Source organism: Mus caroli, chromosome 7 (genome assembly GCF_900094665.2).
Source record: "Mus caroli chromosome 7, CAROLI_EIJ_v1.1, whole genome shotgun sequence".
Taxonomy (NCBI): Eukaryota; Metazoa; Chordata; class Mammalia; order Rodentia; family Muridae; genus Mus; species Mus caroli.
Genome location: NC_034576.1, coordinates 115,211,963 through 115,276,294, shown reverse-complemented (window position 1 = coordinate 115,276,294; position 64,332 = coordinate 115,211,963). Strand labels below are relative to the sequence as shown.

Below are 64,332 nucleotides of genomic sequence, written 5' to 3'. Positions count from 1 at the left end.
GTAATGTATACGTTCAGCTGAAGTGTAATGTATACGTTCAGCTGAAGTGTAATGTATACGTTCAGCTGAAGTGTAATGTATATGTTCAGCTGAAGAGTAATGTATATGTTCAGCTGAAATGTAATGTATGTGTAATGTGCCTGACACGCACTCTCTAGCCAATGTTCCAATCCTCACAGAGTCCCGTTATGGGCTTTTAATATGTACTACTGCGCTCAAAGGAGAAGCAATTAGCATATATAAAGAGCAGATGCAATAAGTGGCATTTAATTAAGGTGACATCACAGGCACATAGACACTTACGACTGAGAATATGAGCAGTACGTGATTTTTTTCTGTTATTTTGTGGGAGAGTGTGGTGCTTATTGTCATCTGAAATTGTGTTACATCTGTACTTGATGGATGCATCTTTGCTTTCTGTAATTCTTCCTGAAATGTAAGCTCTGCTGTCTATCGCATGTGTTGCTCTATCCCCTAGATCCTTCAGTAGTACCTAAATACCAAAACTCAACGTATGAATGGGTAACTGAGGACTGGACTGAGGTTGGAGGAGTGGGGTCCTGCAGCCATTGCTTCTGCCGCTCATCTGTCACCACATGGAGATCCACCAATTCCAGTGAACCCTACAGACAAGCTCCTTCCCTCCCTATTTCTCCAAAGTCTAGTTGGTGTATAGATGTGTGACATGCAGTATCTGGAAATGCCCATAACACCCCATGATTTATTTTGATGTTTTAAAGACTGGGTCTATGTCTCTGGCAATAGTAATACTTGTTTGCAGAATGCCTGAGTTAAAGATAGGGGCTCTCCACACAGTATGTACCCAAAAGCAGTTTATGCAAGTCAATGGGATGCTTGGGATAAACTCCGGAGTTTCATAGACCAAATGGATCTGGGAAGGCCCACACTGCCAGGAGGAGGAAGAAGAGGATGAGGGGGAGGGGGGAGGGAGAGAAGGAGGAGGAGGAAGAAGAGGAGGAAGAGGAGGAGGAGGAAGAGGAGGAAGAGGAGGAGGACACCAGGAGCCATTTCACTGAGTGCTTTGGATAGCCTTCCTTCAGGTTGGGGTCTTTCCCTCAGAGATGTATCCCATCCTCCCTGCTGATTACCTGAGACCTGCAGAGCTCAGGCCCAGGGAGGCCCACGTGGCTCTAAGCTGACTCATCTTATGTCTCTTTCTCCTATTGTCTGTTATCTGTCTTCAAAACTATTCCTTTATATGTTTGCGTATTTTGTCTTTTCTTGGGTCTTCTAAGCAGGAGGTAGACCCGGTCCTTCTCATTTCATCCCCTTCAGAGGTGGTCGCTCTCTCATTCTCTCCCTTTCTCTGAAATATGATTTATATAGGAAAAAATGCCTTAGCATCCATCTCTAGGAGAGCTAAAGAATGCCAATGATCTCCATTGGCCCTGAATAATGTGGTTTTAAAATTTTATCCCTGTGGATAAAATTCAGAGCCTTACACATGTTAGGCACTTGCTGGCCCATGAGTTATGTCTCTAGCCTGACTACATTTGATTATAATAATAACAACAAAAAGGCTCTTGACTCTTCGAAGCTTGATCGATTTTTAACAGTGATAGCACTTGGACCAACAAGATGGCTCAGCGAGTAAACATGCTTGCTTCTCAGCCTGGCAGTCTGAGTTCAGTCCCAGAATTCGCATGATGAAGGGAGAGACCTAACTCTTGCAAGTTGTCCTATGTCCTCCAAACACATTGTGATATGTGCACATATGCGTACATTAAATAAATAGATGAAATGCAATAATTATTTTGAAGCTATACCACTCAGTCTCTGACATCCAGAAACTCAAATCCAATGGAGCCTTGGCTATATTTTAAAACTACCTCTAGCAAGACAAGGTATTCTGTCATCCCAAGAGTGGAAAGCTCCCTGTGGCACTTCTCCCTGCAGGCTCTGAGTAGACTGGGAGGGGCCTAAAAGGGGCACCCAATCTAGCAAGTCATCCCTAAACTAACTGTAAACCAAAGATTAGAGCAGGCACTGACTTAGACATAATCTAGTTTCAAACAGTGCGGTGGCTGAACCTAAGACCATGGGTGAGCCTGCCTCTGGGGCAGCTGCTGGGCTTGGTGGCTCAGAGGGCTGGTGAGCTACAGGTGACAACACGGGACATGTGTGAGCATGAGGCCTTGAGGAAGACAGGCTCAAAAGGACATCTTGGCAGCTCCTTTTCCTTCTTCTGGGCAAACCAATAGTTATCTCAGAGCCTTGGCTTCCCCAGGCTATATTTTCCTAGGCCTGTTGGAATCACTCTATCTTGCATGATAAGGAACATCAGTAAGGCTTCCTCCTTTGAAGTCTCATTAAAAATCATCTCACTTCTGAGGCCTGCGGAAAGACCATGATGCCTGCAAATGGAGTCCAGGACGTCACTGGGGCTCTTCAGATCCTCTTTTGCAAGCTAGATGCTCAAGATCACACACGGCCCTCTTCATCTTTTTAATAAAGCTGCACTTAGACTTAAAAAGCAATCACCTCGGCTAGCAATCCTCTGTAGCTTGGCAGTACACCATACGGTAGTTTAATTTCTTAATATTTGAAAAATAAAAGTTATTCGGGCTGATAATTGTCTCCAAAGCCTGGGTGAAGCTGGGCACAAAAGTGAACGCCTAGCATCCTAGCACCTAGAAGGCTCAGGCAGGAGGATTGTGAGTTTGAGGCCAGACTTGGTGACATAAGAGACCCTACGTCAAGAAACTAAAACAAAGGAGAGAATCTGAATTTAAAAAAACAACAACAACATGCACCTGTTGACATTGATTTGCAAATTAATTTCTATTTTTTATTGAAAATGTTTTTTTCATACGTATGATATTCTGATCATAGTTTTCTCTCCCAAATGGCTCCCGATCCTCCCCAACTCCACAACTTCTTTCTCTCTCCCTTTAGAAAACAAACAGGTAAGCAAAACAAAAACCCCAGAGTTTTAAGAAAAAAGAATAACACAAGAAAGAGACACCATGCACACCACACCCCGACACACACCACAAACCCATAAAACCGCAAACCATAATAAACAAGCAAAAGATCAGAAAGACAAAAGTTGCCCAAAGTGTTATGAGAAAAATTGAGTCCACTATGTGTTGGTTATCTCCTGCTGGGCATAGGGCCTACCCTTAAGTGTGGTTTATATACCAAGGGAGACCCCATTGGAAAAAACTTTTTTTTTTCCTTTGCAAGCAGATGTCACCTGGAGATAGCTTCTTGGTTGATGGTGGGAACTTATGCCTACTCCCCTTCAGTGTGCTGCCCTGGGCTGGAGACTGAAGGTCAGCAAGCTAGGAAGCCTGGGTCTCTGAGGGCAAACGCACAGTGAAGCAGGAAAGAAATAAGCCTGTGTAAATCTTAGGCCTGAGAGTTCAAGGATGCTTGTTCTTATGGCATAACCAAGCTTGTTCTTACTGATACAAACATCATACCCACACACATCTTTTTGCTTAAACTTACCACTTCTATCATGTTTGTTGTGAGAACCTATTCAAATTAGAGCAGAAGAAGGCAAAATCTGGAACATACAGTGAGAAGCACATGATGCTTTTTAAAGTGTGTGCACGTGGTATGCATAGATGTGTATGTGTAGTGTTTATGGGTATGTGTATGTGTGTAGTATGTATGGATATATATCTGTAGTATGGATGTGTGTGTGTGTGTAGTATGTACAGATGTGTGTCTGTAGTGTGTATGTGTGTGTATGTGTGTAGTGTGTATGGATGTGTGCCTGTAATGTGGATGTGTGTGTGTGAGTGTGTGTGTGTAGTGTGTATGGATGTGTGCCTGTAATGTGGATGTGTGTGTGTGAGTGTGTGTGTGTGTGTGTGTGTGTATGTAGTATGAATATGTATGTGTGTGTGTGTAGTGTGGATGTGTGTGGATGTGTGGTATGTATGGGTATGCATGTGTGTTATATAGGTGTGCAGGCACAGATTTAGATGTGTGTATCTATGCCTGTGTGTGTGGGACCCAGAAGAGAATATCAGGCATCTCCTCTCTCACCATCCACCTTATTTCCTTAAGACAGAGTCTCTCACTGAATCTGGAACTAGACAGTTTCCAGCTAGACTGGTGATCAGCAGCCCCAGCAATTTGCTTGTCTTTGCCCCACCAGCACTAGGATTATGAGCACATGTGGGCACACACTGCTCTTTGCATGGATGCGGGTAATACAGGTCCATTACCAGCTTGGGTGGATGCTCGGGTCCTCATGCTTGCAAAGCAAGCACTCTTACCCAGTACACCATCTCCACAGCCCCTAGATGGTCTGTTTAAGTGTGAGATGCAAGCATATAACCAAAAGTGGTGTGTGTGTGTGTGTGTGTGTGTACGTGCCTATATGTATGTGTTCCCACATATGCACGTATGTATATTCTCAATAAGTCATGCCCTAACAAACCTGCCATCTTCCACTGCCTCATGTTTGCTCTTTTACAGAGGTCCATTCCACCCCTGGAGGGCAAAGTCGAAATCTGGGAGCCATCACTGACACTCCTTTTCCTACAACAAGCCCCTCTTACTGCACTGACCCCACCAGGTCCTGTCACATCTCAATCCTCATTTCTGGGTCTCCAGAGCCACAAACTGGCTGAGGTCATCATCATTATCTTGGTCCTATTGCCTATTGTGGTGGGTCTAGCCTGTTTCCACTGCCTACACACCTCACTCGGTCAAGCCTTCATGGGGTATCACATGCATGTGTCTGGCCACAATGGCAGTTTCAAAGCCTGGTTGGATCAGCCAGGGGTCCCCAGCAGGATGGTGAGAGCTCATTCAGCTGCAGCTCTTGCTAGAGCCTCCTCCTGGGGACCCAGCCTGCGGCCCATCTTTCCCCTACTCCCCTCTCTTCGCACAGTGCAAGTGTGATGCTAGCTGTACCGTGTAAGTGACTCGCCATCGCTCTCCTGTTTAAGCTCCTCGGTGCAACCTCAATGCTTGGAGGTGAAGAGCACCAACCTGAGCAGGGACAACCTGACCTTTCCCCATCCTCCCTCTCCCCTCTCCATATCACAGATCTGATTCTTGGGGTCACCATAACAAAGTCCCACCGACTTCTGGAGGCTGTCAGTCAGCAATCGAGTCCTCTGTGCACCACAGGGAGACCCATCCTTGCTTCTTCTGAGCTCCTGCTTGTTGGTCAGCAACCCTTGCCTTCACCCAAGTCAACTTGGGTGAGCATCACTCCAGTCTCAGACCCCTGTCACCTGATACTCCTCTGGCATCTCTATCATCACATGCCCTTCTGCAGGAGGCCCAGCCTACTCCAGTATGCCCTAACTAATTACATCTGCAGTAATCCTCTTTCCAAGTCTGTACCTTGCTATGTCTCCCAAAGTTTCATAGACTAGAATCTTGGTGTTCCCCGTAGTGACATGAGAGCTTATGGGGGCCCTTAAGACGTGGGATTTGGGGGAGATATCATTGGTTATTGTATTTCCTTCTCTGATGCCAATAGCATGCCTTTGAACCTCCAGAACCAAGAGCTAAATAAACATCTCCTCTTTATAATGTGCCTGGCCTTTGGAGCAATGGAAAACAAACTATTATGAGGAACTGGAGCAGTCGGGACTTGAACATGTCATTTTTCAGAGGACACAATACAACCCAATCGCACCAACATTCTTTTGGATCCTGAAACAAGCTGCGCTCCTCCTGCTTCAGGTCTTTTTTATGTTCGCCTCCAACCTCCCCACCCCACAGCCTTCAACATCTCCCTTGTCAAAGTTTTCTTTCTGCTCTGTGCTCCAGCTAGGTCAGCTCTTCCCATTCATAATACCCTGTATTTAGAAATAAAGCACAGGCTGCATTGCACCTCCGTAACTCAATGTTATTTTATGAAATCTCTTAGCCGTCTCTGTCTCTCTAACCCACAAGTTCCACAAGGGCAGGCTGCTGAATTTCCAATGCCGAGCATAGAGCCTGGCACGTATTAGGCGCTCAGTAACGAAGTGAACAATTTTAGAAAACTCCCATTGGGTTATTTGGTTTAATTCCTTCTTGTATCTGAAGACTTGGGTGTTGTTATTTCCCAGTAAATCAAGACAACAGGGTGGAGAAGGTGAGGAAATTATTCCTGGAGAGTAGTTTGAAGTTGATCCCTGGGTAGCGGGGTGAAGGAGCATAGTAGATAGGGTCTTCTTTAGGAAGTCAGTTGAAACTCTCTGCAACCCAACTGGGAGGGTGGGCAGGACTGACTGTTCTCCCCTGCCTCAGGATCTTTCCTACAGTCAGGTTTCTGCAGGTGGCTGGCTGCTCACTGGGACACAGCAGAGAGCTGGTGAACAAGGGAACCTAACCAGTTCCTTATATATCCTCTCAAGAGAGATGAGGAGATATCACTCTAGAAGCTTTTAGAAGGTAGAGCATGGGAACAAGCCCGAGGACATGGGACTAATGATTTCAGGTAGAGAATGAGAGTTAAGAGAGACAGCTTAAGGCTCCACATATTTATTAAATGGAGGCCTACTGCTTAGCTGCTGTCAGCCCTCAAGTAAAGAGAAGCTCTCAGTTATTTACACTGTGCTTCTTGAAGCTCCCCTCCCCCACAGGAAAAAAAACTACAATACATGTTTTTTAAAAATTCATATCCAAGCTGGGTGTGGTGGCCCACACCTTTAATCCCAGCACTCGGGAGGCAGAGGCAGGCAGATTTTTGAGTTCGAGACCAGCCTGGTCTACAAAATGAGTTCCAGGACAGCCAGAGCTACACAGAGAAACCCTGTCTCGAAAAAACAAAAACAAAACAAACAAAAAAATTCATATCCAACTCTTAGCCAAGCCCACACTCCAGGGAGTAGTAGCTCAGCCTGCCTGCCCATGTGGCACCAGGGGAGTTCCATAGTGACAGGACCTTTCTACATGTGACCTGTCCTTGGCAATACCTTTAGGGGTGGGTCAATAAAACTGTCATTTGAATGACTGAGTCCACAATATACGGTGAACCCTACAAAGCTGTTAATTTGAGGATAAATATAGCTACAACAGGAGAAACAATGGCACATAATTAAAACAACCACATGGGTCTGGTGTTCACTCCGTGTTCCTCCCAGCTAGGGTAAGCCAAAAAACGACTGTCTGCTACCTATTTCTGGTCTAAATTCCATCTGCAGTTATCCCTGAGGTCTTTCCACGTGTCCTTTCCATGATGTGTTGAACCAGAGTTCACATCTTTTCTTACTGTCAGACTGAAGCAGGACCAGCAGAGGCTGTTGGTCCTCTGGTCTGCAGAGTCTTCTCTTCCTGCAACCCTGCAGGTCCCCATCCTTGTTTGTAATCACCCAAGGAACTCAAAGTAGAAGCTTTGGCTCTTCAGTAGAAAGTTTGTCAATCGAGCTGTACTGCCAAAAGTTAATGCACGTATGCTTTGCCTCACACTTGGGGCAAGGTTGGTATAGACCTCTAACTGCTGCAAGAAGATGGAGGCTTCCAGGCCTCCAGCCCATCCTCTAGTCTCATGTACAGGAGATTTTACACCAAAGACTGCACAACCCCATTACGAGGTGCTCTGTTACAAAAAGCTTTAAATATGCCCACTTGGTCACTCAGTGGTCATTTCTACCTCACTCTGCAGCACACTGAGGCGATACTCACTGTTACATGTGTCTGTGCTTATTGTAGTGACTCTACATTGTTGATTTTAAAATACATACATTTATTTAGCTATTGATTTATTCATTTTGGTGTTTTTCAAGACAGGGTGACTCTGTGTAGCCTTGGCTGTCCTGGAACTCACTCTGTAGACCAGGTTGTCTTCAAACTCTCAGAGATCCACCAGCCTCTGCCTCCAGAGCGCCGGAGTTAAAGGAGGGTGCCACCACCAACCCGTTCCACATTGGCATTTTAAAACTTGTCTGTAATGCCAGCCTTCTGCAGGCAGAGGCAGGAGGAATAACAAATAAATAAACAAGAACAAACCTTAAAGCCTGCTGTGGTGGTGAGTAGCTTTAATCGCAGTGCTTGGGAGGAAGGGGTAGGTCTCTTCAGCCCTTGGGAGCTACCGGTGACTCTGTGTTCCGAGCTGCTTGGCAGAAGATGCTTTTCTGAGAAGTTATGCTGCAAGCAGGTGACGCTGGATTCAAAACTGTGCCCTGCTTTGTGCCGAGGCTGCTTTCCACAGCGCGGCTGCTTAGCCTGGCTGCTTCACAGTAGTTGATCTGGGCTTGCAGAGGTTTGACTTGATCCAAAGGAAGTTCCTGGGTAAAGAGGTAAGAACCCTAGCTTCCTGGAGCAAGGCTTGGAGACACCAGCCTGTGACCAACACTGCTAGCCCAGCTGCTTGCAGGTCTCTGACTGCAATACAGAGCTGGTCACTAAGGCCCTCCCTCCTCCCCTCCTTCCCTTCCTCTCTTCCTTTTCGTTCCTGTAGACAGAGTCTGGCCATGCAGTCCACTCAGTCTCTGAGCCCTACCTTTCCAATTCTGCTTTTACCACCAAGGTGAGATGCCACAGGCACGCAGTACCCACTCCCAGCCAAAGCAGTTTCTGATCCACGTGGTGAGTCAGCTTGACCTATCTCATAATTCCTGCCACAGGCGGGAAAGAAGGGTCCTGGGCCCAGGCTGAGAGCCTCAGCACTAGCCCTTGATGCTAACGTGATGTGAAGTCTAGCCTTCCAACATAGGGAACATGAAGTGAGAGTGGCCAACAGACCCTCCCACACTCTGCTGTCTTTGTCCATGAACATGAAGAACTCCAGGTACCAACATTTGAACAAGTCATGGGGCTGTCCATGTTTATGTTGTGTTAGGTTAAACAGATAGGACAGAGCAGTGGTCAGCTAGGATCAAGTAGACCCCATCTGACATGTAGGTGTTTGACAGATGTTGAGTGAATGATTGAAAGTGGGGAAAGTACCAAGAGACTTGGGAGGAGCTCCATACAGGGAGTCTCCCCTGTGAGGAGAGTCTCCACTTAAGCCTTCTCTTTTTACAAGGCACCCCTACCCTCTTGCACCCCAATCACACACCCTCTTCAACACTCACAATTTCCTGCAAAGGTGTGTGTGTGCTGGGGGTGGATCTCTGTCTGATCTCTTAAGTTTTGCCCTTATGCCTGAACCAACTTTTCCAAGGACAAGAAAAACTGGTCTATCCAGTTCCCCTTGGCTGCAGCAGAAGCCACTGTCTGCAGCTTCTGGGCCATGGGCTTCTTCACCAGTAGCTGGGCACCTCGTTTCCACAGGGCTGCCTTAAGCTTACAAGGCAAAGCCCGGTCTCAGATCTCCCAGCTGCAAGCTGCCAACAGCAGCCAAGCTCTTGGGTTAGACCCCATGCTCACTGGTGACAGGTCACAACCCTTCTGAACTTAGCTACTGTCCTCTGCACGCTCTCCACTTTGTTTGTCCCCGAGGGAGACTGCAGCACATGTGACTAAGAGTTTCACAGCTCTTGGACCAGACACAAGTTTCTTAACTTGGTCAAGCCTTAACTCTCTTATCTATAAAATTGGAATAACAATGGTAGCTGCTTCTTAGGATCATTAGAAATACAAGTAAAAGAATATGTGAAAGGATTTAAATTAAAAAAAAAACTTTTCTAGACTTGTTTTATGTGTATCAGTGTTTGTTTACATGTATGTATGTATCTATACCACGAGTGCCTGGAGTCAATGGAGGCAAGAAAGGAGGTTCAGATTCCCTAAAACTGGAGTTACAGATTGTTGTGAGCCACTATGTGGGTGTTGGAAAGGGAACTCGAGATCCTCTGCAAGAGCAATAATTGCTCTTAACCACTGAGCCATCTCTCTAGCCTCTAAAATACGTATGTATTAGTTATGTTTGCTTTGACCAAACCACCTGCTGGAAAGAGCTTAAGAGAGGAAGGGCTCATGGTTTCTGAGGGCTTGGGTTCCTGGTGGTGAGAAAGGCATGCATGGCTGGAAGGCTCAGTTCATGGCTGTGGCAGCCTGTGGCAGAGACAGTCCACATCACAGTAAACCAGGAAGCAGTGTGCATGGCAGGAACCAAGGGCTGGGTACAACCCCTAGTGGCCCACTTCTGTCCCCTAAACATTTCATAGCCTCTCTAAGTAGCACCACCACCTGAGGGATAAGAATTCAAGCCACAAATCTGTAAGGGACATTACAGATTCAACGTGCAATATTCCTTCCTAACTCCCAAAGGTACACAGCCATCCCATAATCCAAAATACATTTAGTCCAACATTAAGCGTGCCTGCAATTATTGCATTGTATTGTCTATTTAACTAGACTTAGAAACATCTAAGAGATTGAGTCACATCTCTGGATGTCAATGTGGTAGGATTTCAGAGAGGTTTAGCTGAGGTAAAGACCCACCATGAGTGTGGACAGTACCATTGAGATGCTAGAGTAGAAAAGTAGAAAGGATGAAAGTGGGGAAAACAAAAAGTGGGCAGAGAGTTCATCTTTCTCTGCCTTCTGACTGCAGGCAAAGATGACCAACTGTCTCACCAGGCTCCCCATCCCCACCCCGCATAATAAATTATATATATATTGCCTCAAACAGTGACAAAATAAATTCTTCCTCCCTTAGGTTGCTTCTTCTCAGGTTTGTGGTCACAGCAAGAGGAAAAGTAACCCCAAGGTCTTAACCAGGTCTCAGTCTCTTCTGTGACTCAAGCAATCTCTTAGCTGTGAGTGAGTCTCTGCAAAATAAAAGGCCAAGGCCCATGCCTCTAATATACCACAGCACAGAGTAAACATTACCAACCTCAAAGGACAGACAAGATGATGGCAAGGAAAGATTGGGCTAAAACTAGACTGAAATTTGCCAGCATGAACGCTGACGTTTGTAGTTCCACATCTGGTATCTAGAGCATTCATGTCTAGAGCATACAGTGTCATGATTGAGTTTCAGTGAATTGGCAATCCTGGAATGCCTTCAAAGCACCTTTTCTATCCCTTTCCTACAGGAAATTGGTACCAGGAGTGGGCTTGTTATATGACTAAATCTGACAATGTAGTTCTTGGGCCTTTGGAACTGGTTTATGAAAGGAATTTGGAGGACTTTGGAGCTGTGAAATAAAGTAGCATTACATGCTATAGACGAAGTTTAATGGGCAGGTCTGGTGGGAGTTAGTTTGGTGCCTTTATCTGCATGAAAAGACAGCCCTTGATGTTGTGTATCTGATCTCCTTAGCCATGCATAATATGCCCACTTTCCTGCCTGAAGCCTAGGCCTCTTTCCTGTTACTTAGCACTATAGAAGCACCAATTATCTGGTCTTCCTTTGAGTTTCATGCTTTGTGTACGGCTCCCATATTCCTGCACATCCATACCTTTCCCATGCATTTCAGTGCAAATTGCTTGGTCTTTAACTAGCGATGCTAATCTCTTTGAGAGCTAAGAACGCTTCTTCTGCCGATTCAAACATGCTCATGTTTCGACCAAACTTCACTTTAAAAAAATCTTTCTGCTCTTCTTTTTGATTCTCACTTAACCCTAGCCAAAAGCAGGTAACAGTAATTATGCCACACACTGAATTATATGCTATCTTGAAATTTCCTCCAACCAAATTAAACCCTAACTTTTAAATTCAGCTCCACTCAAATTTTCAGGATATGGACAAAACAGACGGTCTTTCCAGAATATAAAACAAGTGATCTCTATCCTAATTCCCAATAGAGTCCTTGTTCCCATCTGAATCCTCCTGAGCTTGGCCGTCACTGCACATTTCTATCAGTATTCTGATTTTCCAAATCCAACAAGCATTGCCTATTAAGCTTTGCCTACCGCACATAGATCTTTATCCTGCATCTCTGAGCACTTTCAAATTCCTCTCACAAACAAGTTTCAAAGTCCTAAGAACCACACTGGCAGATGTGGTGTATTACAGGCATGGGACCAGACTTGCTGCATAACACCCCCCACTTCTGGTACCAATTCCCCATATTAGTTACTTTCATATTAGAGATCAAAATACCTCATAGAAACCACTGAAGCAGGAAAGATTTATTTCGCTCATGATTTCAATCTATCATGGTGGGGAAAGACACAGGAGAACAGGTTCTATCACAATGAGGAAGAATGTGACAGTGACTATCCACATCACAGCAGACCAGGAAACACACAATGCAGCAGGAGCCACAGGCTATTCATTACTTTCAAAGGCTCACCTCCAAAGATCAGCTTCTGCTAGCTAGGCCTCACCTCCCACAGCCTCCAAAAAGAGTAACACCACCTAAAGAACAAGCATTTGAAACATGAGACTATGGAGGTCATTTCAGGTTTAAGCTATAACGACTTGACACATAGTAAGAACTCAGGAGATGCTAATATAGAGACATAAAATGTATTAATGTACAGAAACATAAGAATCATGCCCAAAGTCCCAAAGTATGAAACTCAAGAGGGCTGTATTGGTGGTTGGATGGGATGGACTCTGATGGGTGCCCAAAAGAGACTAGGTACATAACATCAAGGACTCTCTTGTCATCCAGATAAAGATAGAAGGATACAGTTGCCATGGAAACCCCAGTCTTCCAGAGGAAAGCTGTCCCTCAGGTATTGTCTTAGTCATGGATTCCTGCACAAACATCATGACCAAGAAGCAAGTTGGGAAGGAAAGGGTTTATTCGGCTTACACTTCCATACTGCTGTTCATCACTAAAGGAAGTCAGGACTGGAACTCAAGCAGGTCAGGAAGCAGAAGCTGATGCAGAGGCCATGGAGGGATGTTCCTTACTGGCTTGCTCCCCCTGGCTTGCTCAGCTTGATTTCTTATAGAACCCAAGACTACCAGCCCAGGGATGGCACCACCCACAGTGGGCTGGGCCCTCCCCCCTTGATCACTAACTGAAAAAATGCCTTACAGCTGGATCTCATGGAGGCATTTCCTCAAGGGAGGCTCCTTCCTCTGTGATAACTCCAGTCTGTGTCAAGTTGATAACACAAAACCAGCCAGTACAGGTGGGATAGTTGACTTCCCCCCACTTCCGCTGCCATTCTTTCTGCTTCGTTTAGTTTGCTCCTATCCTCTTGCTGTAAACAAACAAAACACACAGACCCACAATCTAAATAAAAGTAAAGGGAACGGCCATCATTATCAACACATTTAGTAAAGACGCTTCTGGGTCCACATAGGACCTGGAAAGTTTGCAGAATATTAGCAAAGGGTTTGAAGGTCCCCTGGGTTTCACATGGGTTGATCCCTGAAACAACTAACACATTGTTCATTTACCTGTATCACTTGAAGCTTTCCTAAGCTCAGCCTCTGCCTCTTCTGACTAGTCGCACCCTTGGCTTCATATCCTAGGGGACAAGTTCAAATAGTGGTGCATAGGAAATTCCTCAGCAGGTGCCCTTGGTCTGCGTAACTGTTAGAAAGAGAGAAAAGCCGACAGAACAGAGAGGACTGGGCACTGGGAAGTCACTTTGGAAGGCCTCAGTGATTTCCTAGGTATGTCTCAAATGAAAAGCAGTAGTTAGATTTCTATTTTTCTTTTTTGGGGGGGTGGGGGGAGACAGTGTTTCTCTCTGTAGCCCTGGCTGCCCTGGAACTCATTCTGTAGACCAGGCTAGCCTCAAACTCAGAAATCCTCCTGCCTCTGCCTCCCAAGTGCTGGGATTAAAGGTGTGCACCACCACTACCCGGCCAATAGTTAGATTTCATGTGTCCAAGTGGATAAGTCCCTGGGCGCAAGCTACCTGTGGAATGTGTGACCTTGAGGAAGATGGATTCCCATGAGTAACATGCCTGGAGGGATCTGCAACCTTCCTGAAGCTGTGGAATGATTCAGTCTTTCTCAAGAAGAGACTTGGCGGTACAATTCCCCCTTGCCACAGCCTACTTTTGATTATTGATAAGAACATGTTAATATCACCCATTCTACCCTGGCACCTGCCTCTCAATCAGGTGCCCCTCTTCACGGCTAAGCACTCCTGACATCGGGGCGAGACGTCTGCAGAGGAAGGCGCTTGCAATCAGTAAAATGAGGAAAACGTAGAGAAGGACCCAAGAAATCACTGGGGAGGAGTGGCCTGGGCTTGTTCCCTCTGGACCCCATTTAGGACAATTTGTGGTTACCTCTGCTGCTTTTTCTGAAGTAAGAGGAAGATGGGTAGAGTTTAGCCTCTCTGGGCAGAAGGAGGATGAGGACCCATTTCCTTGAACTCCCCACTCACTGCTGTGAGCAGCTCAGTGCAGCCAGTCACAATGAAATGTGCCTGGTGGGTCGGCTGTCTGCTGGCGTGCTCCAACAGGACACACCGTAAGACTTACTGAGCCTAAGTGCCTGTTGGAGTAAACACTGGTAACACACAGTATATTTGCAAACATGTCTTCAATTAGAAGTTGCTCCCAGAAACTACAGTTATCTTCCAACCCCAGAAAGAGAACATCCCAAGTCCAATAGCATAATGTGGACTGACTTGCATATATGACTGATAACAGGTTAGGTTTGCTTTTTAAGATTTATTTTACTATTTATTTTAGTGTGTGTACCTTTAGTGGCTGTCAGCTCCTCTATAGCTGGAGACACAGGAGGTTGTGAACCACTTGACATGGGTACTGGGACGTGAACTCACTTCCTCCAGAAAAAACCAGCAAATTCTTTTAACCTCCAAGCCATCCAGCCAGCCCTGGTAACAGGTTTTAAGTGGTTCTGAGTTGTCAGGAGTTCGTTGTCGTTGCTGCTGTTGTTTTCAGATTGCTCTTAATTAACCACTAAAACTTCCATAAATTTTAAGAACAAAAAACAAAGCCTATGTCCCCATGTGTTTGTACATGGGACAGGGGAAGCAGTTCCTACAGGCATGTATATGCATCATAACACTGAGGAATGAGTGAGTCCCCCCTACAGGGACAATGCTCTGTACGGAAGGGCAGGCTTATTCGGGGTTGAGTGGGAGAGAGACAAGGTGAACCTAACATATGCTAGTGTTCTAGAAGTCAAGGAAAGGTTGGGGGAGGGGAGACATCACAAGGACACAGGAACCAGATTAGAGGGACTCCATTTGGTCCCATCAGTTATGGACAGTAAAGAATTATAAATCAGTGGAAAGAAGAATTTCAGGCTCTTCACCAACAATGGATGGATGGATGGATGGACGGATGGATGGATGGATGGATGAAGGAAAGATGTAATAAAATGGCAAGTTAGATGAGCTGGCCAAAGTGGAGAGAGAGCTATAGTTAAAATTTTTTTATCATCATGACACAGTTAGACCAGAACCACCAATGAAGCGAAACTTGGGGAGATATTTGGACGAAGAGTGCGATATTCTGAACCATCTCTGTTTCCCTCACCCACCATTAGCTGCAAGGAAAGAAAATCGAACAAAGTGAGAGAATCAAGCAACAGCCCAGCTGGTGATCACTGTTAACCTCAGCAAGGGGAGAAGAGGACATCACAGCTTCAGAGGGGCCGGCCCACCATCTGTGCAGTGTTCCAGTGAGGAATGCCACTGTGACAAACCATCAGTCCTACTAACACCGAGAGAAGGAGGATATGCGCTTTCAGAAAGAATGTCAACTTCATAAAAGACAGGGTCAGCCCTGGCTAGAGAGCGAGGACTGCAGAGCAGGGGCTGTGGAGACTGGTCAGTCAGTAAAGTGCTTGCTGCACAAACGTGGGGGGCCCGAGTTCCCCACAAGTACGAGGACCTGATTTTTAGATGCCAGCACCCCCACAAAAGGCCGGGAGGGAAGGTGTGCTGGCCTGTGATTCAAGCACAGGGAAGGGAGATAGAGACCTCTCCCTGCCGTTCATTGGCCAGACAGCCAAGCTGAGTCTAGATCAGTGTACTTTCCTAACAGCCTTCCTGACCTAGCATAGGGTCTAGAACACCCTTCCCTCCTCCAACACCTGCCTGCTTCCCCATTTCTACCCTGGAATTGGCAACAACAAATGAGACCTGTTTCCAGGTGGAGCAGGGAGGCTATGCAAGCTACAGCCCCTCACGGCCCCACCCACTGCCCGAGGACATCCTCCAAGAGCCCATTGTTCCCCTCAGTGGTGCCAGGTCCCCACTCAGGTCCCAGGAGAGGGCCTGAGATCACATCCAAGGCACTTCCCGTGAAAGAGGTGGAGGTTCACCTCCCTTCCATTCACGCTGGGGCTGGGCCTCCGCCTCCTGTAGCAGCTCCCTCACGATTGTGTCACACTCTGCCCGGCTTCACGCGGCCTTTCTTCTGTCTCATAACCTTGCATAACTTTGGCTCATGTACAAAATAACTCCCTGGGAGGCCTCTGAACTTAGATGCTTTGGGGATTTGGAAGGAGAGCAGACGAAGTCAGGGAAATGCCAAATTCCCATGGCTGGGAAGGCGGCTTTCCCAGCTGTCTGTCATAGGCGTACCCAGCAGACACCTGTCACGTTGAGTGTTTTCCAGTGTCATGGGAGTCAGAGAAGATGATTGACAGCTGGAGCAGGGAAATCCTCAAAGTCATGAGGCCTCCTCCAGCTGTGCTCTTCTGACCTCTGATAATGTGCTTCCGTTGATTTTTACGTTCTCCCACTCAGTGGATAAGTCCATTCAGTGGATAAAAGTATACTTTGCTTACTCAAACTGGCAGTCATTACGTTAGAAGCTAGGCACAGTGAACCCCACTGTAATCTCAGCACTTAGAATGCAGAAGCCGAAAGATCACAAGTTTGAGGCCTGGGATATCTACCCTGTTTCTCTGTTGTAATGAGAGAGTAGGAAAGAGGAAACAAGAGAGGGAGGGAGGGAGGGAGAAGATGGAGGAGACTCATCAAATCTAAAGCCTTACCAAGGACTTCCCAGTGCTCAGCCCTTTTTTGAAGCTGGAGAGTCGAGCTGTGGCTGCTGCACCTGGACTGCAGGAGTAAGCCAACCAGTTATTGTCTGTTATTGACAGGTAAGTCCTTAGAGACGCCTCATATATAATTAGTCAAGAAGACACCTGGAACAAAACATGTCAAGAAACTTAAACACAGAAGCGTTGGCATAAAACTGACCCCAGTGGGCACTCATTGCTCCTTGGTTCTTTTGCCTGGTAGATGAAAATAGAGAAATCTTTTTTCTTTTTTTCAGATCTACTAAATCAATACAGCAATTGTGTTGATTAATCTTGACTTCACTTGACAGACTTAGAATCTTGTAGGAGACAAACTGCAGGGCATGTCTGTGAAGGTAGTTCCCGAGAGATGTGACTGAAGAGGAACAATCCACTCTAAACACGGGTGACCACAGCCCATGGACCAGGATCCTGAACTAAAGATGGGGGGAGGGAGGTGAATACCGGTATTCATCTGCCTCCCTCTCCCTCTCTTCCTTTTTCCATTTCTCCCCCTCTTCCTCTCTCCCTCTCCCCCTCCCCCCCTTCCTGACCAGGGACAGGGCAGGGCAGCCACTTACCTTATACTTCTGTCACATCACTTTTCTAGCCATGGTGGATTCTACCCTCAAACTGGGAACCCAAAGAAAGCACTTTTCTTTGAGTCTTCTCTGTCTGTCGGGTCATTTGTCACAGCAACAAAGTAACAACAACAATAACAATACAGCACTGGAACATCAGCTGCAAAACCGTGGTCTAGAGAGTGGAATCAGCAAGCAGACCTGTAGTGTGCTGTGGATTGAGACAACAGCCTCTGGTGCATAACAAGTGCTCAATAAATCTTAACTATTCCATTCCAGAGGCCGAGAGGCATGGGAGTCGAAGGGTAAACTTGCTACTTGTCTTTGGCATCATGAAGAACAATTTCAGTTGTTTGAAAAGAAGGCACAGATGTGCACACACCCAACACACACACACACACAGAGACACCTGCATATAAAACACCACCAGAGGAGAAAAGCTGGTCCATTAAAAGACCCCTTGAGCTGAAATGTGCCTGCAGGAGGCCTGGTGGTGAGAAACTCTAGAAAGTTCCGTTTAGCACTCAACCTGAGAAATGAAGAGATTTACTCTCCCCATTCTGGAAAGGTTAGTGCCACCGGGGCATCTCCAGGGACAATGCACGCTTTTGTTGAGGAATGACATTTAAAAGTGTTTGATTGTTCAGTGCGGGTGTTTGAAGGGTTGCCTTACTACAGATTAATGGCAAATTCCACCCTGGATTTCCTGCCAACTAATGTATTAAGCTTTGTTTGAGACTGAAAGCACTCAGAAGTGTTTGTTTTTCTGTTTTTTTTTCTTTTCTTTTCTTTTCTTTTTCTTTCCCCAAGAAAGTTCCGGGTGAATATTAAAAAGAAAAGAAGCAGAGGAGGAAAGCCCTCCGTGCTTAGAGTGTTTGTTGGAAGAGCCATCTGGGCCCAGAGTCTAGGAATTGAGCGCAACCGAAGAGGGAAGTGAGGAGCCCCAGCCTCCCAGCCTCTCCAGCCTCCTCTGTGATCCTCACCCAGCACCTTTCTGTTGTGAACCAACAGTGATGACAAAGCAGCTTCTAGAACCTTCTAGCCATTATGTAACATTACGTAACACCTGCTCTGCCAGAGGCTGCAGGTGTTGCTGTCGGTAGCCAGAGCCAGCATTCCCAGTCTAGGATGGGAGTAAACAGCCCAAGGCTTGCAACCCATAGTTCATGGGGGTACCTGATGAAGGGATACTCCAGGCTTCATTCATCTCTGAGGCCCTACTCATGCAAGCCACCCTCTGTTCTCTGTGGTCAATAATGTGATGACAGTCTCCACCGAGAGAGCACTCACTTTATTTTTTAAAACATTTATTTATGTGCGTGTGAAGGAGGGTCACCAGCATGTATGTCCGTATCATGTGTGTACCAGGCCAGAAGAGGGCTTCAGATCCATGGGATTAGCGTTGCCAGCAGTCATGAATCACAGTGTGTGTGCTGGGAATTGACTCTGGGTCCTCTGGAAGAACAGCCAGTGCTCTTAACTGTTGATCCATCTTACTCTTTAAAAGATGGATAACTATAGTGAATGTGGTGTTGATTGCAAAAGGATGTGGTCAAAGAAAAGCAATGTAGGGAGACATTTTAAACTTTTAAAAATGTAAATTCTTTGTGTGTAAGGGGGGGTTGTGCATGCCCACATGCTCATATATGTAATCACCTCAACAGCGTGTGGAAAGGTCTGAGGGCACTTTGTGAACTTTTGCCTTCCACTTTGTAGGTACAGGGAATTGAGTCTTGGTCACAGGTGCCTTTAGCCATTGAGCCCTTTTGCCAGTCTTCCAATGTAAGGAAAAAAAATTAATTATATTACTTGTGTGTGTGGGTGGGGGGTGGTGGGGGTGGTGCAGGTACCCTGGAAGGAAGGAAAATGGTCCATGAAGAAGTGAAAAACTCGATTCAGCCTGATTCGCTTCAGTCTTCCAGACTAGATCAAACTTCTTGAGAGTCTGATGCTAAGTGGTTTACTGGCAGCATATGTAAACACAATATAACTTGAAAAACAGTCTTTTGGCCTAACACAGTCTCTGATATATAAGAAAGTAATAATTATATTAAAACTTAGTTAAAGTACATGCCCTTTCCTCCAAGAAGATGGGTTCTATAGATAGGCTACGTGTGCTGGCTTAAGGGCCTGAAGAAGCATCCGGCCTGGTCTCAGCCATACGAATACTGTAGAGGTCATTTGGGCTAATAACCACCTCTTGTCCTGGTTGTGGGGACTTAGGGGAGCCCTTGGCTATACAAGCCAATTAGATTACTAACCACTTCTGATCCTGATTGTGGAAGCTCGATATGGCCTGGCCCAATAGATATTGCAGATTTCCAGGCTATTATTCACCTCCAGTTCCCAGCCATCTGGAAAAGCAGGGTATACATCCTTCTCTTTGAAAGGACAATCCTGGGTGCCTAACATTCTTGGTTTCCCTGGAGATCTTTGGGTGCAAGGACCACTGTGCTTCTAACACATATGGTTTAGAGAAACAACTACAGAAAGTAAAAGAGTATGGCCCAAAATCATGTTAGTTAGTTAGTTAGTTAGCTAGCTAGTTAGTTAGCACTAAAGAGCAGGGAGAGAGAATGGGGAGAAGAGGAGCAGGGGTTGGGCTGCACCCCAATCCTTCAAATCGGGAATAACATGGTCTGGGACTAGTATGCCTGCTGAACCTAGGTGTGTGGATCTCTACTCTACGTTGTAGATACTTTTATTTTTAAAATCTTCACAATTTTAGATGTAAAAAACACTGGTATATTTACACAACAGAGTATTGTGTAGCCATTTAAAATGTAAGGGGGCTCTGTGCAAATTGTCAGAAATGTCCACATGGAATATTTTCGATCAAGAGAACAGGTTGCAACCATTTATTTGTACTTAATATCACATATATACAAAATCTCTTTAAAATGTGTGTCCCTGGTCCAAAATATCCTCATGGGCTCTACACACCTATGTTCAGTACCCTAAACATCCTTATGTGTGTGTTGGTTCAAAAGACATTAAGGGAGTCTTAATGTGTGATAGTTTGTATATGCTTGGCCCAGGGAGTAGCACTGTTGGGAGGTGTGGCCTTGTTGGAGTAGGTGTGTCACTCTGGGCTTTAAGACCCTCACCCTAGCTGCCTGGAAGTGAGTATTCTGCTAGCAGCCTTCAGATGAAGTTGTAGAACTCTCAGCTCCTCCTGCAACATGCCTGCCTGGGTGCTGCCATGCTCCTGCCTTGATGATAATGGACTGAACCTCTGAACCTGTAAGCCAGCCCCAATTAAATGCTGCCCTTACAAGACTTGCCTTGGTCATGGTGTCTGTTCTCAGCAGTAAAACCCTAATTAAGACATGGAGGAAGAGGGTTTTGGAGGGTTTTCCCCCTCCCTCCCTCCCTCCCTCCCTCCCTTCCCTTCCCTTCCCTTCCCTTTCTCGCCTTCTTTTCTCGGGTTTGACTGGTGGTATCTGAGGCATGGGGTGGCTGGTCACATTGCATCTGCAGTCAGGAAGCAGAGATGGATGGGTGCTTCCTGATACTCGTCTGGTTTATTCTTTTTGCCTTTTTCATTCAAGCTAGGAACATAGCCCATAGGATAGTGGTACCCAAATTCAGGGTGGGTCTTCCTTCCTGAGCTATATCTCTGGAAATGTCCACTGGAAGGTCTCCTCGGTGGTTCTAAACCTAGTTAAGCTGACAATGGAGGTTAACTGTCACAATGCCAAACCAACCCACAGAGGTCCCCTCTGCCATTCTTCCTAGCATAATGTCACTTATTGATCCAGTAAAATCCCATGGGTGAATGGTAGGTTTCCCCTTTCCCTCAAGCCTTGCTGGCCCTTTATGTCTGCATCAGTTACTTTTCTGTTGCTGTGACAAATACTATGACCAAAGCAACCTATGGAAGGAAGTTTATTTGGGCTTGTGGTTCCAGAGGGAAGATCAATTAATGTTAACAGGGAAAACGCAGGACCAATAAAAGCAACATGTGCTATCTGCTTCCAGGAAACACATTTGAATTGCAAGAATGGATAAATTATGGTTACAAAACCAAAACAGATGAGCAGCAGCATCCATCCCCGTCTGTTTCCTGTCTATATAGTATGGCCTCCCCCAGTGACATCCTTCCTCCAGCTGCACCATCTTCCCAAACAGCACTCCCAACTAGTGCTATGAGCCTATGGGGGCATTTCTCATTCAAATCACCACATGGTCCAACCTCTAATCCTCCCCTGCCCTGCCCCCTTACCCTGCCTCATTACCATTCCTGGGAAGCCTGCAACAGATTCCAGCACTCACTTCTACCATCTACCGCTGCTTTTCACAGTCCATCCTTTACACTGTGGCTGGTGTGGTCCCAAGAGATGGAAATTGTTCCTATGGAAACCTCAATATTTCCATTATTCTCACTCTTTGATTCCTAGTCTGGCTCTAGCCCCATTCCCTGCCTCATCAGAAGACCATCTCCCCATTGGCCCCTGTGCTCTACTCTGCAGCACTGGAATTTGCTTGCACACATGGCATTCTGTGTTGCCAGGGACACCTTACATACCATCTCTCTTGCTGCAGCTGCTTGTCCTGCCTTTACCCTTCTATACCTCCTCATATCCCCAGAGATGATCCCTTCCCCTCATATCTCCCAAGTGCTAGGATTAAGGCATGTGCCATTTATACACAGCTTATGTGGTGCTGGGGATTTACCCATCCTCACCACGAAACCTGCTCCCTGGAAGAAGACAGCACACTGTGCTTTTGTTGGTCTTACAATTTCCATATTTATCATTCTATTGAATGTGATAAACGTCGTCGTTGACTCCTAGACCTTAGAGCTGTCCTACACCCTGCTTCCCTGCTCAGCAGTTGCATCTCCATCCCCATCACCACAGGCTTTCCCGGAGGATCCTTTGGATCTCCAATCTCTACTACATAGTGGGAACTCCATAGAAACACAAGTGCTCTGTCATTTCTCATAGGACAGAAACTCTTTGGTTCTAATACTTGGGGGCAAGACTGAGCATCTTCCAGAATCCCATTTTCTTCCTAATATAGCTGTAAGTCTAAAAACCAAGTGAACTTCGCTCCATCCCATAGACCGGTCCTTCTGAGACCTGAGCCTTACCCTCTGTACAGCTTTCTGATGCTAACGTTTGCATCTGGACAGCTCCCTGGAAACTTGCCAGAGTGCTCTGTGGTTGGATGCCTCTGTACAGAATTTCTGGGGTGCACAGCCGAGTCCCCCGTGCAGGATACATCCTGCCTGTCCACATAGCCTTGTTTCCTGTCAATTTCTTTGTTGTTTGTTTCCACAAAAGCTCTGGTGGACAAAAGAGCATTCAGAAAACATTTGACTGTAAAATAAACAGAGGTGGGTTTAGCCCAGTGCTGAAAGCACAAGGTAGGCGTGCTCTTTCCTTCACAACCAGATCTCGGGCTTGTAGACAAACTCCTACATACCCATCAACACCTTACACATCACTTTTGGAAAAAAAGTATTTTCTCAATGCAACCAACCTAAGGAGGGAGCTTATCTTCTTTACTGTGATTCCTAGAACACACCTACTATTTCTAGTTCAGCACTAGCCACACTGCCTTTGAACCATTCACTCATTGTGTCTTTCCATGGAATAACTAGGTCCTCTAAGGCCAGAACTGTATTTTGTTCCATCAAGCATGAGGCTTGTTCCTTGTAACTGTAGCCAAATAGGAGCTCTTGGGAACAAGTGAAAGTAGGTTCCAATTCTAACTCAACATTCTACATCCGATTTGGCCACGGGGATGGGGTGGGATGGGGGTGGGGTAGGGGATCATGTCCCTTCTCCTGTCTAGAGGACAGCTACTTCTTAGGGTTAAGACAGTTGCTGCTTGGCAGTCTGGGAAAGTCACCAGTCTGCAGCGCATAGCAGGAACCACAGCTAATTGGCCCTGGAACGTCCCAGCTCAGAAGAGCCATGGGGCAGGGAAACAGGTGGAATCAGAACGAGGGATGTGCTCTCTGAGGCTGCTCATAAGGACACAGCTTTCAAAATTCTGTTGTGGTTGTCTTTCCGTTTCATCAATGTCTATCAGTTATCAGTGACTGAACTTATTGCCCAAGGAATGGGAAGGCCTAGACCCTGCTTATGGCCTTTTTTTCCCCCCAGAGATCTTACATTGCAGAATTGTAGCTGTCTGATTTCTATGGGTCTCACACTGCTGAGGCAGACCTGCTCAGCTGTGAAGTAGAACTAAGAGCCCTGGATGGCTAAGTGAGAAGAGAAAATTAGCAAAAGATTTAGAAGAGTTCTGGCCTTTGTTCCTGAGACAGAAACTCAGAGACAGACGACAGGAATAATGAATGCCTCTCTTGTAAACGCACTCCAGAGTTTAGAAGAAAGCAATGGATCCTGTGGAAAGGAAGTGGTGTCTTCTGGATACTGGAAACCAAACTGTGGTCCTCTGGGAGAGCAGCTAGTGCTCTTAACTGCTTGGACATCTCTGTAGCACCTGCAGAAAACTAGTCTTCAGCGGGGCGTGGTGCATTTCTTTAATCCCAGCACTGGAGAAGCAGAGGCAGGCAGATCTCTGAGTTCAAAGCAAGTCTGGGCTACAGAGTGAGTTCCAGAACAGCTACATTGAAAAAAATCTTACCTCAAAAAAACAAAACAAAGAGTGCAGGAGGGTGCCACGATGGTGAACATCTGTGTGGTAGTGGGGTGGGAAAAAATGGAGAGCGGAGCCAGGAGCACTGTTGAGAGAGGCGGAATTGGAGATGCGACTGCGGTGACAGGCAAAGAGGGATAAGCTGGGTGGTGTGCAGCAGCCTAGAGCTTACACAGACGCAGAGGAAGACTCAGCTCCACCCTATTCCCAACCCCACCCCAACATACCACCATGCTGCCTCGGGATCACAGGGGTCTGGGCAATGACAGAGATGCAGGATGAAGAATGGCTCACTTTCTGGATTGGTCCTCAAAGGACCAACTGTGGTCTGTGATATTGATGAGGGTGTGGGTCAGTGGTCCTGATACAGCCAGGATCCAGGTTGATGTCCGTGGCTGTATTACCACCTAACATCATTAGGATGTCCTTCGTCTATGCCACAACCTGAAGCCATACTCAGGCAGTGCTGCCGCCTGGGGCCATATTGATGTGAGAGGCCTGCGCTGCCAACTGAGGCGATGCCAGGGTCTGTGCTGCCTCCAAAAGCTCGATCTGGGTCCATGGCCCCGTATTTGTGGTCTGTGCTGTCACCAGAAGCAGCGTAGAAGCCCATGCTCCATGCTCCCTCTGACTGTAAAGAACAAGGAAGCTCCTTTCGAGGTGGCATTGATCAGTACAGGTGCACAGTTGAGAAAGAGAAACATGCCTGGCTTTGGTGACAGTCCCTACCTCCAGCCTACCCCACCCCCAAAATAACAGCATAAACAGGAAGCCATTGAAGAGAATTCTTAAAGTGTGGTTAGGATGTTGACCCGTATGTAGCTCTCCACAATTGATTACTTCTGGCAGGGAGTGCGAGAGGGGAAGGACTCAGCTCTATTTAATGGACGAGCCACTGAGAATTTGTACTGGGCATGGCAGTGCATGCCTTTAGTTCAGGACTCTGGCAGGCTGGGGCAGGCTGATCTCTGTGAATCTGAGGCCAACCTGGTATACATAATTAGTTCTAGGTTAACTAGGATTACAGAGTAAGACCCTGTCTCAAAAATAATAAAATTATTGTTATTATTATTATTATTATTATTAAATAGCCCTGTGAAACAGACCTGTGGATCACGATCTCATTGGGGGGGCCAAACAGCTCTTTCATATGGGTCCCATATCAGCTATCCTGCAGGTCAGATATTTACATTACAGTTCATAACTGTAGCAAAATTACAGTTGTGAAATAGCAATGAAAATAATGTTATGGTTGGGGTGTCACCACAATATGGGGAACTGTATTAAAGGGTCTCAGCACTAGGAAGGTTGAGAACCACTCTGCTAGACCAAAAGCAAGCTAGACATTTCCCTAGACATTTGGAGACAGTGATTTACCAAAAGTCAATCCAAATCAAACACTCAGTGAATCTAGGGTGTTCCTCAGAGTTCTCTTCTGTGTTGTAGTCAACAACCTTATTGCAACCTTGGTTCTGAACACACGCGTAACACCAAGGAACACTGCCTGAGACACCTCAGCTCGATCGGAGACTACTGTACATTATAAACAGTAGTGTTTATACTGTATGTACAAAGTTTTTGGCTCTTATACGAACATTTAATTATGGAAGACAATGGCTTTTAATATTTCTCTCCTGCCATTCCTCAGCCTGTATTAAATTAGTATATATTTTCTTTGTGTTGCATTAGAGTATTTGATTTTAAAAATTGCTGTCCAAGTTGTTGACTTGATTTTTATTTTTTAAAAATTGCTAAATGAATGCTAGTTTGGAATTAAGACAGAATTTCCAACAGTTTCTGAAATGGTCCTAGACATACCCTTGCTATTCTGTGCTGGGTATATATGGTAAGTAGACGCAGGACTGACCACTGTAAAAATAAAAACATTTATCCACTCTGAAAGAATTGTAGATGCTCTGTGTCCTGTAGTATCAAATGTTTAGACAGGATTTAACTTTGGGACAGGTTCAAGTAGCCCAGGCTAGCCTGGAGCTTGTCACATACCTGAGGCTAACCTTGAACTCCTGACCTCCTGAAGCTACTTCCCAAACTGTGGAATTATAAGCATGTGCCACCACACCCAGCTTTCAAATGCAGTTCTTTCTTTAAATATATTTTTATTTTTGCTTTGAGAATATCATACGTGTATATAATGTCTTTTGATCATGTCCTCATCCCACTATGCTCGTTAAACTCCTCCCAGATACCTCCCAACTTCATGTCTTTTTTTTTTTTTTTTAAATAACCCACTGAGTCCGGTTGATGCTTCCTGTACGCACATGAGTGCAATGGCCTACCTGGAGCCACCCTCCTACATCCCTGAAGAAAACTGATTCTCTTTCATCAGCATCATCAACTGCCAATAGCATCTCAGCGAGGGGGTGGAGCCAATCTTCCATTCCTGCTGGGATGCTGATTGGCTTGATCTTGAGCCAGCCTTGTGCGGAAGGTCTTGTACACTACTGTGACATCCTGAGTGCCACATGCTGGGGATACTTTTGCAGCAGCCCTGCTGACATCTGGCTCTCACTTTATGCCTGCTCTTCTAAAGCCATCCAAAGCCTTGGGGGAAGGGCTGTGCTGTAGATATCCCAGTTAGGGTTATCTCTACCATTACCAGTTCTCTGCACTTTGACCACTTGTGAACCTCTACCTTTAGCAAAAAGAAACATCTCTGATGACATCGTCTAAGAGCTGCACTAACCCAAGAGTGCAGAGACAAGTATTTGGAAGACAGTTCAGTATGGTGTTAACAGTAGGTTCAACCCCAGGGTCTATGAGATTCCCAGGCATAGGTTCTTGGTCAGGTTTATAGTACCAAGCATGAACAAGCATAGGATAGTATTCTATCCTATGACAAGGGCCTTGAATCTGATGATTTAATGCTTTCATCTGCTTGCTCTCTCTCTCTCTCTCTCTCTCTCTCTCTCTCTCTCTCTCTCTCTCTCCTTCCCTACTTCCTCCCTCCTTCCTTCTCTTCCTTTCTTTTTTTCTTTTCTTTCTTTTTTTTAATTATTTTTTTATTTTTTTGGTTTTTTCGAGACAGGGTTTCTCTGTATAGCTCTGGCTGTCCTAGAACTCACTTTGTAGACCAGGCTGGCCTCGAACTCAGAAATCCGCCTGCCTCTGCCTCCCAAGTGCTGGGATTAAAGGGGAATGTCACCACCACCGGGCTTTTTCTTTTTTTCTTGAGACATGGCCTTTCTCCTCTAGCTCTGGCTGGCCTGGAGCTCAATAAGCAGACCAAGTTGGTCTTGAACTCACAGTGATTCCACCTACCTCTGCCTCCTAAATGATGAGATTAAAGGCGTGTGCCACCACACCCTGTTCAAAGATTTCTTTATGTAAAAGTAAACCAGCTTATCCATTACATTAGCATGCAAATTTACCTTTATCTTTAATCAATAGCAAAATCACATATATACATCAAAGAACGGTTTTAAAATGCTTTCTAATGGTTTATCATCAGCAGATGTTTGATACCTATACCTATTTTACATACCTAGGTTCCAATAATTGTGTGAAAATTTCTCTAGAGAAAAGAAGATCTGGAACAAAAAAAAAAGAACAAAATATATGCAGTCTGTTCTCTCTCAGCAATTACCATCCCTGCCAGGCACTGTAGTGAAGGTGTTGGAAGGCGGTTTCATCTGGCCTGTTGGGGCAAGTGTGTTCTCTCTGAGAGCAGGCAGGAGACGGCTTAATTGGTGGTCATTAGAATAGATGCGACTGATTACGAATCACTTGAAAGCATTTCAGCTGCTTTTGCACTTTGTAATCTTCTTCCCTTATCCTTCCTTGGCAACTTTTCTGCTTACTCTTCATTGAAGTTTCCCAGATAGACACTTTATGTATATATATATATATATGAATTTATAGCCTGTTATTCGGCCGGGGGCTCTTCATTCTTCCCTTCACTGAGACCAGAGTGGCAACTCCAAGAATACCTACTGTGTGCTTTGAGAATACCTACTGTGTGCTCGTGGACACTGTAGTGACTGGAACCCTACCCCAGCCGTGACACAGAGGTCACTGTCCTGGCTCTGTTTTGTTTCCTACTATATCCCCAAAGACTATGCACTTTAGTTACTTGTCCTGTTGCTATGACAACTCGCTGACAAAGGCAACTTAAGGGAGGAAGGGTTTATCAACTGTCATGACAGGAGTAGGCATGGCAGCAGGAGCAGGAGGCAGCCTTTCACACTGCATCCACAGTCCACATTGAGGCGATGGACACTGGTGCTTGCCTTGCCTTCTACTTTTTATCTTGTCCAGGACCCCACCCATAGGATGGTACTACCCACAGAGAGGATAGACCTTTGCTCTCTCCAGCAGCTGAGCAAGATGCCCAAAGGGAAGAAGGTGGCCCCGGCCCCCGCTGTCATCAAGAAGCAGGAGGCCAAGAAGGTGGTCAACCCTCTGTTCGAGAAGAGGCCCAAGAACTTCGGCATTGGACAGGACATCCAGCCCAAAAGAGATCTAGTGCGCTTCGTCAAATGGCCCCACTACATCAGGCTGCAGCGGCACAGAGCCATCCTCTATGAGCAGCTCAAAGTCCCTCCTGCCATTAACCAATTTACCCAGGTGCTGGACAGGCAGACAGCTACTCAACTGCTTAAGCTTGCCCACAAGTACAGGCTGGAGACAAAGCAAGAGAAGAAGCAAAGGCTACTGGCCCGTGCTGAGAAGAAAGCTGCTGGTAAAGGCGACGTCCCAACCAAGAGACCACCTGTCCTCTGAGCAGGAGTCAATACAGTCACCACCTTGGTGGAGAACAAGAAGGCTCACCTGGTGGTGATTGCCCATGACGTAGACCCCATTGAGCTGGTGGTTTTCCTGCCTGCCCTGTGTCGAGAGATGGGGGTGCCCTACTGCATCGTCAAGGAAAAGGCCAGGCTGGGGCACCTGGTCCACAGGAAGACATGCACCACTATTGCCTTCACACAGGTTAACTCGGAAGACAAGGGTGCTCTGGCTAAGCTGGTGGAAGCTATTAGGACCAATTATAATGACAGACATGACGAGATCCGTCGCCACTGGGGAGTCAATGTCCTGGGTCCTAAGTCTGTGGCTCGTATTGCCAAGCTGAAAAAGGCAAAGGCTAAAGGACTCGCCACTAAATTGGGTTAAATGTACACTAAGTTTTCTGTACATAAATATAACTATAAAGTTAAAAAAAGAGGATAGACCTTTGAACCTTAATTAATATAATCTAGAACCCCCAAACCAGATGTGCCCAGAGATTTGCCTTCTAGGTTATTTTAGGTCCTGTAAGCCATCAAATACCAACAATCGCAGTAGGACAAACAATAATGTACCTAACGGTAGAATAGCTGTCTAGTAAACCACCTGACCCACCCCTGTTATCTCACTACACTGAAAGCACTGTCAGTCAGATCGCAGCCCCTCCAGCTGCTGCTCTCTCCTCAAACTCAAGCCACACCCCCTGTAACTTCTCTCTCTTCACATAGTTGCCATGTAGCATCTGATACAATCTTGCTGTAATCTTCCTCCCCTCCCCCCTGGACCTACAGTCCCCAGCCCCTCACTGCCTCATCAAAGGTGATCTTGGTTATAGCTAGTCCTTATCAGTGCCTACCCGACTTCTGACACACAGGCTAGGTCATAGCATGGAACCCTCCCTCCCTGGCCCTGGAAACCTATAGAAGGCAGAAAACCTACCTTCGTCCTTCAGTCTCTTAGTTCCTGAGGGCTGTAACTGAGTACCACAAATAAGATAGCTTCAAACAACTGGAAAGCTATTGTCAAGTTCAAGGGGTGGATGGTGGCATTCTGACAACTCTGCCCCGCCAACTGGGGTTGGCTGGTTGTCTTCAATGTCTCTGGAAGACACAGCGCTCTGGTTCTGGGTATTTTCATACCTTCTTCCCTCGGCATCTGTTTCTGATCCAAACTCCCCTTCTATAAGGACACTGGATCACTCAGGGTCATCTTCCCTAGTGACCTTACTTTTATGTAATGGCCTTTATAAAGACCCTTTTTCCAAGAGGGTTGTGGACATGCTTGCTTCTCTCCAAAGCTGTATTTACAAACTGCCAAGTGTGATGAGACCAGGACATCACGATCCCTTTTAATCTAGCTTAGCTATAATAGTTAAATCCCTCTTCCTTCTTATAGGCGTTTGCCCTGTAGAATCTCTCAGAACGTGAATTTGGCTGATTGCGTATTGAAAAATCACACCCCACAAGTTCCTCTGTTGCCAGACTCCTCTTCCTCGGTAGAACCACACCCCTCTTTGGATATAAATGCACCATATGAGAGGAACATTTGTTGAACAGAATCCAATACTCCCCCAAGTTATCAGGCCAGGAGATACAGGGATACCAGAGAGCCCTGGGTCTCAGTGGCACATGCTGACACTGTAGCTCAATGCCTTCTTGACATTGGCTGTTCTCCTTGGTGACCATGCGACCACACAAAGAACACCTAGCTCATTCCCACCCCCTCCACCGCAGACCGAAGTCCTTGTGAAAAGAATTTATCCTTATCAACTGTTTGATGACTTAGAAACACAGTGTGTTCAGGAAAGGCAGAATAAATGTTCTTTTTATTATTGATGTTGAGAAAAACAACTTGGTATCCTAGCAACCCCTAGAGGTAATTAAGAAGCTAATTTCTTTTCTTTCTTTGGGTCATTTAGAAGCTTTATGTTTTTATGTTTCAGGATGAATCCATTAACAGTTGTCATGATCATTAAAAGTCAATTTTTCTCACTTTGAACCATCAGGAGCTCCTTAGGGCTGACCTCAAGTTCTGTAGACATCAACACAGTTTTATTTTATAATTATTTATTCTGTGATCAGAGAAAGGAGAGCTCGGGTGCTGAGGTGAGTGTGTTATGGTCAGAGGAACACTTACAGCAGTTGATTCTCACCTAGGAATCAAACTCACATCCCCTCATTGGCAGCAAGCATCCACCAAGCATCCACCTTGCAAAACACAAAGTCACCAGGTTTCCTAGCTTTCTAGCACCTGGGGTGCAGGAGCCCACCTCAGCCCCTTTGCGCCTTAGGTTGTGACATGGTTTAAATATGCTTGGCCCAGGGAGTGGCACTATTTGGAAGTGTGGCCTTGTTGGGTAGGTGTGGCGCTGTGGGTGTGGGCTTTAAGACCCTCATCCTAGCTTCCTGGAAGTCAGTATTCTTCTAGCAGCCTTCAGATAAAGATGTAGAACTTTCAGCTCCTTCTGCACCATGCCTGCCTGGACGCTGCCATGTTCCCACCTTGATGATAATGGATTGAAGAACCTCTGAACCTGTAAGCCAGCCCCAATTAAATGTTGTTCTTGTGAGAGTTGCCTTGGTCATATTGTCTGTTCACAGCAGTAAAGCCCTGAGTAAGACAGGTTCTGAGTAGGTCAGATTCAGGGCCCCTTTCCCTTGTTGTGGAAAAAGACACGTAGGGGCCACAGTGTAGGTGTGAGGGGTGCTGGGCACTAGTGTACAAGCTTTGATTCCAGGCTTTCTCAGAGAACAAGAAATGTATCATGTGTAGAGTTTAGGAAATCAGGAGTGGATTTATGCCACGCCCACCAGCTTGTGTTCTTGCTCATTGCCATAGAAGAAACGTTCTCAGTGCAGACTGCCTGTGTGATGTGAGAAGCCAAACAACAGAAGGAGTATGACTCTAGCAGTCTGTAGACACCGTCTCCCACAGAGGTGGTCTCTCAGCTTTCTCTGTGACACACAGCTTCAATGAGCCTTGTGAATTTGCACTCGTTACACGTGCAAAGGTTCTGAGAGGCTCTTCAAAGTGGAGTTGTTGTTTTGAAAGTGTGGAGGTGATGGGTTGGATCTATTTTAAAACTCCAGTACCAGGCCAGGCATGGTGATGCATTCCTTAATTCCAGCACTTGGGAGACAGAGGCAGGGGGCTATGTAAGTAGGAAGCAAACATCACAATCAGCCTGGTCTACACAGTAAGTTCCAGGACAGCCAGAGCTACACAGTGAGACACCGTCTCAATAAGTACACTAGTGGATAAATAAATAAATCCCCAAACCAGAATTTTTTTTAAAAAAAATTAAATTACATTTACATGTGTGTGTGTGTGTGTGTGTGTATGTGTGTGTGTGTGTTCCTGCATGTATTACAGCATGGTTACAAAGTCAAGAGGACAACTTCAGGTGTCAGCCTTCATTTTCCAGCTTTTTGAGGCAGAGTCTTTTGTGCACAGCCTGTCTCCTCTAAGCTAGCTTACCTGGGAGCTTCCAGAAATTCTCCTAGGTAGGGGGTTGGTCTGGTACTGCTATATATTCAAATGCTAAATACTGGTCCCCAAGATCTGGTTGCCCCCATGAGGCTCATGTACACCAAATGATGATATGTAAAGGTTGCCTCCAAGTTATCCCTGATTGGTTAGTAAAGATGCCTATAGCCTAGGCTGGGCAGAAGAGATGGGGCAGGATGAAGGTTCCTGGGCTTGGGGTCTCAGGCAGGGACCATGAGGAGAGAGGGAAGAAGTTGCCGTGGAGGAGGTGGCTGGTGAGAACATGGCTATGAGGGCTGGCCTGCTGGAGTAGGAGCAGCCCAGGCAGAACCAGGCAAGTAAGAGAAGTAGACAAAATAGCTTAGAGGGCTGATGTCTGCCCAGCTCTAGTGCTTTAAGGCTTATGATAATATAGAGGTTTTGTGTGTTTTATTTGAGAACTATAAGGTCTATGTGGGGGCTGGGGGAGGGAACGGAATAAAATTTACTACAGCGTTTTTGGCACCAGTGTAAAATATTGTCAATTAAACTTAACCCCTGTCTACTTCAAATGAATGTGTTTCAAACTATGATATTTACTTATTAGGCTCTGCACAATTACGGGGGGATCACCCCTAATCTAAATCTCCAAAGCCACTCTGGCTACTACCCCAAATGTGCCCCCCAAATACTCGCTGTTTGAAATCCTCTGGGTTATTTCTCCTCCAGCAGTCTGGCATCCTGGGGAGGCATCTCACTCAGCACATGTTCCTGGTCCATCATGAGTCTTCTCCCCCAGGCGCCTTCTCTCCCTCTCTCCTTTCTCCTTCTCCTCATGGTCCCTATATGTGACCCTAGCATGGTAACTCAAACTCCACCTCTCTCTATCCTCCCCAGTAATTGGCTGTTGCCAGTTTTATTTAACCAATAGTTTTAAATTGGGGAGCAAGGTTTACACAACAAAGGCTGGTATATTGAGGATCTATTCTTCTTGGAGCAACCAGATCTTGGGGTGCAGAATTTAGCATTTGAATATAAGAAACACTAGACCATCCCCCTACACTCCTATCTTACAGCTCCCTGTAAGAGCACTGGGATTACAGGTGTGTACTACCTCATCCAGCGGATGTGGGTCCTGGGGATTTGACCTCAGGTCCTCATACTTGCATGCACATGTGTCCATGAAGCTGCCTTCTCAGCCTCGGTATCTTATTTTTGACTTGAATGTCTCAGTAAAACATGAAGTTATCATTTTGTTCAAGGTAGTGTGTACCTTCATGTAGCCCCCCAAAAATATACTGGTAGAGGCTATTACCAGCTAAGGACAGCTTTCTAGAATTACAGTTGAGAATGATACCGTTATGAAAAAAAAAAAAAAAAAAAAAAGAAACCAGAGACCAGAGAGCAGGTCGTTAGCCCATCTTCTCTTGCTTAAGGGCAAACACAGGCTTGATAAGTTTCTAAATTGGTCAAACAGAAGAAATGTAAGTATGGTTCTTGGTAAGTTTGGAGAAACAGAAGAGCTAAATTAAAGGCACTGCTTTCAAACTGGCCAAAGAACATTCTATCCATCCCATGAAAGGGGAAACAGAAAACGCCCTGTTTAGTGTGGTGGTAGAGAAGGGCACAGTGAGAACCTCTGAAATGCCACTTGTCAGAAAAAAACAAGACATCTCCCAAATTTCTGCAGATTCCAACAACCCAAAGAGACCTGTAATCCCAGAACCTGGGCAGGGGGATCACAAGTTTGAAGTCAGTCTGGGACTATGTAATGAGACTCTGTATCAAAAGAAAGGGACAGAGAAAGGAAGGGAGGGAGGGAGGGAGGGAGGGAGGAACTAACTGAATGAGAAGATCCAGCATACCTGTGCTCTCTGCTGCTTGCACTTACACTATTCCCATCCCCCTCCCCCAGCTCCACAGAAGCCTTGAAAATCAGTAGCCCCAGAATCACAAGGAACCCTCCTTCCCACCTCCTGTCTCCCCCGTCCCCCGCAACCCTGCAACCCATCACAGTGCAAACCAGCAGCCCTGCAATCACAGAGCAAACAGGCAGCCCTGAATCACAGAGCAAACAGGCAGCCCTGCAATCACCATGCCAAGGTGCAGCTCTGTAAGCAATTACAATGTAAACCAACACCTCAGGAGGGACTGAAGGGACCAGACAGGTTTCTCTGAGTGTCACCATCCTTTGACCTGTCTAGTTAGTTTTTATTTCACCCGCCCCTTTCCCCTGCAGGTGTTGGTCAAGAATAGGTACAGGTAATTGAAGCAGAGATTATAATAGAAAATCAAGAATCTCTCTCTCTCTCTCTCTCTCTCTCTCTCTCTCTCTCTCTCTCTCTCTCACACACACACACACACACACACACAAAGTTAAAAGGAAAAGCTAGTGAATAAAATGCCCACAGAGGCTTTGGGGGGGCTCTGGCACTTTTCTAGGAATCTAGACAGCCTCATCCTGAATATGGAGTGCGTGTGGCCAGGGAAGACCTAAGAGCACTAAGTAAGCACTAAGCTCTGAATGACCTGACCGCCAGGCTCTGAGCCAGGGGAAAGTTAAGCTCACCAAACCAAACCTGACTCACACAGAGCCCCTGGGAACGGGTGAGAGATGAATTAGCATTTAAGGAACTCTGTCCAATCATTAACAGCCACCAGGCTACCTATGCAGACCTTTGTGGCCACAAGATGCTTTGCAGGATCAATTCAAGAAAGTTACTAATCGAAGAAGCAGAAGTTGCAAACTGAAGGAAACTATCAAAGGCAGCAACAAAGACTCTGATTTTTCAGAGTTGGGAATGTTATATTGTTTATAATGTCCAGCTTTCAACAACAACAACAAATCATGAAGCATGCAAAGAGACAAAGGAAACATGGTCTGCAAGCAGGAAGGAAAGTACATAATAGAAACTTCCCACAAGGTAGTTCTGACTTATACATTATTTTTAAAAAGTAAAAATCATATTATTATTACTGATGTTGTTGCTGTTGTTTGTTATTATTATATTATTATTAATATGATAATAATACTATCATAATTATTATTAGTGATAGGATCTATGTACCCCAGGTGTCTTAGTTCGGGTTACTACTGCTATGATGAAACACCATAGCTAAAGGTAGTTTGGGGAGGAAAGGGCTTATTTCACTCCTAGTTCATCACCAAAAGCAGTGAGAGCAAGAACTCATGCAAGGCAGGAACCTGGAGGCAGGAGCTGATATAAATGCCATGGAAGGCGCTGCTTACTGGCTTGTTCCCCATAGCTTGCTCAGCCTGATTTCTTATAGAACCCAGGACCACCAGCCCAGGGCTGGTACCTCCATTGTCTGGCCTCCCAGATCAATCACTAATTGAGAAAGACTTTTTAGGCTTCCCTGGAGCCCAATTGTATGGAGGGATTTTCTTAACTGATGTTAATGTTTATGTCAAGTTGACATAAAACTAGTGAGCACACCATGTTAGCCTGGAACTCTTGACCCTCATGTTTCTACCTTGAAGTTCCTGGAATGATAGGCGTGTGCTACTTTGCCTGCCTTAAAGTCAGTGATTTTAGAAAGTCCTTACCCAGAAATAGTGACCTTGTTATATAGTCCCCCAATTATTTGAGAGACTGAGGTGGGAAATTCATCTGAACTTAGATATTCAAAATCAAATAGTGAAGGGGCAACCTAGTGAAATCCACTCTCCATATAAACAATTAGATAAATAAACACATGGAAATGGTATCACAACAAATTTTTAAAAAACGCTCATTATAGATTCAAAGACAAAAATATACTAAATATGAAATAATACAAAAATATATTGCATATAAATAGTAACTAAACAATAACAGGGATAGCCTTGTTAATACCAAACAATATGGATCTTAAGTCACCATCTGCTACAAAAAAAAGGATGTCAAATATTAATAAGATCAATTCACCATAGAGTCATATCAATTATAAACATATATTTACTAAGTATCAGAACCCCACAGAATGAAGCAAATGTCAGCAAAATAAGTGAGGAAAAAACCCACAATAGCTCTACAGTTACAGCAGGAATCTTTGACAGACTTCTTTCAGATAGAACAACTAGAGAAGGACGTGGGCCCTTGAACCAATGCCTTAGGCCAATGATTCCCAGGAGAAACAAACATGATGTCATTCCCACCAAGAGTCCACTATACATCTTCTCAACTGCACATGGAAAATTCTCCAAGATACATAATACATTTAAGGAGATTAAAATCATTAAAAAATAATAATAATAACCTGTTGGTGGTTGCTGATATGACTTAGTGGTTAAAAGCATGTACTGCTCTTCTAGAGGATATGAGTTCAATTCCCAGCACCTACATCAGGCAGCTTGCAACTGCCTGTAACTCAGCTCCAGGGGCATCTGACACTCTTGGCCTATAGGAACACCTGTATATACACATAAATAATTTTTTTTAAAACTGCCTTTTTTTAATTACAATAGAACAGGCAAAAATAACAGAAAGAAAACTAGAAAATTCACAAATAATGTGGCGATTAAACAGCAAACTCTGAATGAATGCATCAAAGAAGGAATCACAGGTGAAGTTAAGAATCCTTGTAGCAGATGAAAACAAAACACTGTTCCCAGCATAGCCCTGGGCTGTATGAGTGGGGAAATCAAGCTGAGCACAAACAAGTACGTAAATAAGCATGTGTGCATTCATTCTGCCTCTACTCTCGACTGTGGATATGGTGTGACCAGCTGTTTGGAGTTCCTACCTTGACTTCCCCATAATGGCGGGATGTCATCTGTTATTATAAGTTGAAATAAATCCTTTCTCTCCTATGCTGTTTCTCATCAGGGTATTTCATCACAACAGAAATGAAACAAGTACTGAGTATCAAAGCAACTAGGATGCAGCTAAAGCTGTACTAAGAGCAACATTCATAGCAGTAAATACATGTGTTGACACAAAAAGGTCTTAGATTGGTCTCTTAACTACCTTAAGTGTCTAGAAAAGGAGGAGTGAGCTAAGCTCAGAGCAGAGGACAACAAAGATGAAAGCAAGAATGAGCAACATGAAGACTAGGAAAGTGAGGATGGGGTGGGGAAGCAGCTGGAGAGATACTCAGGGGTTGGAGCTCTTTCAGAAGACCTGAGTTCAGTTCCCAGAACCCACAGCAGGCAGATCACCATGGCCTACGACTCCTGCTCCAAGGGATCCAAACACTCTGTTCTGGCCTCCATGAGTGCCTGTGCACACATGCCTATAAACATACAGAGATGCATACTTAAAAACAAATACTTTTTTAAAGGACAGTGGTAATGGGAGTGGGATACGAAGAAAGGATCAATCCTACACAAAGAATTACAGGCAGTTAAGGAATGCTGCGAGCAGGAGAAAATCCTTCTGGGGAAGAGCACACTAACTGGTTATCCAACACCAAATGGTCAGCCCTGAAAACATACATCCCACATTATACACTGAGTAGGTTATACTTACATATTTAGGAATATATATGCAAAATACATATAAATAAGTTATATAGAGATAGGTAGATAGATAGATAGATGTCAAGAAAATAGTCAAGAAATTGAAATAAAAATAGTCCAAATCAGAAAGAAACAATACCTCTTCTTGCAAATGGCACATTTTTACATAGACTATCATGAAGATCACATTCATGTGCAGACACACAAGCATGGCTGACCAATAAGTTTAGCAAAGTTTCAGTGAATAAAAGCCAACATACATTCTCTTCACTGACAATAAACATCCTAGAAAGGAAAGTGAGAAAACAGTTCCATTTGCTATAACATCCGGAATAAAAAAAATTTAAATAAAATACTTAGGAATGATTTTAGCAGAGGTAAAACTTTGGATACAGAAAACTATACAATTGCTGCAATAAACTAAAGATAAGATAGATAGATAGATAGATAGATAGATAGATAGATAGATAGATAGATAAGCTGTTTACAGATTAGGAGATTAATAATGTTACCATGCTTCTTTAGTTACTGTTCCTGTTGCTGTAATTAAAATACCCTGGCAGAGAAAGAAGGGGCTCCCTCTGGGTCATGGGGGCATCCACTGTCAAGAAGCAGAGGATGATGAGTGCTTCTGCTCAGCTCTCTTGCTCCTTTGTATACAGTACAGGGTCCCAGCCTAGGGATTGGTGCTACCCACTCTGGGCTGGATTCCCATCTTGATTGTCTAGACAAGATAATCCCTCACAGGCATGCCTAGAGGGCTTCTCTAGAGGGTGATTCTAGACTCTAGAATCTAGAGCAGTGGTTCTCAACCTGTGGATTAAGACTCCTTTGGAGGGGGGGGATCAGATGACCCTTTCACAGGAGCCGCCTAAGACCATCAGAAAACACACATGTTTACATTATGATTCATAATGCTTGCAAAATCACAGTTATGAAGTATCAATGAAAATAATTTTATGGTTGGGGTTCACCACAACATGAGGAACTGTGTTAAGGGGTCTCAGTGCTAGAAAAAGTAATTCACTGGCCTAGAGCCTTCAAGCTGATGGTTGACTTAACCATCTGAGAAGGCAATGTTGTAATTTAGATCAGCTATGACCCCCGAAAGCCTCTGGGACCCATCATACTGCTATTGGGCTGTTGTGGAAACTTACAAGGGTAGATCTAATGGGAAGTTTTGAGTCATGAGGGGCATGACCTCAGAAAGGTTGTAGGATTCTGGCCATTTCTAGTCCTTTCTCTTTTGACTTCCTGGCCATGAGAATGAACAGTTTGTTCCATCATGACCTCCCTGACACAATGTGCTTTCTCCACACAGGTCCAAAACTGATCATGGATTGAAGCCTCCAAAACTCGGAGACCAAATAGACCTTTTGTCTTTTTAAGTTGATTTCTTAAAGTATTTTGTTGCAGTAATAGAATGCCAACTGGCACAGGGAGCATGCAGTGAAGTCAAATAAGATAGATGAACGCCATTGAGCATCTTCAGGGTTGAAGTGTGATCTGAATAAAGAAGTAGAGTGGACTCAATTCTGCAGTCTTTACTGAGATTGATGTTGGCCTGAGAGAAGGGCCTTTAGATGGAAGACCAACAACTCCAATCCAGCTAAGAAATTCAGATGCCATCCTAGATGCTCTGGGGACATACAATACGTGTTAAATGATTCACAAGAGGAATAGATAAAAAGGCAGAGGAGGGGGCAGTGGTCTTCAGGTCTTATTCCACATAGGGAGGCATGTGACCAAGCTACACAGGTTTAAAATCATGGGAACAGGGTCTTGTAGGGCACAGTAACTCTTGCCCCTGTCTCTTCCCTAAGATTCCTGTATGGAGTGATTTACCAGAAAAGATTCAGTTAAAAGTTCTGGGTGGACTGGGGTGTGGCTCAGTTGGCAGAGTGCTTGCCTAGCATGCAGGAGGCCCTGGGTTCTAGCCCCAACACCACATAAGCGTGCATGGTGTTGCATGTCTGTACTTCCAGTACTCATCTGAGGTCAGGGAGTCAGGAGTTCAAAGTCACTCTTGGCCACATAAAGAGTTCAAAGCTGGGCTGAGCTACATGGGACCCTGTCAATAAAACTAAAAAGCTAGAGACAGCTCTGGCACAGCTTGGGTTGTCACCATCAATGACTTCATGTAGCTGGCCACACAACTCTCCCTCTCGCTCCCCCTCCCTTTCTCTTCCTCTTCTGTTTGAGTCAAGGTCTACATAGCTTTGGCTGTTCTGGTACTCACTATGTAAGCCAGGCTGGGCTTGAACTCACAGAGGTTCCCCTCTGCCTCTGGCTGCCAAGTGCTGGGACTAAAGATGTGTGCCACTGTGCCTGTCCTTCTAATTCTCCGAGCCATTCAAGTATTTCCTGGGAATGTTTCACCTCTGTCTTGTGCTAAATCTTCACCTGATAGATAATCACTAGCTCTGAAATATGGGGGAGATGGTTCCTCCTCTCTGGGGGAAACAACTGAACAAGATGACTGCTCTCTCACAGGTCTGCTGAGCTCTCTGTGTAGGTGGCTGGTGTGTGTGCTGGATGTGAGGTCAGGCTTGTGCTGGAATCTCCTGTTAACTTTGTGTGTGTGTGTGTGTGTGTGTGTGTGTGTGTGTGTGTTTAAAGATGGGTTTCTATGTGTAATAGCCTTGGCTGTCCTGGAACTCACTCTGTAGACCAGGTTGGCCTCATACACAGAGATCCACCTGACTCTGCCTCCCAAGTGCTGGGATTAAAGGTAAATGCCACCACCATGTCCTGATCATGTCAGCTATTGATCAGAAAGACAAACTTAGTTTCATTGTAAAAAGTGGAGATCCAAAAGGCCTGCCTCACAGGGAGATAGATACATGCCATCTTATGATGTAGTCTATTGGAAAAATTCAGACAACAGTGGCTTCCCCTATCTACCCTCTGTCCTTCCTGTAGGGAAGTACATTGGGCAAATGTTTCCACACTGGAGACTTCACTTCCCTTTTCAAAAATTTAAGGATGGGCTGGCAAGATGGCTAGGTGGGTAAAGATACTTGCTGCCATGCCCAGTAACCTGACTACCACCAGAACCCACATAGCGCAAGAAGAGAACTGACTCCCGAAAAGGATTCTCAGATTTCCATACATAATGTGGCATGTGCCCATTAATAATAAATACAAGTTAAAAAAAAAAAAGAGGGGGAAACTAGTCTAAGAACTGAATGATACATGGAAAGTAAAATTTTAAATTAAAAAGAATTTAAAACTGAGCCCAGGTGCTAGAAAGAAAACCCCAGACAAACATAAACTGTTAGCAGCTGTTAATTAGCAACTTGGCCTGTGTGTTTATTGTGTTTACATTTAATTTTTGGTAAAGGTTTGTAAAGAGAAACACAATGTATTCATGACATCACCTTCTAAGAATCACTGTTCCGCTAGACTGAGATGAAAAAGATAATTGTTTGTTTTTATAACTCTAGTTCTTCTGTTATCTTCTTTGTCTTGTGCCAATGAAGCCTTGGCCCCTCCCACTCTCACATCATTGGCCCACTCTGATAGGAGACAAGATTGCTAGCTGGTAAATCTATCCAGAGAAGAAAGAAAAAAAATGAAGAGAACACTATGCCCTCTTCTTCCTCCTCTTCCTCCTCCCCCATTCCCTCCTCTTCCTCTTCTTCCTCTTCCTCCTCCTCCTCTTCTTCACCTTCCTTTCCTTTCCTTTCCTTTCCTTTCCTTTCCTTTCCTTTCCTTTCCTTTCCTTTCCTTTCCTTTCCTTTCCTTTCCTTTCCTTTCCTTTCCTTTCCTTTCCTTTCCTTTCCTTTCCTTCCCTCTCCTTTTCTTTTTAAAGTCAGGATCTCATGTAGCCCAGGTTGGCCTCAAACTCACTGTATGACTTTGAATCTTTGACCCTCCTCCTTCACCTGTTGAATGCTGGGACTATAGTTATGAACCACTCACTGGGCCTGGTTTCACATGTGCTGAGGATCAAATCCAGAGCTCCTACATGCTGGGCAACTCTACCGAGTGAGTTACACCCCCTAGGCCCTGCCATGTCATCCTAACTCATAAGTAAAGGCTTCCGTCCTTGTTGTGATTTTAGACCAAAGCTGAGACCTTGAGCATTTACCCAAGAGCTCTGTCACCAAATTGTACCCCGGGCGACGAAACACCTCTACCAACTGGCCCAGCTTGTTACAAAGACACTTTAAGATGGTGATGTTCAGCCCTGATTTTGAGGCTATGAGAATTAATAAATTTTGATGAAACTATTTTTTAACAAACAAAAACCAATATCTAGTGACATCTAGGATAAAGTGGGTACTTTTATGCATAGCTTAATTAGAATAAATTGTTTGAAAAGCAGCATGGCAAAGACACCTGAAGCTTATAAATGCATCTCCTCTCAAAGGTGAGAATTCTCTTCCTGGGAATCTTTTGAGAGAAGTGGGTGGGGGGGTCCCCAAAGCAGATGCGCTCATAAAGGAGCCTAGCACAGAGTTATCTTACAATAGTTAGAATGTGGGCTAACAACGTGGGCTGTCACAGAAACTATGAAGCTCAAGAGAGTTTGGCCACAGTATGGGGTCAAAGCAGGCATGCAATCTTATCAAAACTATGTGTAACAATAGAGCAAAATAGGAAAACTTCAAAATGCACAAAAAAAGTTCTGAAGGGAACTTTGGCAAATGTTGGCAGTAACAGGCTTTCTGTGCTAAGAGCCTGAATGTGGTGGCTCTTCTTTCTTCCCAAAATTCATGTTGTTTCCACGCTTTTCATCAAGATTGTGCTGTGTAGCTTTTCTAAGGAAGAAAACTATTAATAAAAATAATAACCATCCTTTAAAAAAACATTGTGTATGTGTGTGTGTGTGTGTGTGTGTGTGTGTACACGTGCGCACACTCACTTGAATGTGCATGTGTGTGCTCCTGTGAGGTCTCAGGTGTATGACCAGGCACCTCTGAGGCGGCCAGGGGACAATTTGCAGGAGTCAGTTCTCTCCTTCCACCATGTGTGACCGGAGGATCAAACTTCTGTCAGGCTTGGTATCAAGGCCCTTTTACCCACTAAGCCGTCATCTCCTGGGCCTAATGACCATATTTTATAGAAGGAAGTAAACATAGTAAGGCCCCATGGGATGCTGGGTTGTGAGAGCACCCCGAATGGGATGCACAGGAACACACACACACACACACAGTGGATCATCCTAATTCCAGAAGAAAGATGGGGCTAGCTGGGAAGGAGCTTATGGCGTTTTCTGTTCTCTTCGCAAGGGTGCTGGATTTCCATAGGGCCTGGGAACACCCAGAGAACAGGAGTCCCCTTCCCAGGGACAGTGTCTGCTGTGTTGACTCACCTTTAGTGTCACGGGCATTATCCATATGCAGGAAAATGGAACACACTCATTCATCAGTGAGACTTCAAGCCTACACACATGGTTGTGACAAGAACTTTTCACAAAAGGAACTACTGCCTCTCCTCCCGCCCCCAATCCTCCTCTCTCCTACTCACACAGAGAATACCTCTTCGGAAGAGAATTGATTGGAACGAAAGAAAAAAAAAAAGGAGAAGACTATCCTTTGTTAGAAGCAAAGCCCCCCAGCTGTCTGAAGCATTTTCTTTAAAGCAGGGCAACCTCTTCATGTGTTAGGGACAGAGAATGTTCTCCGAACCCCCGCAGGCTCTCCTCCTGTGATGTGGCATGTTTGCTTTGCAGGTTTCAGGCATATTTGCTGACGTCAGCTACCCATCAAAGTTTAAAATAATAATAGTCAAAAGGAAAACAGCTCCTTTCTGCCAGGCAGTCGCGCTCTGCCAACTTCTATGTTCCTTCTGAGTTAATAAACGTCCAAGAACCACCTCCCCTACAACCCTAGGGGGAAGAAAAAAAAAAGCATGATAATTTTAAAAACCACCAGGTCAGCCCATTGCCAGCATAAACCATTCAGACAGGTGGCATTTGTCACACTCTAATGAGGATTTTACCTCTGCCTCCACAGGCAGGCTGTCATTAAGCTTTGTGTCTACCGAATCAAATGACTGTCTGGGGAGGGGGAGGCTCTTTTGGACAGTTTTTTTTTCCCCTTCCTCTTTTGAATGATGCCACAGAACCAAGTGTAAGGATGTTTTCTGCATCAGACAAGACTGCGCAACATAACGATACCAAATAAAGTCTCTCAAAAAAGTATCAAGTATTTAAGAAAACTCTTTTCATTTTGATTCTGCTTGAACATCTGAAACCAGTCGCGTGTGTTATAATCCTATGGTGGCATCAGTGTGGGGACAGTCTGTGAAAAGGGGACATTCCAATAGCGAATTGAGGAGTTCAGGAGGACAAGCTCCCGTTGGGGACACTCAGACAGGTGATCACGAATGGGAAGAAACAGTTACAAATCCCATTGAACATATCTTTGCATGTCATTGTGGGAACAGTAGCCAGTCCCTCCACTAGTTCAGTTGATACCAGCCTTCTGCGCCTCACTGGCAACACACACACACACACACACACACACACACACCATTGTTAATACTTCCTCTGGACAGATTAGACCCACATTCCTCAGAAAGTACTTGGCTCCACAGCGAAATGAACAAGCAGGCTCCTTCCACTGGCCCAACAGCTAACTACAACTGATAGGTTTAAATGGAAATACCTGGAACAACTACACCGAGTGCTCCCCAGCACTCTCACCAGCTACAGGAGACAAAGTCACCCTTATATCTCCCCCGCCATGCACAGAGGGATGGCCAACCAAGGGCAACTTAAAGTCTTAACTCAGCTTCATGCACTTTCCCCATGGCTCTCTGCTCTCTATGGTTATTCTATTTGTTTAGCCACCGTGGCCTATCAGATTGCCCCCCCCTTTGGGGGCCTTTGCTAGTAAACCCTGCTGTTTGCACCTGAAGTTAATTGGCACTTGCAGTTTACTTGAGAACCAGAACCTCATCTCCAAACGAAGATACTGAAGTTGGACTTGGGTCTGGGTAAAATTCATGAAGATCATAGCTGGTTTTTAATCACGGAGCTGTATTTAGCAGCTAAACACTATGCAGAGATCCTTACTTCCAACTTGTAGCTGACACCAGAACGTTCTTTGAAAATAGCAAAGTAGGCTGCACCTCCTTCTGCAGCTCCCCTTTCTTAACTGTAATTGAATCATGAATTACAAGCCAGCACCTCTGCCTTTGCAGAAACACACCCCAAAAAGCCAGACTACATTTTTACCCTGGATTATGTATGCCAGGATTTTATAACTCAAAGTGCTATGTTTCAGGGTGAAGGTGGGGAGCCTTTAACACAATGTATTTAGTAAGGAGAGGCCCAGCCTTATATCCCAGTGCAGTTTGGCCTTTGACAGAAATAAAAGGCAAATGATTTAGCAGATGGGTAATTCCCAAACCTGAAGAAATGTAAACAGCCAGGATTTTGATGCCTATGGGTTTTATCAAAGATGTTAAGCAAGGCAGAGACCAACACTAGTGCGTCCTCTTTGGCTAGTTTGAACACGTTTCCAGTCACAATTAACATTCAAGGAATTTCCTTTCCATCCAAGTGTTTTCTTTTAGCAGCACTTTATGCCACAGACCACAGTTTTAGCTGTCATCAGTCCTTCCCATGCACAGGAGTGGTAAAAAATGTCCCGTAATGTTTTCCTTTTCTCTTGTTTTGAAAATGGGCTTGGACCTCATCACTTACCTAATGTGTTTTTTAAAAACAGGGAGGGGTTCTCACCTCCTGACTCCACTTCCCTCTAAAGCTTAGAAGCTTAGGGCTTCCTTGTCCAGGACCCTCCTTCACACTCACTCTCCAGACCCATCCGTGGGAACTCTGGGCTCACCCCCATGGCCTCACTTCATGTCCCTGAGCAGGCCAAGCCAGTGCATTCTGCAAGTGTCTAAGCTTGCTCCCTACTACTTCTACACAAGGGATTCACACACAGGGGGTACCGAGTCTGAGTCTTGGCTATGCATGGAGCTCAGCCCAGTATCTGAGTCCTCATCGTTGCCCGGGCAACTCTTAGCCAGTCCCCGGGCCTGGTCTACCCACATTTCTGCACAGGTCCGAGGCTGAGGTTCGCGAGAGGGTCCGCTGGAACCCAGAGCCCCATCATGCACCATCGTCTGCTCAAAAGTGCGCAAACTCTGGAGAAGGCCCTGAAGCTCGCGCTCCTTAATGTCCCTCTGCTGCTGGCTGTAATCCAAGTCCGCCTTGACTGCCTCCAGGTCCGTGCTGAGCCTCAGCCCGATGTAAAGGCTGGTGCTGAGCTGCGTCCTGACCCGCTCCTGCTCCAGCAGCAGCTCGCCATCCGGACCACCATCGGGCTCTAGGGACTCCTCTCGAGCCGCCAGCTCCTCATTGCGCCGCTGCATCCAGCGCTGGTTCAGTTCCTCCTGAATCTCGGCGGACAGGCGCTCTAGCAACTCCTCCTGCTGGGCGCGCTCCTCCTGCAGCCTCACCAGGTCGTCACAGCGCCTGGCCAGCTCCTCCAACGCTGCTGCCTGCGCCTCGCTGTCCAGGGGTGCCGCCGGTTCTGTCCCCTTCTCCTCCAATGTCGCATCTTCCGGCTCCCCTTCAGGAGTTTGTCCGTCCAGGTCGATGCCGGCCCCCACTAGATAGGTATCCTGCACGTAGTTGACTCCGTGCCTCCGCATGCGGTCTAGGTGCACCTTGGCTTCGTAGCGGTCTATCTCGCGGTCCAGCTCCCGGAGCCGCTGCACCTGCTGGCGAATCGTGTGGTCCTGCGACAGCACCAGATGCACCAGCGTCTCCATACGTTCTACCGACGCGCTCTCGTGGGTCCGAGCAGACGACGAGCAGGACGAGGCGGTGGACGACGACGTGGACGAACAAGGTGACGACGGCTGCTGCTGGCGCCTCCGGTTGAGCTTGGCCAGTTTGCGGAAGGCCTTGCGTACCACCCGCCGCTGCTTCTCCTGGGTCAAGGCCAGGCTGGGCCGTACTGGGGCTCCCCGGGCCAAGCAGGGGCGCTCGCGGCTGAGCACTACCCGCGCCTCGGCGCTGCGCGGCCCGGCGTTGGGCAGCGACGCTTCGCTGCGTACCAGCACGAAGCGTACATTCTCCTGCTCGTCGCCCCAAGCAGTCCAGAGGCGCAAGATCCGCGTCTTGTTGGGCAGGATGCGCTCAAAGCCGCGCCACTTCTCCACAATGCAATAGCACTGCGGGGGCCCACATAGCATCCCCGGGGGCATCGCGTCGTCGTCATCCTCGTCGTTTTCGTCCGGGGGCTCGGGCAGCTCCAACTGGCCGGAAGGGTCCTCCGTCAAGCCCCGTCGCTGGCCCCGCCGCTGCCTGCAGCGCCGCCGGCAGCCGTCCTCCAAAAGCACCCGCACCACGTCCGAGCAGGTGGTGCGGCGGGAGAGACCGGACACCAGCTTCTCCTCCTGGCAGATCCACACCGATATCTTCTTCTCCGAAGGATCCATGGCGCAACCGGGACGTGAGGAGCAAGTCCGGCTAGGTGCAATTAGGGCAGCAGGGCCAGCGCGGGCAACCTGGCAGCTCCCAAACTGCAGTAGAATCCGTGACCCTGTCTCCGGCCTCACTAGCCTTTCTCCCGGACTATGTACTGAAATCGGGCAGCGGCTGCTTTCGGCTTGGACGGCGGACTCTCCCAAAGCAGCGCGCCAGGGCTCGGGTTCCAGCGGCTCTGGCTCTGCCCGCGGTGCCCGAGGCCTCCGGGTTTTGCTCCTCCCCACCTGGCTCCACCTCTTCCCGCCCCCCAGCGCCCTGAGCCGCGGCTGAGAGCACCGCAGGCGGGGCGCCCAAACTCGCCCCTCCCAGCCCTGCCGACGGGTCTGCCCCTGGCTCAGGTTACTGGCGTCCAGTTACGAGTTTTCTCCACTCAGAGCAAAGATGGACTCCCGGGACCTCTCTGATACAAGGCCTGGAGCCTTCACCTCTAGGCATCAGCTCTGCGCCTGGAGCCGGCACCTCTGCGCCTCCCTGGGCTCAGCTACGCCTTGCCTCTAGACTTGGTTGGAAACACCTTAACCCGATGTGCGTGGTCTTGTGCCTTCTGTACAATGCACTTTGCACAGACGGGGAAGCTGAGGCACCTAACAGTTTCTAGTAGAGACGTTGTGATCCACTACCTGACCAGCTCACATTTGTAAGCGCTGCCTCTAAACCTTCCAGTCTTCCTCAACCACAGTGGGTTCCATGATCAGATTTGCAATGATCTAAGGGTGATACCCAATTCCCCATAGGTCAGATCTGTAGGTCCCCACCTTGCCCCTCCACTTCCCACAGCCTTGTTGACAGAGAAGTCGGAGCCAAACCTAAATTGATCACCAGTCCTGACTCGTTCCCATTGCATCTAGATGTCGTCTGGAAGTGATGAGAATCAAGTACCAGAACAGAAGAAATCCAAAGCCATTCTAATCGAAGCTTAAAACCCTCTCAGTGGAAGGCTTGTCCAGGGAAGCCCAGATCTGACAGCTCACTCCCCTGCCTTAAGACCTTGGATGTCTCATTATTTCTTGGAAAGCGCTTTGGTCCATTGAATGATTCCTTCCTGGAACATTTGCTGGGTTCCCACTGTGCTCTAAGTCCAGTGCAAGTGGTGTGATGATGAGCAAGCCTCCTGGCCTGCCAGCAGCTCATCATAGCTCAAGAGACATTTCCAATACCAGGCAAACACAATACCTTGTGTTTCTGACCAGGGAAGTCACCATGTAGTAAGAGAACATGCCTGGACGCTGCTTGGCAGCCTGGACCCCATCTGGGAGAATCTGCAAAGGCTCCCTTCCCATCAAGGGTACCATCTGAGGCAAGACAAAAAAAAAAAAAAAAAAAAAAAAAAGAACCATTTGGGACTGCCAAAGGACTAAGAGATGGGGTACATCGCAGGCAGAGGAATCGGATGTTCAAACTCAAACGAATCACGAGAGCAGTCACAGGGCCACACAGAGTTACGTGAAGAAGAATCTGCCAAAGCTAAGCTAAAAGGACCAGGTCAGGAAGGGTCCTTAATTCCATGCATACGCTTTCAAGTGTATCTGAAGCACAGTCAGACACTGGAGGTTTACACGGAGTGCTTTTACTTCTCGTGACCTTAAGGAAAATATGTAATACCGCTGAGTCGTATCTGTAAAGTGGTGATACTTTAAGAAGTAACTGCTATAAGGATTAAATATCAGGTCCTGGTAGGTGTATCGCAGAGGCTTTTATTGAAAGGATAGAAAGCTGGGAGGTATGAGTTTTTCCTTGCTATAAAATGGATTGCCATGAAGTTAGTAGCTGAAAGCAACACGCACACGTGATTGCACTCTTCCGAGGTCTCGGGCTGTACTTGTCTTGGCTACACGGAGTGTCCCAGGTTAAAGGTAGGGTGTTTCTGCTGGTAGAGTTTGGGATGGAGAGGGACACCACTTCAAACCCACTCGGATGTGTTTCCAGAAACCACTTCACTTCCATTGTGGCACTGAAGTCCCCATCTTCTTGGTGACCTTCATCAGAACCTCTCTCAGCCTCGTATAGATTCTTCCCATGTGTAAGTGTCTGCCCCATTGAAAGCAGTAACGGCAGGTCAGAACCACCCAGTCCTCTTGGCATCTAATCATCCTGGCATCGTCCTTTGCTAACGGTGAGAGAAAAATCTGCTTGTAAAAGGCTGGCTTCATCAGGCAGACCCACCTGGAGAAACTATATTAAGGTCGACTGATTAGTCACCGCGCTGGCTAGATTTATGTCAACTTGACACAGGATAAAGTCATCAGAGAGGAGGGAGTCTCAATTGAGAAAATGTCTCTGTAAGATTGGGTTGTAGGAGGCTTGTAGGGCATTTTCGTAATTTTTGATTGACGGGGTAGGGCCCGGCCCATTGTGGGTGGGGCCATTCCTCTGCAGGTGGTCCAGGGTTCTATAAGAAAGCTGGCTGAGCAGACAGACCATAGGGAGTAGGCAAGCAGCACTCCTCCATGGCCTCTGCATCAGCTCCCCACTCCATATTCCTGCCTGGCTCGAGTTCCTGGCCTCAATGTTTCAGATGGTGAGCTTAATATGGAACTGTGAGTGAAATCAACCCTTTTCTTCCCAAGTTGCTTTTGCCATGGTTTTTCATCACAGCAAAGAGACCTTAAAGCAGTCACCATAACTATATCTACACACTTGGATTGTGTGATGTCACGGACACCAGAGCAATGACCAGAGTGGAGGAAGTAGAGAACCATGAGCCTGCTTGAGACACTTCCCACGGTGGGGCTTAATCACGTAGCCAGACCTTCACTTTTGAACCATCATACTGTATGGGACCACAGGACTGGGAGGAGTGGAGTGACAGGCTAGACGGCCCTTAAAAGAATGTCCTACTCAGCCCACTGGTGGTGGTGCACGCCTTTAATCTCAGAGCTCAGGAGGCAGAGGCAGGTGGATCTCTGTGAGTTCAAGGCCAGCCTAGTCAACAGAGCAAGTTCCAGGACAGAGAAACCCTGCCCCCACAAAAAAAAAAAAAAACCCACTCATGAAAAGAAGAGATGGTGGACTCTGTTGCCTATTAAAAAAGAAAGACATTTGTGTATGGTCATGTAGCAGTATTTCTAAGTGTGGGTTCTAGAGGTCATCCCAACTGCATTTGCATTGAGGAGAACTCTCCTGTCCTTTCACTCAGCAGTAGTAGGTATCTGAAGTAAATGGCTCCAACCCTTTAAGCAGGCAAGCAGGCAAGCAGGCAATGGTTCTAGAAGCAGCAGACTCCAGCTGAGCACCTTCTAACCCAATCTCATTCTGATGCTGTCTCTCTGGAGAGCTCAGTCCTTAAGACTGCCCCCTACCCCACCTCAGACAACAGCTACAAGCCCAGGCTTGAACTGAGGGTCAGATGGAGGGGTTGCAGGGCAAGATGGAGGAGGAGGAGGAGTGGAGTGCTTCTGTGTCGCTCTCCAGGAACCTCCATTTATTCACCTGATTGTTTGGGGAAGTCCTGTCATTAGATAGGCGTGATGGATGAAGGCACTGGGCTCTGATGGCCAACTTAAACTTCCGCTTTTCTTCCCTCCCAGGAGGCTGAGGAACAGGAATTAAGACTGCAGCCCTCTGAGTCTGAGACCCACCCGGTATCCATTCTAGAGGCTTCCCAAAGCATCATCTCTCATGTGCTTGCAAGGGCGCCCCAAAAACAAAAGCTCGTCTGCTGCTGTCTTCACTCTGGAGCTGCCATCAAGAACCAAGGACAAAAGACCAAATGTCTGCCCCCAAAATGCCCTTTTTGCTCTAAATCGTTTAGGAAATTACACGACTACAATGGCTCAAAGCCAGGAGCTGGTAAGCAAGAAGAAGTATGTGCAGTCACGAACTGCATAATGACATTCCTGCCAAGGACAGACCACATATAGGATAGTGGTCCCATAAGAGCAGAATGGGGGAGCTCAAAGATTCCTGTTGCCTAGAGATGCTGTAGCCATCCTCATATCACCACACACTATGTGGGTCACATGTTGATGTAAACAAGTCTGCCAGCACTATAAAAGCAAACCACGTACAGTTACTACTGGATAATGGAAATTAAGAACTGTATTTGCTTTGCATTTATGGTTTGTGTTCTTAGTATACTGCACTCCTGATTGTTATTTTAGAGTGAACTTGTACTTAAAAAAACACAGTTGGCAACAGAACAGCACACTACCCTGTGCAGGCAGCAGCTCAGACAGCTGTTTACTGTATCAGTCCACTGTAAGGCTTTCGTCTATGTTTGTTTGTTTGTTTGTTTATATCTTGTGTGGTTTTTATCTACCATGACCCTAGCAGCAGCCATAGGTGTGTGTGAGTGTGTGTGTGTGTGTGTGTGTGTGTGTATGTGTGTGTGTATCTACGTGTGCCATCAGCTATACCATCTAGGTTTATGTGAGTATACTCTGCCGTGTTTGCCCAGTGACAGACTTATGTACTGCCACATTTCTCAGAAGATTCCCCTTCATCCCGTTGTTCAGCATTGTAAAACCATATGCCATATGGATTGGAGAGATGGCTGCAGCTAAAACTGCTTACTACTCTAGCCCAGAGCCAGAGTTTGGTCCCCAGCACCCACATAGTAGTTTGAAACTTCTCAAACTCCAGTTTCAGGAAATCTGACCATAATATCACAATAGCCAGAGGCTTTGTAAGCCTCTAGCTTCTGGGTAAAGGATGAGAAGAACATGATAGAGTTGGCATTGTGTGGGATAAAGCAATATACAGTATATAAAATAACTATGTCCGAGGTAATCATTATCAACCTCACTGGATTTGGAATCACCTAAATGACATACCTCTTGAATATCTGTGAGGGTGCTGCCAGTAAGTAACTGAGGGGAAAAGACCCCACCAGATATGGGTGCCATTATCCCACGGGCTAGGGTCCCAAAGTAAAAGGCTCCTAACAAGCACTAAATAAAGACCAGCACCCAGAGGTGCAGAATGGCAATTGCTGTGCTTGCAGCAAATTAATAGAGAGCATGGGAATAAAGAGCCAGCCCCTAAGGGATGACTCCACAGACAAGAAGTCGCCCCTAGCTCTGAAGGTTTGCAGCAATCGAAACTGGGAGATTTATTTGTCTAGGCAACAATGAATCTCCAACATGCGTTGGCCCCATGCAAAATGCCAGTTTCAGAAGGATTCATCTGAGAGGATCTTGCTTATATTTTAATACATACATAGAACACATATGCATACACATAAAATTCCTCTCTGTGTTTTTCAGGAGTCCAGACACCTGTACAGGCATGCATAGAAAATGGTCCAAATGAACACTCAGCTCAAAGCAATGACTCGTGTAGAGGAAGTGTTAAGTTTAGCCTACGTCACAATGATTTTTATATGGATTTAGTCACCTATTAACTATTCAGCCACAATGGATAACTTTTACTTGTTTGTTTGCTTGCTTGCCTGTTTGTTTATTGATTGATTGATTGATTGGTTGATGAGATTAAGGTAGGCTCTTACTCTATTGCCCAGGATGGCCTTGAACTCAAGGTGAGCCTCCTGCCTCAGCCTCCCAAGTGTTGGTATTACTGGCATGTGCCACCATAGATATCTCTGTGATGTATAACTTTCAAAAGTGAAGATGCTAGACTTGGGATCACTACCCACTGCCGGTTCTTCTTTAGGCCTCTCCCTCACCTGCCTGTGTCTCCTTTCTGTGGCCAAAGCCACTACACAGCTGTGTCTGCTCCCTGCCCTCTGCAGGGCATTATGTAGCTTCTGACTTTATACCATGTTTGTGAGAATAACGATGCTTCTGGCAGAGGGATTGAAGGCACCATAGGTCTCACAGTGTGTGCTTTACACAGCTCTGCTCCCCTCTCTCTCTCCAGGGACACTTTCTAAATACATCTCAGCTCTCAGAGAGGTGGCAGAGTCCTTTGCTAAGTTCCCACGTTGGCTCTCAAAGGTGGCACGTCATTTGAGCCTGTGGGAGTTTTTTCAGTCTTTTACTTTCCTAAGACCTATGAGAGTTAAGGCCTAGCTCTCTCACCATGAGAAAACTGGGGCCAAAGAGGAGGGATTGGCGAGTTTCCCAGCTCCCACAGCTCTGAGGAAGTTGGCACTTCTCAGGAACTTTCTACCTTTCCATTCTGTCAGTCAAGGTTCACAGCAGCCCCGGAACACCCCAAACAGGAACTTCCGACCTTAATTATGTTCAACCACACAAAAACGTGACTGGATTTTATTGACTGAATAGGTTTCTTGTAATGATTAGCTCCAGAAAATAATTTGGCAAAGCTGGTTCACAGAAATTTGTGGCTCCTCTCAGGCTGGAGGGAACTGAGCACCGCCACTCTTACGCACCCTACAAACAACCTTTATCGGACTCAGCTGAGCCCAGGACTGGAGCAGAAATTCTGGGTTATTTTTCCATGGACATTTGGCTTCTTAAAGTAAGGGGAAACCAGGCATGGTGCTTCTTAAATTGCAGTATGCTGGGCTCTATTAGTGGAAATCCCTGTCTGTAAACCCAGGAATCTATCTTCTCTAGTGGCTACTTTTTTTTACAAAGTCAAGATTAATTTTAAAATTTATTATTATTATTATCATTATTATTAAGGTGAATGAGAGAGGGGCACATACATACCACAGCACATACAGAGGAAGTTTAGGAAATCTGTTCTTGCCTTCTACAGGGGGTTCCAGGGCCTGAACTCGGGGAGGCAGGCTTGCATGCTTTTGCCTAATGAGCCACCATCTGGCCTTCCCTGATGACTCTTATGTATATTCAACTTTGACACAGCCATATGAGGATCTAAGAACTCTTCATGAGAATGTGCTTTGGCTATTCTGCTCCCATAGACGACAATGTACACAGAAAATGGCAGGAGCATATGACAGATTAGAGACGATACCTCAGGCAGGAAGGAGAAAGCAGGATGGAAGGTACTGCTCCCCCCGTTCTCTGCTTGAGACTGGTGGATGGTTGGTGGGAGCCTGGGCTACATGGCTATGAGAACATAGCAATGCTTAGGTAAGGGCCTCTAAAGCCATAGACGCTCCGGGTATGGGAAAGACATTCTATAAATGGGTAATCATGCTTAGTCTTTGTCACAAGCAAAGGAGCCTGGCATCTGAGAGACCGCCTGGGAATTTACAGTACATACAGAATGGAGCTATCACCTATTCAAGGCTGATGACATCACCCCTGAGGACTATGTCAAAAGGGGTTTTGTCTGATTAATTTTCATTATCTGTTGTTACTCAGTAATGAAAGGTGATACTATTAATGAGTGTGTGAACGAGACAGTGCCTTCACTGCCATAGCTGAACCATTCCCAGCTTTGTCAGTGTAGAATAGCCCTGACCCAAAGAGTGCCCTTTCTTCATTGTAGGGAACACTACTCTTTCTCTCCAAGTGTCCCCAACACAAACTTACTGTGTGTCTGCTGCTCACTTCTCAGAACACAGTATGAGGCCTGTGCTTGAGTTTCTGCTCTTCTGTGTGTGCAGAATGCTAGCTTTCTTTCCGCAGTGCAGTTGATTGAGTTGAGACGCGTTTCAATACCATATTGATTGGCTTGGAAATGTGGTTCTTTTAGGAGCTGGTACTAACTGTGAGGACTCGGGAGTCCATTTAAGGAATATTGTGTGGAAGAAATTAAATCGGACTGAGCAGAACTTTGGATGCAAATTAACCTTAAATGCTGAAACCATCATCACAAGATGTTCTGATTTTCTCCACTGAGGAAGACGTGGAGCTATCTTTCAATTGTCATCCCATCTATCCGGCCAGAAGAGGAAGGAGGCTGTGGGCCAGATAAGGGAACTAGGTTACACCTGGCATCCTGGCGTTCTCGTCCCTGCCCACTGAAGAAGCTTCTCTTTGTTTCGTTCCTGAAGTGCAGCGTTGTTTTCTTGGGCTGTGCTCTGGGTTAAACCTGGGTTAGACTATGGATCTCTTACACTTGATCCCGTGATTGGGAGACCCACAGAAATGCAAGCCCAGGACACAATCAGACCCCTATTAGCCAGAACCTCCACGAGTAACAGAGCTACTTGATCTCACAAAAGTCTTGTGCGGTGGCTTTCTCTTTTGTGGCAGTTAAATTTCAAGGTGAAATCAGATGGATTTATCAGCCTGTGGGTGTTTGCTGCTTTAGAATACACATTTTAAGAATTTTGCAAAAACTGTGCATGCAATAACTTTCTCCATAGGATGTAACAATATTCCCCGAGTAGGTACATACCCGGAAGGTTTGAGAGCAGGACCTCAGAGATGTTCACAACTCCTGTCATCATCCACAGTGCCAAAAGTAGAAGCAACTGTGGGGTCCATTGATAGGCTGATGAATAAATACAATGTGATCTATACACATGACTTACTATAGGATTTAAGAACCTTGAGAACAAAATGCTAAGCAAAGCAAGGCAGTTATAGAAAAGACAGACTATTCTAACTCTACCTATATAAGGTGCCCAGAATGATCAGGGGCATAGAGCCAGAGACTCCAATGGTGTCGTAGGGTAAAGGGAGGAAATGGGGGCTCTCTCTCACATAGCTTCACCTCTGCAGGATGAGTCTGGTGGAAGTGATGACTACACAAGATGTGTGTGTACTCAATGCCTCTGAATTTCACACTTAAAATCGGTTGTGATGCTCTGGTGGCTCGAATGAGAAGTCCACCCTAACACTGGGCATTTGAATGCCTTGTTTCCTGTTGGTGGTGCTGTCTGGGGAGGCTTAGGAAGCCTGACCTCTTTGGAGGAAGTATGTCACTGGAGGCAGGCTTTGAGAGTGTAAAGACTCAGTGTTTCCACCTCATCTCTTCTGCTTCATGCTATGGTTCAAGAGCCTCCAGTCTCTGTTCTCATGGTAATGTCTGCTGCGTGCTACCATCGTGGTCTCTTAGCCCCTTGGAAGTGTATGTCAAGTAATAAACCCTTCCTCTACTATGAGACCTCATGGTCTCATATCACTGAAATAGGACAGTAACTGACACAGAGGCTAAATGTTAACTTGTGTGTATTTTATTACTTTTGAAAATAATAACAAAAGGCTGAGGGGTAGCTTAGCAATTAGGAATACTTACTGCTCTTGCAAATGACATGGGTTCGGTTCCCAGAGCCCACACTAGTTGGTTCACAACCACCTATAACTCTGGTTCTAGGTGTCCTCAGGTACCTGGAGCACACAACACACACACACACACAAACACACAATCTTTAAAAGAAAATATTATTTTTCTAAAAACAAAAAATAAAAACCTTATGTGCATGGATGTTTTGCCTGAATGTATGTCTATACAACTTGCTTGTAGTACACAAAAGCCAGAAGATGAAGTCAAGTTCCCTGGAATGGAGTTATGTGACACTTGTGAGCTGTCATGTGGGTCCTGGGTCCTCTGCAAGAGGAGCCAGTGCTTTTAACTGATGAACTATCTCTCCAGCCCCAGATAATAATAGTTTGTAAAGATTTTGTGCCGTGTTCCTTATTAAAGAGCCTTCAACTTTCTCAAGGATGTGTAAAATACTTTTTACCTGACTTTCAAAGTAAGTATACAACTTCATTAACACTCCTCCCCTTTTTGAGACACAAAATTCCTGGCCACCACTCATTTGAGTAGAGTGTTAGTCTCCTTTCTCCCTTCACCCCACCCCCATCCCCCGCCACAGCTCTGTACATGAATGAAGGTTGTTAGTCATCAGAGCTGTTTGCGGCTTTGTTGCTCTGGTCTTCATTAGAAACTCAAGTAGGTATGTGCACACATTGTTAGGCTTGATAAATGATGGCTGGGTACCAATAACTCTGCACTAAGGAAGCTGTGTGTCCCTATGTTAACAAACCATGCTTTCATTCTTACTGATTGATGTTCCTTCCTTCAAAGCTGTCCACAGAATCAACAGCATGCAGCCTGCTGAAGTGGCTAGAATCCGTGGCCAGGAGCACACACCATCCCAGCAGGTATTGCTGATTAAGCAATAGTTAAAAAAAAAAAATAGTCAGGTGGATTCAAAGGCTCTTCATCCCTGTACCCTGGGGCACCAGGTTTCTAGGCCAGTTTTCTGTCTCTGGAGTGCAGGAACCAGAGCTAAGCCTTCAGTTCTAAGTCAGCTAGTGAGACTACACTTGTGGGTTTGTACACCAAGCTGTTCAACAACGAGGTGGCTTCTGAGAACCTCCTTGGGTGATGTCATCATTGCAGAAAGTATACCTGCACTGTCCCTGAGTGGCATGGGCCAGTCACCGAGTGTGATTGCCTCTTGCAATCAACAAGCAAAGCAAACACAGGTATATGGAGTGGCTTCACAGTGATTTGGGGTTCAGAGGACACCTCTGGTGGATTCTAGGTTCTTATTCCCAGAACAGGAAATTGAGCAGAGAAACCTTAGCTGCAGCAGAAACAGGGACAGTTTATTAAGAAAAGCTACACTTCCCAGGGAGGAAGCAGGCTGGAGCACAATGAGAGTTTAATGGTTCAGATGACCCCAGTGCATATATGCAAATATGCACACATATATATATGTGTGTGTGTGTATGTATGTATATGTATGTGTATATATATGTATATATGTGTGTACATACATGTATATGTGTATGTGTGTGTATATATGTATATATGTATAGATACATATATATTTTTTCCCATGCATGCTGTGATGTGATACATGTAGCCCAGCTTGTATCTTCATGTGTCATGTGTCTCATTAGCATTTTTATCTCCACTCAGGGTGAACACTTTGGCATTATAACGAGCCACAACTCACCTTCAGACATATGAGCTGTGCTAAGAGCAGTCACTGTGTATTTTTCCTACCATTTAACTCTCACGGCTGCACCACGGGAAGCAGGTAGAAGCTCCTGGCCCATCAATAAAGAATGAGTTGCAAAGTTCCGGTTTCAAATCTTGGTGCTAGGCTGGGTGCAACAGTGCAATGACAGAGCCCTTCCCTAGCATGCATGAGGTCCTGGGTTCAATCCCCTGTACTACCGACAAAACAAAACTGAGCAACCAAAATCTTAGTGCAGTGCCAAAGCTTTCCTTACCCTGTTGGAGTTGGTCAGTAGGTTCATTCCTTACAGATGTAAAAAATGATGACGGTCTCCTGGATCTAGGAGGCTTGGGGCTTAGAGAGGAACTGTCTCCCAAGCCACACACACACACACACACTCACACACCCAGAGACTTCCTAGAAAGGAATGATTTACCAGGGTGAAGGTAAATCAGAGCAGCTGACAGCTCAGGTCCAGAAGTAGATCTCTATCTATGGAGGCCCCCACATCCTTCCCTAGATCAGTGCTGACACTTAAATCTGCAGATGCACACTCTGCAGTCGCTTGTTTAGAGAACCCACTCGCATGGCACCACCTAGGCTGCCCAGAGTGCCTAATGTGGCTTCTGAATAAGCAGCGTCAACTGGCCGCTTCATTATCTGGAGAGTCAGAGATGTCAAGAGGCTCAAGTGACAGGAATGGGAAGTGGTACTTTGAAGATGTGCCTATTAGCCCTGTGACAGGTCACACTGTAGGTTCCATGGTGATGTGTCTGCAAGGATGGTGGTCCTTAATATTCATAGGGAGGAGACGGGTCACCAAAAACATTCCATTTAGAGTGAACAAGGCTGATGCGATCACTTAGTGGGTAAAAGCACTTGCCCCAAAGCCTGATGATCTGAGTTCGAGTCCTGGAACCCAGAAAGGTGAAAGGAGAGAACTGTTTCCACAAATGTATCCTTGGACCGGCACATGAACACTTTGGGATGTGCAAGCCCGTATATGTGAAGGCACCTGCCGCAAAGCCCAATAGCCTGAGTTTATCCCTGGAGTGCACATGGTGGGAGGAACTGACTTCCATAAGTTGTCCTCTGATCTGCACACTTGTGCTCTGTGGCATACACACATATCCATACACAAATTAATCTAGTTTAAATTTCTTTGTGTGGCACACACACACACACACACCCATACACAAATAAATCAATCTAGTTTAAATTTCTTTTTAAGCAAGGCAGCGTAATTAGGATAAAGCCCAGGTTCAGAAACCCTGGGCCCTATTGGCTTTATTCCTTCCTCTAATGACCGTCTACCCCATTCAGTGTCCGGGGAGTCATCTGTGGTTGAAGAGGGCAAACCGGTTGACCTAGAGGCTAATTAGAGATGCGTGTCTTAAGGCTAGAAGAAGCCAGCGTGCAGATGATGAGGTTGCCCAGAGATACAGGCCATCTGTCTGAGGGGTGCTGAGGGGACTTGGAGACAAAACAGGTAGAATTCACCACTGGGGCAGATGGTAAAGAAAAGGGACCATAGCCGTGAAGAGTAACAGTAGATCTGAAGACAGACTTTGAAGTGCACAGACTAAATCTAGCAGCTCTGGCAGACGGCTGAGTGTGGCCTTTAGACAGCACCGCTGTGCTCCTACCTGATGTTTCAGAATCACTGGCACTGGAGGGTAAGTCACACTGGAGGACCACGATAGATCACAGAGCATCAGGCAAGCATCAAGAATCCTGTCTGTCACCTGAAATTCTGAAACTACTCTACTCTGCCATCCTGGGAAAGTTGTTCTCTGATCTGCTGGTTGGGGAGATTTGTGGGACCTTAAGGAGGTACAGCTTGGTGGGGCAGGTAGTTACTGGGGGCAGCCCTAGTTCTGGTCCTGTGCTGTGTTCTCTGGTCTAGCTAGCACATGAAGAACCCTGTCATGTGCTCTCCCATCACAAACTGAGCCCACCCCTTTGCCATGGTGAACTGAAATTGCTCTGAAAAAACTTGAGCCAAAATCAATACATCCTGCTGAAATATCCCATGGGAACATCCCGCTGACGGGTCCCGCTGAAGGGTCCCGCTAAAGGGTCCACTGAAATGGGTCTTTTGGATATTTTGTCACAATGGTGAGAAAAGTGAATTAGTAAGCCTGCCAGTTGCTCAGTTTCTTGACCATGCAAAGGCAAGGCAAGATCGAAAGAGTAGTCTAAAAGAAAGAAAAAAAAAATAGGCATAGGTTATTTGCACTTTAGGAGACATTAACAAGGTTCTATGCCAAGACTCTACAAAGTACTCTCAAGGTGTTTCATTCTAGAGAGAACAGTTAAATCAAAGGAGAAATGGTGACTGAGTGAACATGTAAGTCAGAAGCAATCTATCATCATCGTCCTTGTCACACCAACATCTTCAAAATAATAAGAGACATTTATATAACACTGGATAGTTTACAAAGTACTTACACAACATCACCACCACCACCACCACCACCACCACCACCACCACCACAACCACCACCACCATAGTAGTTTGTAGTAAAAAAGAGATTTTTAAAGATTTTCTACATGCCACTGTAGGAGAGGGTGCTTGATAAAGGTATACATGGCAGTTTATGAGGACGGAGTGTCTAAAGCTGAAAAGCAGCCACCACAGAGGATGAGCAGGGCCATGTTCCCTGCACCTCTGTGTCTCACACAGAGCTTTTCTGGTCCTGCTCCGCAGCAGGATTTGGACCACACAGCTCTGCTGGTATTTTATTATTAAGACATAGGACAAGCCCTGGAATTAGCACATCCAAAGAATCTACTTCTTGCCTTTTCTGCACAGGGAGAAAACCCAAGCTCTCCTCTCTAAGCCTGCACATATAAAAGATTTTTGCTTGAGGACGGTCTAGAGAACTGTGGTCTGTCGAGACCAGGAGGAGAGGGAGGGAGACGGCTCAGTCTCCAGGGAGCAGGTAGAGGCTGCCTGCCTTAGGTCTCCATTAGCAGTGGGGCTCAGGACTAGGGGCAGGATGCTCTCTCAGCTCTCTGGGCTCCAGCAGGACACTGGAGGAGACCCCATCTGCCACCAGCGTAACTTCACAGAGTCCTCTTTACTTAAAGGCTTTTATGTGGTCTCATGTTCCTTTAACTATACCTCCTTTGTCTATACTTCCGGCTGTGGAAGAGATGCTGGTTTTATTGGTGACTGCTTCACCTTGGCCTTGATCATAGCCCAAGCTCTGTTTTTTGTTTCTAAAAGGCCACATGTGGAGAAACCTTTGCTGAGTCAAATGAACAAGGAGACAGAAATGTGTCCATGAATGAGCAGGAAAAAAAATGTCAAAACGTAGAGGAAGAACATGTGTGTGCCCATGTAAATATGAGCTCTCTCAAAGAGGTAGACAGCAGAAATCACAAATTTTGCAAATATGTTCTTGGACCTTTGAGATAGCCCACTGGATAAAGGCACTTACTGACAAACCTGATTCCCTAAGTTCCGACCCATCCAGTGGAGGGAGAAAACCTGCGCGCACACACACACACACACACACACACACAAATAAATAAATATAAGAAAACATTTATACATGCCACATAAACTTAAGACAACATTTTTTGAAAGGTCTGGAGAGACAGCTCAGTGGTAAAGAGTGCATACTGCTCTCACAGAAGAACTGAATTTGGTTCCCAGAATCCACATCAGACAGCTCACAACCACCGGTAGCTCCAGCTCCAGAGAACCTAACAACCTCTCTGGCACCTGCACTCGGGCACATAGCCACACACAGGCACACACACACACACACACACACATAATTTAAAAAATAATACATCTAGAAGATAAGGTATTCTCTCCCATCTTTTGATGGTCATGGCTCACAGAGCTTCTTTGACCGAAAGCATTGACCCCTCCAGGGGTACCTAGAAACAGAAGGAAAGCCTGGCATCTCTGCAGTCATTCGATGCCAATCTACTGCACTTGAAGACACAAAGGTTAAGTCATTGTCCTAAACCTGCCCTCACCTTAGATTCTAGGGACAGCAAACTCTTCACAGAGCTGACCCTCTGTCCTAGAGGAGGACAATTACCCACGATGGTAGGACTGCATTCCGGAGCGTAAGTGGTGGCCTCTTGAGAACCCCCCTGTCCTCTCAAGCAATGATTTCTTTGGATCACCTTGCAGAACCAGGTAGACTGGCTGGGGAGTGAATGGCAAACAGGAGAAGCCTGGGATACTGCGAGGTGGTGAAAATCAAATGCAAAGGGTATGGAGGCCACACCCTAACTAAGCACCAGAGCTAGTCAATTCAATTAGAATTTGTAATGTCATCATGGTAGAGGGCCAATGTCATCTTACACAGACTCAATCTAGCCAGGCTACCGGACTCACTGAGTTCCTGGGGTCAGAGAAGTTCCACTGAGCACTTTGCTAAAGTTCCTAGGGAAAAGGAAGGTCACTACAGATGATATCCTGAGAACCATAACTTAATGTCAGTGCTGGACAAACCTGAGTTCTGCTCTGCCTCTAATCTCGTAAGTTCTAGGCTAGAAAGGGAAGGCAAAGATGTGGTCCAGCACCCATCAATTGACTCAGGATTGCATTTGTTGGTTTTACAGTGCCTTGCACGTTGTGGAATACCTCGCTTCAAAGATACATGGGCAGGGTTGGAAAGATAGTTACCCATAAAGCGCTTGTCCCAGAAGCACGAAACACCAGGGATGTGTGCTTGTAATCCCAATTCTGGCACCGTGGAGACAGGAGGATCCTTGAGATTTGCTGACCAGCTAGTCTGGGCAAATAGGAGCATTCCAGGTTCAGCAAGAGAGCCTGCCTCCAGAAACAAGGTGAGGAGCAATAAAGAAAGACATCTAATATTAACCTCTGTCCTCCACATGTATACACAGAATGCACACATACAAACCTATACACATGTACACACAAGTGCTCGCACACTCACATGCACACACGCACACATACGCACACAAATGATAAAGCAAAGAGCTTTAATAACTAAACTAGAGAGGGGAAAGAGGAATTCTGTTCCTTCTAAACTTCCAGATCTGCCATAGCACCTAATCACAATGCATGATGTGCCCACCTTCTCCAGTAGACGGAGCAGTCTCTGTGTGGGCCAGACCTGCCATCTATGTGCTAGCATGTGGTACAATGGCCAGCATAGATAAAAATGACCAAGTAAGAGTGGGAGTTGTTTAAGTGGTGGAGATGTTGGGTCCAAGGTACATTTTGAGGGCAAAGCCAAAAGGATTCCTTATTGAATTGAAGATACACGAGTGAAGGAAAGAGAACTCACCAGCCCTGGCTGGGGAGCCTGGTGAGAAAACAGTCACCAGAGGTGGAAGCTGGAGGGGGGTGAGAGGTTCTCGTTTGTACAGGTGCATTCTGGGTGTGCACAAGCCATCCGCGCCAAGAGGCTGAGTAACAGCTGAGATTTCAGAAAGGTTTATATTAAAGACAAAAATATTGAGACTCCTTGGCATAAAGATGATAAATAGAAAGACTTTAAAACTATTTGCTTTCACCAGAGAGTGGGTGTGGAGTGGTCCTGAAATATTACAATAGCAAAACTCTCAGGAGAGGGAGAGACACCATCCAGCAAATCAACAGTGACCAAAGATATAGCCAAGGAAAAGAAAAGAAAAAGATAAATAAAAGAGGAAATATAGAAATGGCCTGACCGCCAAGGAGAAAAAGTCACATGAGGGAAGAGGGCTGTTCAACAGTACCAGATGCTGGTGAGGAAGCCGAGGGCTGAGAACCACCCACTGGACTTAGCAGATGGAGGCCATGATGAGATTGTGTGTGGTTAACAGCTTGGGTGGGTGAGTCTGGGAGATGGGAAGAGGCTAGGCTGGAGATGAGGAAATCTCCTCCCTCTAAGAGTTCAGTAAGAGAGCAGCAACAAGATGAGCCCAGGAGCCAGCAGAAGTGGTAGGAAGTCACACACACATCACTACTGGTGACCATCAGCAGGCGGGAGTGCTGCCTCTGTTGCCTTGAGGAGGCTACAGCTAGACTTTCCTCCACTCAGTCAATCTTCTCCTTTCTACGTCTGAGCTCTAAATTGTCTCAAGGATGGGGATCACATGACCTTCCTTGATTTTTATCGTATCGGTACAGAGTAGATGCAAAATATGTATCAACTACATGAATGACTGGACATCTGAGCCAACCCTCAACTCTGAGCCACAGTTACTTCTGCCTCCGAGGATTAAATAAGAAGAGACACACCAGTGCACAGAAAGGGTCTGGTCCTTGGTTGGTACCCAATATTACTTTCAATAAATCCAACTAATCCAATGCCTTCATGTTATAGATAATGTATCTGAAGTGCAGAAACCCAGCTAGTGACAGATACATAGTCTCTTGAATTTATCTTGAATTTTTTCTATAGGACCAGAAAAACCCCTAAGTGACATAGACCTGGGTATATACGTTCAAGCTTCTGCAGACTGAGGTAATGAGATGCTTAGACATTCAGAATTGATAGAAGTTGTGACATCTCCCTGTGACCTTCCTACGTGGCCAGCACCTCTCTCTCTCTCTCTCTCTCTCTCTCTCTCTCTCTCTCTCTCTCTCT

The 64,332-nt window shown here is 46.0% G+C and overlaps 1 protein-coding gene and 1 pseudogene across 1 annotated transcript; one reads left to right on the top strand and one right to left on the bottom strand.

Moving 5' to 3' along the window:
* The first annotated feature begins 28,276 nt into the window (after positions 1-28,276).
* On the top strand, positions 28,277-29,062 carry LOC110298831 (annotated as a pseudogene).
* A 14,696-nt stretch (positions 29,063-43,758) lies between these two features.
* Rassf10 (Ras association domain family member 10) lies at positions 43,759-47,235 on the bottom strand. Its single transcript, XM_021169131.1, has one exon. The coding sequence runs from the start codon at positions 47,007-47,009 to the stop codon at positions 45,483-45,485; it is 1,527 nt and encodes a 508-aa protein (XP_021024790.1). The 5' UTR covers positions 47,010-47,235; the 3' UTR covers positions 43,759-45,482.
* Positions 47,236-64,332: the final 17,097 nt, after the last annotated feature.

Excerpts from the sequence above, each read along its gene's own strand:
- Rassf10 (XM_021169131.1), bottom strand. The coding sequence starts at position 47,009 with ATGGATCCTTCGGAGAAGAAGATATCGGTGTGGATCTGCCAGGAGGAG.